Source organism: Nerophis lumbriciformis, linkage group LG04 (assembly GCF_033978685.3).
Source record: "Nerophis lumbriciformis linkage group LG04, RoL_Nlum_v2.1, whole genome shotgun sequence".
Classification (NCBI taxonomy): domain Eukaryota; kingdom Metazoa; phylum Chordata; class Actinopteri; order Syngnathiformes; family Syngnathidae; genus Nerophis; species Nerophis lumbriciformis.
The window spans coordinates 55,997,501-56,067,500 of NC_084551.2; the positions used below are offsets into that span (position 1 = coordinate 55,997,501).

The 70,000-nt window shown below is 42.5% G+C and overlaps 2 protein-coding genes across 4 annotated transcripts in view; both read right to left on the minus strand.

Annotated features, from left to right (window-relative positions):
• Positions 1–19,916: 19,916 nt before the first annotated feature.
• LOC133605469 (uncharacterized) lies at positions 19,917–52,622 on the minus strand. Its single transcript, XM_061958818.2, has 15 exons — positions 52,456–52,622; positions 46,324–46,473; positions 39,014–39,067; positions 38,615–38,670; positions 38,445–38,511; positions 38,062–38,369; positions 34,054–34,176; positions 29,811–29,970; positions 24,885–25,029; positions 22,813–22,939; positions 22,194–22,715; positions 22,033–22,131; positions 21,828–21,965; positions 21,696–21,750; positions 19,917–21,620 (listed from the first exon to the last, which is right to left on the minus strand). Exons 2-15 carry the CDS (start codon positions 46,376–46,378, stop codon positions 21,217–21,219), a joined length of 2,313 nt encoding a protein of 770 aa, XP_061814802.2. The 5' UTR covers positions 46,379–46,473; positions 52,456–52,622; the 3' UTR covers positions 19,917–21,216.
• Positions 52,623–60,813: 8,191 nt separating this feature from the next.
• LOC133604381 (uncharacterized) overlaps positions 60,814–70,000 on the minus strand; it is a 10,162-nt gene continuing 975 nt past the window's right edge. For all 3 annotated transcript variants that reach the window (XM_061957615.2, XM_061957607.2, XM_061957623.2), the window contains exons 2-3: positions 66,708–68,234; positions 60,814–61,531 (exon numbers count right to left, since the gene is read on the minus strand). In XM_061957615.2, coding sequence (XP_061813599.2) covers positions 61,217–61,531; positions 66,708–68,210 — 1,818 coding nt within the window. In that variant the 5' untranslated portion in view covers positions 68,211–68,234 and the 3' untranslated portion in view covers positions 60,814–61,216. The remainder of the gene's footprint in view (positions 61,532–66,707; positions 68,235–70,000) is intronic.

A 70,000-nucleotide genomic window follows, 5' to 3' on the forward strand; every position in this document is an offset into this window, starting at 1 on the left:
TTCTGTTCATAACCTTTATGGACATAATTTCTAGGCGCAGTCAAGGCGTTGAGGGGATCTGGTTTGGTGGCTGCAGGATTAGGTCTCTGCTATTTGCAGATGATGTGGTCCTGATGGCTTCCTCCGGCCAAGATCTTCAGCTCTCACTGGATCGGTTCGCAGCCGAGTGTGAAGCGACTGGGATGGGAATCAGCACCTCCAAGTCCGAGTCCATGGTTCTCTCCCGGAAAAGGGTGGAGTGCCATCTCCGGGTTGGGGAGGAGAACTTGCCCCAAGTGGAGGAGTTCAAGTACCTCGGAGTCTTGTTCACGAGTGGGGGAAGAGTGGATCGTGAGATCGACAGGCGGATCGGTGCGGCGTCTTCAGTAATGCGGACGCTGTATCGATCCGTTGTGGTGAAGAAGGAGCTGAGCCGGAAGGCAAAGCTCTCGATTTACCGGTCGATCTACGTTCCCATCCTCACCTATGGTCATGAGCTTTGGGTCATGACCGAAAGGACAAGATCACGGATACAAGCGGCCAAAATGAGTTTCCTCCGCCGAGTGGCGGGGCTCTCCCTTAGAGATAGGGTGAGAAGCTCTGTCATTCGGGGGGAGCTCAAAGTAAAGCCGCTGCTCCTCCACATCGAGAGGAGCCAGATGAGGTGGTTCGGGCATCTGGTCAGGATGCCACCCGAACGCCTCCCTAGGAAGGTGTTTCGGGCACGTCCGACCGGTAGGAGGCCACGGGGAAGACCCAGGACACGCTGGGAAGACTATGTCTCCCGGCTGGCCTGGGAACGCCTCGGGATCCCCCGGGAGGAGCTGGACGAAGTGGCTGGGGAGAGGGAAGTCTGGGCTTCCCTGCTTAAGCTGCTGCCCCCGCGACCCGACCTTGGATAAGCGGAAGAAGATGGATGGATGGATGGATATGTATGTATGTATGTATGTATGTATGTATGTATGTATATATGTATGTATACACACATACATACATAAATATATATATATGTATGTATGTATACCGTATTTTCCGCACCATAAGCCGCCCTGGGTTATAAGCCGCGCCTTCAATGAACGGCATATATAAACTTTGTCCACCTATAAGCCGCCCCGTGTTATAAGCCGCATCTAACTGCGCTAAAGGGAGTGTCAAAAAAACAGTCAGATAGGTCAGTCAAACTTTAATAATATATTAAAAACCAGCGTGATGTGGGCGCGCATGGAGTCGTATATCAACATGGACGGAGCTGCGTGAAAAAAGCCACCCGGCCTCTTCGCGTAAACTTCCCTTAACCACTCGCTCATCTTTTCTTCATCCATCCATCCCTTCGAGTTAGCTTTTATGATGACGCCGGCTGGAAAGGTCTCTTTTGGCAAGGTCTTCCTTTTGAATATCACCATGGGTGGAAGTTTCTGGCCATTAGCATGGCAAGCTAGAACCACAGTGAAGGATGACTTCTCATTCCCTGTGGTGCGAATATTCACCGTACGTGCTCCCGTTGTATCCACAGTGCGGTTCACAGGAATATCAAAAGTCAGTGGAACCTCGTCCATGTTGATAATGTTCTCTGGCCGGATCTTTTTTTCAGCTATCTTGTTTTTACAATATGCACGGAAAGTAGCCAGCTTTTCTTGAAAGTCTTTAGGCAGTTGCTGTGAAATAGTAGTCCGTGTGCGGATGGAGAGATTGCGTCTTTTCATGAACCAGAAACCTGTCGCTTAGTAGGAGCCATTTTGTGGTCTTTACAGATGTAAACACACAAAGGAAATGAAACGTAATATCCGCGCGCTTCTTCTTCTTCTACGGGGGCGGGTGGTTGCTTACAGTAGAAGAAGAAGCGCTTCCTCTTCTATGGGGGCGGGTGCTTACCTTGGCGGTTGCTTGCGTAGAAGAAGAAGCGCTTCCTGTTCTACGGGGAAAAAAGATGGCGGCTGTTTACCGTAGTTGCGAGACCTAAACTTTATGAAAATGAATCTTAATATTAATCCATATATAAAGCGCACCGGGTTATAAGCCGCACTGTCAGCTTTTGAGTAAATTTGTGGTTTTTAGGTGCGGCTAATAGTGCGGAAAATACGGTATATATATATATATATATATATATATATATATATATATATATATATATATATATATATATGTATACACACATACATACATAAATATATATATATACATACACATACATAAATATATATTCATATTTACATATATACTCTTACTTGAGTTATTTTGTTGTTGTTGAAGAAACACTCCTTTTAAATGATAAATGGGTTGTACTTGTATAGCGCTTTTCTACCTTCAAGGTACTCAAACCGCTTTGACACTACTTCCACATTTACCCATTCACACACACATTCACACACTGATGGAGGGAGCTGCCATGCAAGGCGCTAACCAGCACCCATCAGGAGCAAGGGTGAAGTGTCTTGCTCAGGACACAACGGACATGACGAGGTTGGTACTAGGTGGGGATTGAACCAGGGACCCTCGGGTCGCGCACGGCCATTCTTCCACTGCGCCACGCCGTCCCTTTTACTTTTTTTACATTGAGTTTAATTTTGATTGCTACATATAAACACACACACACATACATATATATATTACGTTTGTACAATAGCACGTACAAATATGCACAAAAACACTCCTACAGACATCACACATGCAATAATTGTTTTAGTTGAATTGTAAAACTTTACAAACGTTGCTTGGAGTGATGGATGAAGGATCCGTTCGAGTAGAAACGCTATGGACGGCTAGAAGACAAAACGGCATGTCTACCTCCGGTTGAAATCTCTTAAAAGAAGGACAATGCAGCACCTGCGGCGAGCGAACTCGTCCAAAAGATGGCGCCGTGGCACAAACAGTAACACACCTTTTCAGTGTCTTTGCTTGTTTGTTATTTTTGTTTTTTTAAACTCCTTGCATAGAATGGGTGAAGCAAAGAAGTCAAACAATGTACTAACTTGATGCAGTTTAAGAGGTTGTTCAAACACAAATGTGTTTACAATGTATAAGGAAGAAGAAGGATATTTACTGTAAATAAGATATGATTCACCTCTTTATGTGAATCGTAAATGACTCAACTATTTATGTAGCAATATTTTACATGATAATTGGGTTTTGTTATATATTATATACAGTATATTATTATATATACAGTATAATATGTAAATATTACATATATGTTATATTTTATATTGATACTATGGTACATTTTTAGTCTACTTTATACCTTTTGTTTTCGCCCTCTTTTTGTGCCCTTGCGTGCATTATCCTTCCCATCCTTATCCTTTCCATCCTTTGTTACGATCAATAAAGTTTGGTCTAATGTCTAAGGAAGGGACCCGTGGTCTTTAGAAAACATTGATATAATTGTGCTGCAGATGGAAAACAGGAAGTGAACATATATGTGCAGGTGTAACAGAGTTAAAAGTGCACTTTATTCATATTTCTGAATGTTTTTATTTTATTATTTAAGTATTGCGTTTGTTTATCTCAGAGTTCTTTTTTATTTTTATTTTCTTTACAAACCTTTATTTATAAATATAAACATTCACAAACAATTGAGAAACAATAATAATCAAAATAAGTACAAAAACAGTACAAAACAGCGCCAGGAGGTTGTAAACTCAATAAAAACAAACAATGAGCCGCCGGGCTTTCTGCTCTACCGCACTCGAACTCTGGAACGCTCTCCCCGACCACCACAGTCGGTCGACCTTTTTAAGAAGGGACTAAAAACCCACCTTTTTAGCACAGCTTTTATCTAATTTCTCTGCCTTCTTGTTTTTAAATGCACTCTGTTTTATCCATTGCTTTCATGTTTTTATTTCTATTTTATCTCTGTTTCTGTTTTATCTAGTGTTTATCTAGTGTTTTTCATGTTTTTATTTGTATTTTAGTTTTCTATCATATATTCTAACTTTCTATTTTGTATTTGTTTTATTAAAAAAAAAAAAATTAACACTTTGTAGCACTTTGAGATTTTAACAAAATAAAAAGTGCTTTACAAATGTAATTCATAGTTTTATATATATATATATATATATATATATATATATATATATATATATATATATATATATATACATATGTGTGTATATATATATATATATATATATATATATATATATATATATATAACAAAGTACAAAGCCATAGGCTCAAACAAGTTCAGTAAATAATTTATTTTTGGAACACAGCATCATCGTTTGAGAGTTCTTTTTTTTTTTTTTTGATTTACTGGTATTTTATTGTACTACTTCCGGTCATTGCATACCCTCAGTCTTCCGTAGTTTCCTGTAGCTTCCGAGGCTCCTCCCCCTTCCTCCTGTAAGGTGAGGTCCTGCTGTGTGTCGTTTTCTAAAAAAAATGAACGGTTTATTTTTGTAGTTCTTGCCCTACATTGTTTACTTGTGCGCTACCCTTAAGAAATTACGTGTTTTTGTGTTGTTTTAAGCGCTACTTTGAGCGCTACCGGCGGTTTTCGAGTCAGACGTTTTGGCGCGATTTGTTTTTGAAGCGGGCCTCTTTGATGTCACGTGACCAGACTCCGTAGCCTGTTGGTAAAATTGATGTTTAATATTGTTTTCTTTGTGTAGGAAGCAGTACAAGGAGTTTTTTTTTTTTAACTTAATTTTCAGGTATGTTTAATGCTGTAAATGTGCATTTTTGTCTTGCTTTTATTTAACTCCTTCCCCATGCAGTTCTTTATTGTGGCCGCTAGTTGGCAGTGTTTTCTTTTTGCGTCCTATATTGAGTCAACGCTGTGTATTGATAAAAATGTCGTGTATTTCATAAATATGTCACAACCTGTCACAAAGAAGGAGTTTATGTGATTTTTACTTCATTTTCAGAATTAAAGCTCCTGTGAAGAAGTCCAAGAAGTCTACGAACCCAATTGCAAGTATGGCCCCCGCGACATGAGAAGCTGCTATGAAGTGGAAAAGGGGTAGGATTAAATAAACTTTGCTTCTTCCTCCTCCTCTTCGAGCATTTATGATAAATATATAAATATGCGATATATTTTTGTGTCTTTTTACGCATTGAAATCAGGAAAGACGCGCATTTCGGGCAGTCTGCGCGTCCCTGGGACACAGATTTTTTAAATGTTTTTAGTTTAATTCATTTTAATTTTGACCCTGCCTTCTCTGGGTCAAAACTCAAGTTTTCTTTCTTTTTTTTTTTTTTTTATTGATTATCGCTTTCCGCCGGTGCTTTGTTTTGTTTATATTTGCTGGGTCAAAGTAATGAACTTTCCGGTACAATTTCTTACATTAATTAATTTGATTACCTTAATTTCCTTTTTTTTTTACAAACTGTACCCTCCCTGTTAAAAAAAACTAACATTTTAACCAGTCCGCAGCCAGCCCTCCGAATTACTCCTTGCTTCGTTAGTGGACATAAAACAATGGTTAAGCGATAACAGGCACTCTGGTTATTGCACCTGATGATTCAGTTCCAGGAATGAAACAGTGCTTGGGTGACTTAGGCCAGTCTACTAAGCTAAGCCTCAGAAACTTGGAAGTTATCTTTGACAAAGACATGTCATTAGTCACTGTTGGCTTTAACGCACTTTTTATGTATTTTTACGCATTGAAATCAGAAAGGATGCACATTTTCGTGAAAAAATTAAATCCGCGTTCCAGGGATGCGCGGATTTCATTTTTTTACCGACCCTGCCTTCTTTATTGGTCGTCTTCAAAGTAATGAACTTACAATTTCTTCATTTTTGATTCGCCGAAAGTTTTATCAATGACAAATACTGCCTCAGTTTGCACTGGGACAACTTTACTGCGAGGGGCTGTCAAAAGAAAGCCTTTATGGTAAACACTAAGGTGAGTGTAAAGTCAACCTTTTTAACTTCATCCTGTGCCATGTCTCCAGTAAATGACTTGTTTTAGTCTTTGTGAGTTCATGGAAACTTCACTTTTATCCCCTGCTGGATCGACATCGTTCGAGGATGGAAACAGGCTAGCTGTTAGCTTCAAGCTAACCAGCAGCCGACCAGACTCATCCACCCCAAAAACATACTTTGCAGGTCAACAATAGGGGCAAGTAGTCAAGTGTTAATGTGCTAGGAGTGTTCAAAAGGAGTCTCCTGGAGAAGTGGCTGACAAGTTAACCTACTCAGTGGCTTAGTGGTTAGAGTGTCCGCCCTGAGATCGGTAGGTTGTGAGTTCAAACCCCGGCCGAGTCATACCAAAGACTATAAAAATGGGACCCATTACCTCCCTGCTTGGCACTCAGCATCAAGGGTTGGAATTGGGGGTTAAATCACCAAAATGATTCCCGGGCGCGGCCGCCGCTGCTGCCCACTGCTCCCCTCACCTCCCAGGGGGTGATCAAGGGTGATGGGTCAAATGCAGAGAATAATCTCGCCACACCTAGTGTGTGTGTGTGACAATCATTGGTACTTTAACTTTAACTTTAACTTTACTCAGTGGCCGAGTGGTTAGAGTGTCCGCCCTAAGATCGGTATGTTGTGAGTAGAGATGTCCGATAATATTGGCATGCCGATATTATCGACCGATAAATGCGTTAAAATGTAATATCGGAAATTATCGGTATCGGTTTTTTAAATTTTATTAAATCAACATAAAAAACACAAGATACGCTTGCAATTAGTGAACTAACCCAAAAAAACCTTCCTCCCCCATTACACTCATTCACACTCATTCACACAAAAGGGTTGTTTCTTTCTGTTATTAATATTCTGGTCCCTACATTATATAATCAATATATATCAATACAGTGTTTCCCACAGGACAGGCATCTATTTGTGGTGGTGTGGTCGAGGGGCGGGGGTGGCAGCGGCGATGACCAAGAAGAACGTGGAGTTGGAATATAATTACAACACTTTATGTACATATTCATATACAGATTTGAACAATTAGTTATTCACTGAAATATATTTATTAATTGTGGTTCTTACAAAAAATATATCTTATAAAATATAAAAGCTAAAATGTCTCTTAAAGCTCTGCCCCTTTAATTAGTGAATACTAAATAATTTAACTTTAGCTTACTACTACAACCATATTATTTACCAGCAACATGAAGTGAAACAGAGGCAGAGGTGTCCTGCCACAGTCAGTCAACCTCCTCCTCCTCCTGCTGCTGCTGAACAGGTCGCACCTTTGGTCCGGACTGTAGGCCTACCTCCTCTCCAAGTCGAGCCCTTTTCGGCCGTTGAAAATGTTTTTCTATACTCATCTGTGTGAAGGAGTGAACATCCAACATTATAATTTATTACTAACGAGCAGAAGCGCTTTATGTACAGTGCCGTCTAACCTTAAGCGGCAGCAGCTCAACACATGCAGGGTTCAACGTTAAGGTTTTTTTCTACTTGCCCGATTTCTCAAATCTACTTGCCCCAATATTTTTACTTGTCCTGCCTAGGTTTTTTACTGGCTGTGTAGTGCTCATGGCTTATATCTTACTAAAATCCTTCCCGTTGACTATTTACAACACTACACAGTATTTATTATTATTATTATCTATAATTACATTTAAATGGCATTGCATACATGTAAAATTAAATGCTATTTCACATTATTTGACCAGTAGCAGTTACACCCATCTGAACAGGTCAGCCACCTGTTTAAAGCCCGATCACAGTTGAAATCTTGAAATGAAGGGCCTTTAATGGCCAAAACATTAACCTGGACAACATTTTAACAGCTGGTTGGCTCAGATTTTATTCTTTTCATTGCATTCACATGCTGCAGTGGACAATTTAGCTTCAGTCCATGTGTGTTTATTGACAACAGGGTTATAACCTGGACACGTGAGCTCGTCGGTATGAAAACAGGTGACTGTTACTACGTGCGTCTGCCCCGGCCCCCGAGTCAAACAGCGGCGGTGTTAATGAAGCAGCGTCAGGCTGCTCACCGTCAGTGAAACGCTCGGTGAAATCGCAGATTAACATTAAATATATGACGAGCCGCGAGCGATGCAGCTATAACCAATCTACCTATAACCTATATTACCCTCGTATTTTGATCCGGTCGGTCCGTTCTTTTACTTCGTCGTCGTCGTCTTCTTCTTCTTCTTCTGGCCCACCAGGTGAATTAAGTGCTATTGGCGGAGTTACAATGCATAGTAGGCTACCGCCACCTACTGCACCGGAGTTGTAACTACAAGGTACATTCACAGACAGAGTCCCTTTGCTTTTATGAGCGGTCGAGCGAGTCAAAAGCCGAAAAATCCATTTGTGTCGGACGTAATTCTTTCGTGGCGGGCCGCCACAAATAAATGAATGTGTTGGAAACACTGCAATACAGTCTGCAAGGGATACAGTCCGTAAGCACACATGATTGTGCGTGCTGCTGGTCCACTAATAGTACTAACCTTTAACACTTGATTTTACTAATTTTCATTAATTACTAGTTTATATGTAACTGTTTTTATATTGTTTTACTTTCTTTTTTATTCAAGAATATGTTTTTAATTTATTTATCTTATTTTATTTTATAAAAAAAATTTTTTAAGTACCTTATCTTCACCATACCTGGTTGTCCAAATTAGGCATAATAATGTGTTGATTCCACGACTGTATATATCGGTTGATATCGGTATCGGTTGATATCGGTTTCGGTAATTAAAGAGTTGGACAGTATCGGATATCGGCAAAAAGCCATTATCGGACATCCCTAGTTGTGAGTTCAAACCCCGGCCGAGTCATACCAAAGACTAAAAAAATGGGAGCCATTACCTCCCTGCTTGGCACTCGGCATCAAGAGTTGAAATTGGGGGTTAAAGCACCAATAATGATTCCTGGGCGTGGCCACTGCTGCTGCTCACTGCTCCTGCTCACTGCTCCCTTCACCTCCCACGGGGTGAACAAGGGGATGGGTCAAATGCAGAGGACAAATTTCACCACACCTAGTGCGTGTGTGACAATCATTGGTACTTTAACTTTAATTTAGCAAGTGTCGCTTGCATCGGTGACATCATCATTGTCATTGTTTTGCTGAAGCAGAGATGCTGACTGTGCGTTATGACAAACGCTCTGCTTTTTATCCAAAGACTTATCAGATTTAATATTTTATTATCTATAGCAGGGAAGTCAAAAGTGTGGCCCGGAGGCCATTTGAGGCCCGCGGCTAATGTTTTAAAGGCCCACGGCACATTCTAAAAATACTATTTAAAAAAACACAAAAACATAACAAAAGTGGAATAAAAAAAGCTTACAGGTGAAATGTAATTTAGGAAAAGTTGCAATGTTGACTTATTAAAAAAAAGCTTGTTTTTTTTTCTTTAAAACGGTCATTGCTGAAAACATAATATTGAATCAAAATCAATGTTTTTATGAATTATTGACCTATCCAAGGCTCTGATTACTTCACATCAAATATTCTACTTTGAAAAATATTTTTTGTGGAAGAATTTGCATATTTTGTGTGTTTGCCATAAAAAAACAACAACATAGTTTTCTTTGACAAAAGGGGCAGAAAACAAACAAAAACAACATAAAAAAAACAACTTAGAATGGAGGAATAGATGTGAAGTTGATAGACTTAGACTTCCTTTTTATTGTCATTTAAATTTGAACTTTACAGTACAGATAAGAACGAAATTTTGTTGCATTATAAAAAAGCAATAAGGTGCAGATATAAATAAATAGATTACTGTACAGATAAATATATTGCATTTTTGCATATGCATCCACGTTTATGGATGTATGTTCTATTGTCTTTATATTCCAGCCACTTAATCCATTTTTGGGGGAATTGAGGGGATTATTTGAATGTGTTCAAGAGTCTTATGGCCTGAGAGAAGAAGCTGTTACAGAACCTGGAGGTTCTGCTACAGAGGCTGTGGAACCTCTTTCTAGAGTCCAGCAGTGAAAACAGTCCTTGGTGGGGTGTGGGAGGAGTCTCTTCAAATTTTCTGATGTAGAGTCTAGAGATTTTTAGTGTTAAATAAATAATGTATGTATGCACTGGCACACCATTATCATCATTTCATGACCCAAGCAAAAAACGTGCACCTTTATACTGAAATAAATACACCTACAACTTATTAAATACAAATATAGGAAAAACTACCGGCAGCTGTAAAGTTTTGATCCATGAAGGAAAGAAGAAAGTGAGTGAATGTTTATAACTGAATACATTTACATATGCATAAAAATGTGGGTTTTTTTGTATTATTTTTTTAATGAATGAAGTAACGTTTATGTTTTTCAAAAACACAATATAGAATGTGAGATATAACAGGATAATGCATACATTTATCATTTGTTTACAAAAAAGTGGGACCCCATTTTTATGACTTGGTGGGGTCCCTGGGACCCTATTTTGAAAATTCCTAGCGCCAACACTGCATCATACTGAAACTGCATTCATGTTTGAAATAAACTTCAGTCAATTCGCTATTAAAGTAGCGGCCTATTGTCCGGAATTGACGGTAACCAATAACAGTAGCAATCATGTAATATACAGTGGTGGTCAAAAGTGTACATACACTTGTAAAGAACATCATGTCATGGCTGTCTTGAGTTTCCAATACTTTCTACAACTCTTATTTTTTTGTGATGTAGTGATTTTAGCACATACTTGTTGGTCACAAAAAACATTCATGAAGTTTGGTTCTTTTATGAATTTATTATGGGTCTACTGAAAATGTGAGGGTCAAAAGTATACATACAGCAATGTTAATATTTGCTTACATGTCCCTTGGCAAGTTTACCTGCAATAAGGCGCTTTTGGTAGCCATCCACAAGCTTCCAAATTAACATTGCTGTATGTATATGTGGAGGGGGCGTGGCCTGCGGGCCTGCCGCGGAACGGGGTGTGCAAGGACCGGCCTCGAAGACAGCGACAGGTGAGTAGATGGCCCAGATGGGCCTTGTTATCTAATCAACTGTCGCCTTTATTAGCAGCAGCCGGTAAGAGACACGTGGTTGGAGTTGGGATTGATTAACGTGGACCCCAACTTAAACAAGTTGAAAAACGTATTCGGGTGTTACCATTTAGTGGTCAATTGTACGGAATATGTACTGTACTATGCAATCTAATAAAAAAAAGTCTCAATCAATCAGAGAGCGCACGCATTAAAACACCCGAAAAAGACTGCTGAAAAGCAATCCAGACTGTTGGTTGAAAATAAAAAGACTATTCAAACTGTCTACCGTGCTCACAAAGATCTATCGGACTCAGGAGAACCCTCGCAGCAGAGAGACTTTCACAGTGGTTCCCAACGTACATGAGTGCTGAAGATGGAACCCGACCCTCTGGTGCGGGCTCTCGCAGAGGTGACAGCGGCCAGTCAACATCAGATAGAGGCGCTCCAACTCCAGCTGGCACAGCAGACCCAAATTATGCAGGCGTTGACGGACCGGGTTGGAGCGGCACCGCCAACATCGGCGGCTGGCTCCGTTCCAGGCATGGGGGAGACAGAGGACCCCCAGGCCTTTATGAACATTTTCGAGGCGGCGGCGTGCGTCCGGCCCGAGGAAGAATGGGGCGTACGACTGCTGGCGGGGGAGGCGCAGCGGGCGGTTCTTAGCCTACCGGTGGCCTCCCGCGTGTGTTTCCCGGACCTGAGGCGGGCGGTGCCGACCGAACCGACAGCACTGCATGGGGGCGGAGGATCGTTCATTCGTGTTGGGGCAGCAGCTCCGGGGATGCGGCGACGCGCTGGCTGCAGCCGGGCGAAGGCGACGTCCAGGTAGTGGAGCAGCTAGTTCTGGAGCATTTCCTGGAGGCGATCCCAGCTCGGACAGCGACCTGGGTCCGCTACCACCGGCCCCAAGACCTGGCAGCAGCAGTGACGCTAGCTGAGGACCATCTGGCGGTGCACCGCGAGGCGCAAGTGACTCTTCTTCTGTTTCTGCTACGCAGGTCCCGACGCGCCCGGCGCCGCTTCATGCGCAACGCCAGGAGGAGGCGCCGCAGTACCCGCGGCGGCGCACAACTGACTCTTTTTCTTGTGTTGCTTTGCAGGTCCCGGCTGCTGCAGATACAGTGCTTCCCGCGGAGATGGCCCCTCAAACTGCTGGAGGCGTGGGCAGCCCGGTCACGTGCATCGGGGACCTCCACGCATGGAGGTGAGACAGGTGATCCGGGTTGCCGGCCCTCCGGCGCCCTCCCCCGGCCCGGGTTAGACGTACTGTATTCCGGAAAGGATTTTTATTGTTTTTATTATTTATTCATTTTTCTCCAAGATGGCGCCGCTGTAGTGGCTGCTGTTGGCAGAAGCTCTGTGTTCTTGTGTCATCCTTTTGTGTTTCCCTCTTGTTTTCATGTGTTATTATATATATATATTTTTTTTTTTTGCCTTTTGGTTCGGGACCCTTTGGGACTGTGTGACAAGGGGTGGCACTTTCGTGACTTCTGCGGTGCTTTTTGTGGACTTCTGGATCTGCCTCCCGGGAGCCTTTTGGCCATGGAGACCAGCTGCTGGGTCTCTGCCACACCAGAGTCCATTTGGAGAGACTGGAGGAGATGCGGATGAAAAGACAGAGCTGCGGAGCTAGCGCTGAGCGCCGGGACGGACAAGCTTCACAGTGTCTTGGCTGAATGAGCAGGTGTCGGACACCTCAGTCTCCTTAGACGCATCCTCGCTCATCCATGCAGACTGGACACTGGCTGAGTTAGTTGGTAGTCTCTTGGTTGCTTTGTTGGCTCTGCTCCTGTCTCTGGCCATGCTCCCTCCACCCCAGCAGATGATGGCGTGGAACACCGCAGAGGCCACCACAGTGTATATGTTTATTTGACTTTTTATTCATAGCTGTATGTAGAAGTGGCTGGTTGCATCAGCTCTGCTCTTTTAATGTCTTTAATGTCCTTTGTATTCTTTGATGTTTGATGTTTCCCTCTTACACACATGTAAGAGGGATGTGTGCTATGGCTATGAGTTGTTTTTTCCCTTGGCCTCAGTCTGGACCCCCTCTCCAGGGGCCCAGGCTTAGACCGATTTCTTTTTTCTCTCACCCCCCATTGTTTACCTGTATCTCACTGTTTTTGTAAGGGGCGCCGGAAGTTGGCAGACCCGTCAGCGATCCTGTTCTGTCTCCCTGTAATGTTTGTCTGATCTTGAATGGGATTGTGCTGAAAATTTTAATTTCCCCTCGGGGATTAATTAAGTATGTCTGATTCTGATACAAGGGAGTATACACCGGGCGATGGTGGATTGGGGCTGCGAGCAGTCCATGATTCACCAGAACCTGGTTTGACCTGGGGCTTTGAGGCAGGCAGCACGGGTGAAAATCAGATGTGTTTATGGGAATGTGCACAAATACCCTGTGGTGCCGGTGGAAATTCAATGTGGCAAACAAAAGTATAGTGTAAAGGTTGCTGTAAGTGCGCACCTTACGCACCCCTTAATCCTTGGTACCAATTGGGCGGGGTTGAGCAATTTAGTGACACAGTGTGCAGGGGTGTGTTCACGGCCGGTAGGGAAATGGGATATCTGCGCTTTTCTCAGCGGCGACGCGAGGTCATCCGACCCTGCTGAGGAGGAACCAGCGGAGGTTTCGCGGGAAGTCCCCCCGGTCCCCCAATGGCACCCCATGGAAGACTTCCCCCTTGAGCAGTCTCGAGATGACACTCTGCGCTCGGCCTGGGACCAAGTGATATCGATTGATGGTCAGCTGGTGCGCCCGGGAATAGCGTGGGTATTCCCTCACTTTGCATTAATCAGGGACAGATTATACAGAGTGAGTCGTGACACTCAAACCGGAGAACAAATCACCCAGTTGTTGGTGCCAAAACGCCGTCGGGAAATGGTTTTCCAGGCGGCGCACTTTAACCCCATGGCTGGCCACATGGGGTATGATAAGACACTCAATCGGGTAATCCCGCGCTCCGATAATCAGCTTACGTTAGCACAGAAGGCAGATGTTGCCAGGCTGCAGCAGCGCTTTTCTGATGTGTTCTCTCCTCGGCCCGGCCGCACGAAACTCATCCAACATCACATTGAGACGGTGCGGTCTCAGCCCTACAGGCTGCCCAAACACAATGCCACGTTCCAGCGCCTCATGGACCGGGTGCTACGCCCTCACGCTGCATACGCGGCCGCCTATCTGGATGACGTCATCATTGCGGCTGGGAAGAATACATGCAGCGGGTGGGGGCGGTGCTCGAATCCCTGAGGCAGGCGGGGCTCACCGCCAACCCCGCGAATTGTGCGGTTGGCCGGAGGGAAATACAGTATTTGGGGTACTACTTGGGAGGAGAGCAGGTGCGCCCGCAAGTAGACAAGACAGCAGCAATTGCGGCCTGCCCACCCCCAAAGACGAAAACAGAGGTGAGGCAGTTTTTGGGACTGGCAGGCTACTACCGGAGGTTTATCCCCCGGTTTGCGGACCTGACCAGCCCACTAACTGACCTCACCCAAAAGGGTGCTCCAGATCTGGTACGGTGGACGGAGCAGTGCCAGCAGGCGTTTGAGAGGGTTAAGAAGGCCCTCTGTAAGGAGCCGGTTCTGCACATGCCTGATTTTTCTCTCCAGTTCTGTTTGCAGGCTGACACGTCGGGCAGAGGGCTGGGAGCTGTCTTGTCCCAGCAGGTGGGGGGGCGTCGACCGCCCCATTCTGTACATCAGCTGGAAGCTCTCCGACCGGGAGGCGAGGTACAGCACCGTAGAGGGAGTGTCTCGCCATCCGGTGGGCGGTCGGTGCCCTCCGATACTACCTCCTGGGGCGCTCATTCGGCCTCTGCTCGGACCACAAACCCCTCCAGTGACTCCACCGCATGAAGGATGCCAACGCGCGGATCACCCGTTGGTATCTAGCTTTACAACTCTACAATTTCAGAGTGATCCACAGACCGGGGGCGCAGATGGCTGTGGCTGACTTCCTCTCCCGCTCCCACACGGGGGAGAGTAGGCGCGGCCGGACGGCTTCCCGGCCTGAGTTTGGTGGTGGAGGTATGTGGAGGGGAGCGTGGCCTGCGGGCCTGCCGCGGAACGGGGTGTGCAAGGACCGGCCTTGAAGACAGCGACAGGTGAGTAGATGGCCCAAATGGGCCTTGTTGGACCTGTCGCCTTTATTAGCAGCAGCCGGGACGAGACACGTGGTTGGAGTTGGAGAGAGAGACACACGCACAGAGAACGCATGCATCAACACGCCTGAAAAAGACTGCTGAAAAGCAATCCAGACTGTTGGATGAAAATAAAAAGACTGTATTCAAACTGTCTTCCGGGCTCACAAAGATCTATCGGACTCAGGAGAACCCTCGCAGCAGAAAGACTTTCACAGTATACTTTTGACCCAGTAGATTTGCTCACATTTTTAGTAGACCCATAATAAATTCATAAAAAAAGCAAACTTCATGAAGGTTTTTTGTGACCAACAAGTATGTGCTCCAATCACTACATCACAAAAAAATAAGAGTTGTAGAAATTATTGGAGACTCAACACAGCCATGACATGATGTTCTTTACAAGTGTATGAACTTCTGACCACGACTGTATATCTTATATTTTTACTTTTTTTTTTTTTTTTTGTAAAAATGGAAGGGAAAAAAAGACAAAAATTTCAGTGAAGAGACAAAGTAAAAATCTATTAAGACTTTAATTTTCATAATGCTTTCTTAATACTTGGACAGCGGTGAACATTTCCAGCATCAATAAGTTACAGAATAAATAAAAGTCATTTTGTTTCATAGCAGCTTGTTTCCCACAAAAAGTCAGGCATTTCTTGAGGAAATCAAATCGTCATGGAGGTACGAGCACATGTTGATTGACAAAGTTAGCAAAAACAACAAAAAGGAGCAAAAGCTTTGGAAGTCACAGGAGGTAGCATCTTACTCTCCTGCCCATTTATTTTCTCTTCTTATTCTTTTTTGTTTTGTTTCTTTCACATGCAGAAAGCAACGCTTCCCGGGTGGCTATGATTATCATAAACCAGCGATACAAGCTTACTGTGACTGCATGTTATTGCCAAGCTGTGAAAGAACCAGCGTGATCGCTTCCACTCCCGCCTATTTTTATCAGCACACAACAATTCTGCAGAACGACACCACACGGACAACCAGCCAATCAGAGCCCTGCAACGTGATTGGCTGCTCGGCCAATTAAAGGCACATGGCCAGTGGTCACATTCTTAAATAGTAAGTGGGGGGGTTGTTGCGTTCAAAAAAAGGACTTTTGTGCAGCTCCTGGAGTGCATTTGTGTATTTTATTTAGTCACGTTTATTATTCAAACATGAATTGTTGCATTAGAAAGTACAATTGCACAATTAATCAGCGGGTGTGTCTCGTTGCTGCCTTCTGAATGCAGCAGAAGAATAAATCGGCTCAATCAGGCTCAGAAACGACGCCGACTAAGTTTAATCAGGCAGCAAGCACTTCTCGTCCGTCTCAAGTGGGTTGTGTTTTGTATGTCTTTTTTTTTTTTTTTTTTTTGCGCCCTAGAACCCTGAAGAGATTCATTCTACACACATTTTTATCCTCAGTCTGCCTGTGAATGATGAATACACTGCAGGTGAAACTTTCCGGAGGAATTTTTAACCCAGAATCTCGGCTCATTAAATCAGCCTAAAAATGCAAAACATTACACATTAAATCCTAACTCGGGGGGTCAGCAACCCACGGGTCTTTAGTGCTCCCTGGGGCAATTAAAAAAAAGGATTGAAAATGGAAAAAGATGGGGGGGGAATTATTTTTTTGTTTTAGTATGTTTTTAGGTTGATTGGCAACACTAAATTGGCCCTAGTGTGTGAATGTTGTGAATCTGTGTTGGCCCTGCGATGAGGTGGCGACTTGTCCAGGGTGTACCCCGCCTTCCGCCCGAATGCAGCACCCCTGTGACCCCAAAAGGGACAAGCGGTAGAAAATGGATGGATGTTTTTTGTTTGAGGACAAACATGACACAAACCTTCCTAGTTGTTAGAAAGTCCACTGTTGAATGTGTTTGTGTGTATGCTTCACTGATGACACTATTTGGTCAACATCGTTTTTCCCCACTAATTTAGGTGGTTCTTGAACTCACAATAGTGTGGATTGTGATGCAACAGTTTGTTTACATGTAAAATCTTCCACTCCTTCAGTGTCTCATTTTGTCCACCAAACGTTTTATACTGTGCGCTTTGTTGATGGTATTGACGTGTTGGAGTGCCAATCAGGCATATTTGGTCAGTGCGTGACTGCACGCTAATCCATGCTAATATGCTATTTAGGTTAGCTGTATGTACATATTGCATCATTATGCCTCATTTGTAGCTATATTTGAGCTCATTTGATATCCTTTACTTTTATTCTATTTGTATATAATTTAGTTTTGCACATCTCACGACATTATCTGTATGTAATATTGGCTGCATTTCTGATAGTTGTCTGTGTGCCATGTTGTTCCAGACCACAGCAAACGTTACCCAACTTGCAAAGATTGTAATAGATCCATTAAAAGAAGACAGCCTGCTGTTTTCTTTAACTTGGACACAAACATCTATACCATTTCCAGGAGTTTTCTCACCCTCTGACAAGTTTTACTAATGTTTTACAGTGTTGTAAAAATGTGTAGAATAAATATTACATTACAACATTTCTGTCAACAAAGATTTGCTTCAGCCTGTGACACATAGTCATTTTGATAGTAGGCTATTATAGCTAATATAGACACTTACGTCATGTGTTGTCTTCATTATAACACTTATATACGGCTTTTCATTTTTTGCAGCTCCAGACAGATTAGTTTTTTTGTATTTTTGCAACTCTTTCAACGTTTTGGTTTGCCTATCTCTGTCCTAACTTAATGTTAACCTTTTAATTTGGACTACTTGCTTTTCCCCAGTTAAAAAATGCAGCATATAAAGAGTTTAAAAAACTGTTTTTATTAGCAATAGTCGGTGGTTTCTACTCAGAGGATTCTGATTCCACAATCCATTTGGGGAGTTCCTATAGCGGCTATATCTGCATCCATGTGACGTTACTGACACCTAGTGACCAGTATGTAGTACTACACATAGTCACAATCTTTACTTGTAATTATTATCACATTTCTGAGTCTCAATTACACTTGCAAATGGCAGTAGCGCAAAGTTTATGGTGTGTTGGCTAGTCAGTTCAGTCTTTTGTTGCGCCCTAAAAAGTGTTAACACTAAGTATTGTACTTTTTACGCAGCAGCTGTTTTGATTGTAACGTGCATCTCGGTTGTAGTTTTCATTAACAAATTTGGGGGTGTTGAAATTGCCATGTAAAATTGCTAATGCTAATCAGGAGAATGTCACTGGCAATGCCAATGTATATTAGCATCAAGCTAGCAGATTTTTAGTAGAGGAAAACTGGAGCCTTACTTTACTTACGTTGGAACATTTTTTAAATCAGTTTCTTTGTTGGCATTGAAAATTGCAACATTGCCTAGAGGTAGATTGACTATGAGTCCGCTCTCAGTGCTGCTGGAGTGGCCGCCAAGTGCAGAAGTGAGTCGGCAACCGGGCGTGAAAAAAAGACCTACGAAGAAGTAATTAAATCTTTTTTGTTAACTTTTTTCCTTAATTCGATTTAAATGTTATTCCCATTCAAAGCATGCAGCAAAATTACTGAACTATTAAAGGGGAAAAAATATATATTGTGGGTGTTAGGATTAGTCGGTAATCCTAATCGGAGGAGACTGATTCGACGATCCCTTTGGGGAGTTCCTGTAGCGGCTATATCTACGTATATCCCTGTGACGTTACTGACACCTAGTGACAAGTATGCAGTACTACATAAAGCCACAATGTTTGTATTTCAATTGATCATACTGAGTAAAATTAACGGATAATTTTTGGAGAGTTACCAGTCTGAAAGAAGCCGCTAGCTGTTCCAAGATGTAATCCAAAGTGGACCACTCTTCTAGCAATGTCTCTGAGTTGCTGACTTGTCTACATGGAAGAGGATTCCCTTCTGTTGGCTTCCCGATGGACTGGACTCTTACATTATCTATCATTTATCCATCCATCCAACTTCTTCCGCTTATCCGAAGTCGGGTCGCGGGGCCAGCAGCCTAAGCAGAGAAACCCAGACTCTTCCCGGGGTTTCCCGAGGCATTCCCAGGTCAGCTGGGAGACACAGTCTCTCCACCGTGTCCTAGGTCTTCCACGTGGTCTCCGACCGGTCGGACGTGTCCTAAACACATCCCCAGGGAGGTGTCTGGGTGGCGTCTTGACCAGATGCCCGAACCACTTCATCTGGCTCCTCTTGATGTGGAGGAGCAGCGGCTTTACTCTGAGCTCCTCCCCACTGACAAAACTATCTCTAAGGGAGAGCCCCGCCACCCGACGGAGGAAACTTGGGCCGCTTGTACCCGTGATCTTGTCCTTTCGGTCATAACCTAAAGCTCATGACCATAGGTGAGGACAGGGACGTAAATCGACCGGTAAATTAAGAGCTTGGCCTCCCGGCTCAGCTCCTTCTTTGCCACGACTGATCGATACAGGGTCCGCATTACTGCAGACGCTGCACCGATCCGCCCGTCGATCTCGCGATCCACTCTTCCCTCACTCATGAACAAGACCCCGAGGTATTGTGATTGATTTATTGAATTGGATCAACTTTGAAAATCCTTGGTGGACCCTAGTTAAGGCTGAAGTAGTTTAAAAAATGAACTTATTTACAGTACAAAACAATATCGTAGAAAAGGGGGCTTCAATTGGTTTCAGGCAAAGGACCCCTGGTCTGGAGCGGACACCCTGATCTTAAACAGTATGTCCTAAATGGTTGAATTTATTAAAATACCCTGTTACTGTGCAATACTAAGTTATATAAATAATACAGTACAATACCGCTAATTGCTAGCTGTCAAATAGAGCGTTAATCGCCAACTATCATAAATGCTATCGTGACTGTAATAATGTAATTATTTATTCATGTTTTTATTTTGTACCACTACTATTTTTAAACTATAATGTAGTGTATTGGATCAATGTTAATGTGTATTTAATAACATTTGTGGGGGGAAAAAAATAATATATATATATATATATATATATATATATATATATATATATATATATATTTATTTTTTTAAACTATTTTTGGACCATACATTTAACGACCGCCCTGCAGTACCTCTCAAGGTTGCGGAACCCTGTTATATACGTTTGAGGTGTGTTTGATCACTCTCACTAACACCCCTTAGCATTTTGGCATGGAACTACACGCCAATCCAGAAGGAGAGCTGTAAAAAATAAAGACCGGGTTATGGGGAACATAATCTATTCTTTACGTGTTTTAGAAGCTTCTCTCTGATTATCTTCTGCTTCCATCTCCACCTTGTGGTTCAGGAAAAATAAACGACTATAATTGTTATTTACGGTGGTAAAGTATCTGATCGGTAGATTCTTATCCATCCATCCATATTCTCTTTCACTTATCCCAGAATCTTCCCGAAGCGTTCCCAGGACAGTTGGGAGACACAGTCTCTCCACCGTGTCCTGAGTCTTGCATGTGGTCTCTTACCGGTCGGACGTGCCTTAAACACCTCCCCAGGGCAGCACGGTGGAACAGGGGTCAATACGAAGGTCCTGGGTTGGATCCTGAGCTCCCGATCTTTCTGTGTGGGATTTGCGTGTTCTCCCCGTGACTGCGTGGGTTTCCTCCAGGTACTGCGGTTTTCTCCCACCTCCAAAGACATGTGAGTGTGAATGTTGTCTATCTGTGTTGACTTGTCCAGGGTGTACCCTGCCTTCCGCCCGAATGCAGCTGAGATAGGCTCCAGCCACCCCGTAAGGGACAAGCGGTAGAAAATGGATGGATGGAAAAATCTGATTGGAGCAGTTTTTGGGAAGCTGCCTGGTGTGGGGACAAATGTGTTGCCGAAATAGTTGACGGCTTATGTCTTCAACCAAGCAAACATACTCGGACAAGTGCTTTCCTAGACTTTTGTGTTGCACACAGTTTGACAACACACACACGCAAGTGCTTGCTTTAATCACTTTCTTGTTTGATGGCGCATGCCAGCTCTGTGAGTCTGGCATGAAGGTGAAGGTTTTGGAGCCAGAGTCAAGCTGCATATGCCCTGTCTGGCTTTTATAGCCCAGACGGACGATAGGTTTTGGAGCAAGGTCAAAGAAAAACTACCCAGTGCTTTGGATACACATTGCAGGAGCAGGTTGTCTTTTGTTTCTGCACCGCAAACATGGCGCTATGGAGCGTGTCCATCTGGCCAAAGTGCTTTTTAGCAACATTCTGCGTTGGCTGAGAGTGTGAGTGTTTATCATGGCCGCAAGGAATCACACTCCCGACATTGCGTGGAGTCGATGATTCCGACAGTCGCAGTGACGGATGCTGACTCACACTCACCACTGCTCTATCATCAGATCCAACACTCGATTGATGTTCAGATCCGAATCCAGACCGAAGTCCGTCTCCCCGAAGGGTGCCGCCGGTGGTGTGAGAGGCCTGAAGCCGGACGTAAGAGTCTCCAGGATGTCAGCGGCGTCGATCATGGCCTGGGCGCGACGTTTACGCGACTTTCCGGCCGCAGACGCCAGAGGAGGGGAGTTGCAAATCAGGGGAGGCAAGAGCGCTGGGATGACCTGACTCGGCGGGATCACAGCGGGAGACGGGGGCAGCTCCAGGAGGAGAGAGGAGCAAAGAGGGGAGGGCAGGAAGTTGGCATCCTTAAATTGATGCTGGGACTTCAGGGGGGGATCAACTTGAGGAGGTGGAGAAAGGGGTGAGGGGGTAGGGATCTTTGAGTCTAGAAAAGAGATCATGGAAAGTCTTCAAACTGAGCATATTAATAAGCTTTAAGCTATTTTAATGACATACTCACCAACAGAAACAAAGGGCTCATCCAAAATGTCTTCTATGGACTGTCGAGGGTCCATCTGTGGCAAGAAAAAGCATATAAAAGCAAAGAAGGGTTAGTTGCGTTCCTGCTCCTGTACCTGTTCCTGACTCCCACCTGTGCTTTTTGGATGGCCTCCAGGAGTTCCTCCTCCAAACTGCGAATGCCTGGCGAGTTTTGGTCAGGGCTTGATGTGATCTGCACTGGCAACTCATAGTCCCGGCCTATCATGTCACAAGGCTTGGAGCAGAACACCTTCAGGAGGAGGCCGAGTGAATGAATGTACAGATCTTCAGAAAGGAAGCGGGATTTATCAGCTTACCTCTGTGAATAACACCTTTGTTTGTGCTTCTTTTTCTGGCTTGGTATGCGAGCATCCTGGATCCTGTTGCAGGAATGGATGAAGGGATCCTTTGCAAAACTAAAAATGAAGGATTTAAAAGGTAACGCTTCAAATAAAGACCAAAATCAGTGTCCTCTTACCTCGGTATATGCATCTTTTGCCCTGCTATTTATCCTCTCTTTGTGGTCCAAGTCGGAACCTAACTCAGTCCTCCATGGGGTTCCACACTGCACGGGTGAAGAAGATGACAAGGGTAGACTGGGACTTGGTGCTCCAGAGGCGGTACAAGCAGGACCCAAGAAGACCGCATTGATAGAACTGCACTGTTCACCAGCCAGACTGACAGAGAGACCACTGCAGAGACCATTTGGGACAATGTTCAGAATGCCATTGGGGACTTCCTGATCCTGGATGCATGTCTGCTGGTTTGGGCTGCTGCCTGGTGAGTTTCCAGAGCTGCAGCTTGAGCTTGGGCTCCGGTTAACCAGCATTGGATGCGAGGGAGTCATGGAGGGCTCAATGCTGCCCCCTAGCTGGTAGAGGGGAGCGGGAGTGACACAAGTGGGGGGAAGCTGAAAAGGGCGAAGTCGCTGCAGCAGGGCGGGCTTAGTGCCAGAGACGGGGAGGCCTCGCTTACGCAGCTGTTGCCTCAACTCTGACACCTGAGGAGAGGAAGGGTCATGAGAGGTTGTCTTCAGCATAAACTGTGAGTGGGACTGATAAGCGTCCAGATAGCTTTGGATTTAGAGCTTTTCCTACTGTAAGATCCATGAGATTTGCAGGGAGGAGGTCATGTTTGGACACAAGGTTGGTGTCCTTTGACGCGTGGTTGGTGGCAGCAGGATGGGGCTTCAGGCGGAGTGTTCCAGATGAATTTTGATCTCTACTGGGGAAAATATAGAGCCATGAGTGCTCGTCCACTCACTTTTTGCCAGACATGTAAAGTGTCACTTAAACAACACAAAAGTACTTTTTCTTTAAAGGTACAATGGCCTGTTTTTGAGGCAGGCCTCAGTGTTGGGGACATTGGGAAATTACATTATAGAATAGAAATGTAGCCCAATAAAGGGAGAAGGGACATATTACAACTATTTTAATAGTGTCCTGTCACCTTTAACAGGAGAGGGAACATATTTTGTTCCCTGTCACCCAAGTAGTACATTAACCGAAGCCTATCTCTGTGGAGCTTTGGCAGAAGGACTAAAAGACCAGTTGCCAATCATAAGGCACAAATGCATTTATCCATCCATCTTCTAAAGTTGGGTCACAGTAGCAGCTCTTCCCGGGAGGTGCCGAGGCGTTCCCAGGCCAGCTGGGAGACATAGTCTCTCCATCGTGTCCTGGGTCTTCCCCGTGGTCTCCTATCGGTCGGAATGCGCCTTAGGCCCTGTCTACATTAAGCCGGATAACTCCTTAAACAAATAATTATTTAGCCTAAGCCCCGTGTCAGCCACACTAACCCATCGTTTAAGGTTCCCCTCCTTGGATATTTTTTTTACACGGGTAAGTGCGCCGTGTATTTCTTGAATCTCTGGCTCTTAGCTTTGTGTGGACTCACTGATCGTTGACAAACTGAGTTCGGAGAGAAAGTTACGTCAGAAAGACTGCGCCCCAAACGGGAAGTGACGTCAGAAAGAACGTGCCACAGCCAGCTTCATATCAACCGGTTTCGTAACTCGGAGGTAACGACTGGAAAGATGGAGGCGAGTCATCCAGACATGCCCGTGTTTCTCCTTCTTCTACATGTACAGACGCTTGTGGAAATCACACATGAATACCTTAAGAGAAGGAAACACGCAATTGCAGCTATTTCGGATGCAACACAGCAATGTTGAGCTACGGTTTTGGATAAGCCCTGGAAGAACGGCAGCCTGGTGGGATATGTTTGTCAACGAGTGTGTGTTGTGTCCAGGTCAGCTGTGATCCTACTTACCGAAAAACGTTGTCCATTTGTCGAAGGAGAGACGACGAGAAAGCGGCCTCCCGTGGATGTGATAAAAAGGGTAGCTTGTGCTTTGTATTACCTGGCCGACGAGGGAATACTACGGAAAACAGTGAATGCTTTTGGACTGGCAAAGCAGACTGTATCAGTTATTGTCCGCCATGTATGTCCAGTGATTACTCGACGTCTTGGTCCAGAGTATATAAAGTTTGCTAACAAGTTGTTTTCATGTCCATTAAATATTTGATTAATTTATGATGGCTCAGGTGTGAGTCACTACAATAGGGCCCCACAGAACGCTGGATTCCACTTAATTGAAATACCACAACACTGGATATTGTTTAGATAAGTTAAATTTAATTTAAGAACTTGCACACAAAGCGCGTTTTCCGCATTGTGTGTGTGTGGGGACTTGGATAAGGTTCGGGGGGACATACCCTGGATACTTAGCCGGCTTAGTGTAGAAGGAGCAGCAGCTTTACTCTGGGCTCCTCCCGAATGACAAAGCTTCTCACCCTATCTCTAAGGGAGAGCCTCACCACCCGACGGAGGATACTATTTTCGGCCGCTTGAACCTGCGATCTTGTCCTATCGCTCATAACCCAAAGTTCAAGACTAGGTGAGGATCGGGACGTAGATCGACCGGTGATTTGAGAACTTCGCCTTTCGGCTCAGTTCCTTTTTCACCACGACGGAGTGATGCAAGGTCCGAACTGGGGGTTGATATATTGTTACACGTTGTTGTCTACACAAACATCAGTTTGGATGAACAGTCGGTCGGTTAATATGTGAAAATGAAGCTGATTGGTCAAAATGTGCAGGGAAGTTGCAGGCATTGGACAGAAGTATTTCAGTTTTGCCACTTTTCAAGATGACTACTTAAAGTTACCTGTGCACAACAGTGACTTGTTGTTCTTGCTGCTGCTGGTTCTGAATGATTTGCAACTGCAGAAAGACCTGCTGCTGCTTGACCAGATGGGAATAGGCTGGGTCTAGAGGCTGGGAAGGAGGGCTCCTCTGTTTGCTTCCTTCCCCTTGAAAGAAGACAGATTGATTGATTGATTGAAACTTTTATTAGTAGATTGCACAGTACAGTACATATTCCGTACAATTGACCACTAAATGGTAACACCCCAATAAGTTTTTCAACTTGTTTAAGTCGGAGTCCACGTTAATCAGTTCATGGTAAGCATTGAAACCATAGAGCAGAGGTGTCCAAAGTGCCGGCCCTGGGGGGGGAAATTTGTGGCCCGCAGCTTGTTTTTCAACAGCCCATTGTAAATATACTCATACAGGGAAAAAAAGTGGAATAAAAGAGCAAAAAGGTGAAATGTTACGAGAAAAAGTTGCAATGATGACTCTAATAACACAAGGCTGTTTTGTTTTGTTTTTACTTTAAAGGGGAACATTATCACCAGACCTATGTAAGCGTCAATATATACCTTGATGTTGCAGAAAAAATACCATATATTTTTTCAACCGATTTTCAAACTCTAAATGGGTGAATTTTGGCGAATTAAACGCCTTTCTATTATTCGCTCTCGGAGCGATGACGTCACATCGGGAAGCAATCCGCCATTTTCTCAAACACATTACAAACACCGAATCAAATCAGCTCTGTTATTTTCCGTTTTTTCGACTGTTTTCCGTACCTTGGAGACATCATGCCTCGTCGGTGTGTTGTCGGAGGGTGTAACAACACGAACAGGGACGGATTCAAGTTGCACCAGTGGCCCAAAGATGCGAAAGTGGCAAGAAATTGGACGAATGTTGTTCAAAATACGAGGGTGTGGGGAAAGCCGACGAAAATGGTCAGTCGTTTGTTCCGCACACTTTACCGACGAAAACTATGCTACGACAGAGATGGCAAGAATGTGTGGATATCCTGCGACACTCAAAGCAGATGCATTTCCAACCATAAAGTCAAAGAAATCTGCCGCCAGACCCCCATTGAATCTGCCGGAGTGTGTGAGCAATTCAGGGACAAAGGACCTCGGTAGCACAGCAAGCAATGGCGGCAGTTTGTTCCCGCAGACGAGCGAGCTAAACCCCCTGGATGTCTTTGCTCACACCGTCCCTTATGCCACCGAAGATGATCAAGAGAAGAATATCGACCCTAGCTTCCCTGGCCTGCTGACATCAACTCCAAAACTGGACAGATCAGCTTTCAGGAAAAGAGAGCGGATGAGGGTATGTCTACAGAATATATTAATTGATGAAAACTTTATTCATTACTCGCAGTTTTACGTAAATTATTATACATAAACTGTGTTTACCAATAATTTAGCTTAAAAACATTACAACATTTAAAAACAAACACATACCAATCGTTGGTTAGAAGGCGATCGCCAAATTCGTCCTCGCTTTCTCCCTTGTCGCTGGCTGTCGTGTCGTTTTCGTCGGTTTCGCTTGCATACGGTTCAAACCGATATGGCTCAATAGCTTCAGTTTCTTCTTCAATTTCGCTTAAGCCGCTGAAATCCGAGTCTGAATCAGAGCTAATGTCGCTATACCTTGCTGTCCATCCGCCATGTTTGTTTGTATTGGCGTCACTATGTGACGCCACAGGAAAATGGACGGGTGTATATAACGATGGTTAAAATCAGGCACTTTGAAGCTTTTTTTAGGGATATTGCGTGATGGGTAAAATTTTGAAAAAAACTTCGAAAAATAAAATAAGCCACTGGGAACTGATTTTTAATGGTTTTAAGCCTTCTGAAATTGTGATAATGTTTCCCTTTAAAACTGTCAGTACTCAAAAAATAATAATGACTTAAAATCAGTGTTGTTATGAATTGTTGGCTTATTGAAGGCTCCAATTATTTCGCAGCAAATATTCCACTTTGAAATACTTTTTTGGGGGGAAAATATTGCATATTTTGTACGTTTGCCATTTAAAAGGTATAAAATAAAAACAAACAAACATGAAGACAATAATAAAAATGTATAATCGACGAATATATCTAACGTTGATCAAGAGATTATAGTTTTGAAAGTGGAAAAAATATGTATGACTTAATTTTTAACTTTTATGAGTGGGCCCTTTTGTATCCCTGAGAATTTTATTGGGTCTTTTTTTTAAAACCCTTTGCACAAAAAAAATAATGAGTCAAAATCAATGTTGTTATGTATTAATGACCTATTTAAGGGTCCACTTACTTCACATCACATTCAATTTTTATAATGGGTAAATATTGCATCTTTTGTGGTTTTGCCATAAAAACAGGGTTTTCTAGAACAAAAAAGGCATAAAACATAAAAAAAGACAACTATATTGACAGATGGATCTAAAGTTGATTTAGAGATTTAAGTGTTTAAAGTAAGGGTGTAACGGTACGTGTATTTGTATTGAACCGTTTCGGTACGGGGGGTTCGGTTCGGAGGTGTACCGAACGAGTTTCCACACGAACATATTAAGTAGCGCACTGCACGGACGGACATAAGTAGCGTACCGCACGTTGTGTAAACAATGCACACCGAGGCACAACACACGGCATGCTGGTGTAACGCAGGTGTCAAATACATACTTTTGCGGAGACTATTAGGCTCTTGCTATTACTCTTTGTCACGTGACCGCCGCGGTCCAATCAGCTGTGCTTATAAGCGGGTAGCAGGAAGTGGCCAGTAGACAGGACGTGAGGGGAGACAGATTGTATTTCTGCTCCTTTTCACCCGAAATATTGTGCTGACGGGATTCTAAACTAAATGCCTATTTGTTTGCTTTATAGAGCCGACTACCAGCGCCAGATTTTTTGTCATTAAGCTGTGTGTGACTGTAGAAGCGCAGTTGGTGAGTCCATGTTTATGCAAATATATTAGTCTTTCTTCCATTGTTTCATTACAACAGTCTTTGTGGCATATTTTTCAATGGTCCATATACAAGGTCTATGACTTCAACCAATGACAACTATTGTGTATTGAATGTACATTTCAATGTGTTTGATAATAAGCATGTTTAGTGCACAGACCGAATTGTATAGGTCATATTTATGCTGCTAATGGTTATTTTAGCACTTTATTGCATATTGTGATTCTGACACGTATGTTGATTTATATTGTACAATATTGAGGAAAAAACTAGAACCTGTTCTGAATACTTTATAGTGCAATTAGCGTTATTTAATGAAGATATTTGATTTGTGTACATATTGATTTATAAGGATGGTCCTGGTTCTTACACAGGCCAGGCTTCTCTTTATGATGGCGAGCTAAGGAGAAAAAAAAGCATCTAGTCCAAGGACCGTTCTTGGGAGATTCCAGCCAGGAACCCCACCACCTGTTCTGTCTGGGCTGGTAGGAGGCTCTCGAGCCAACCCTCTACACATTTTCACCCTTAACCTGCAGTACATGGACTGTACTGCTCTACTCTCCAAAACCTTTCTCCAAGAACTGTATTATCTGAGCTGAGATTTAAACAAGATCCAGAGACACTAAATAATTGAATTGAAACACACAGAGCTATTTCTATTTTTGGGCAGAATTATTATAGTGATCCCAACGTTAAAAGGATAACGCCATTGTTTACAAATTTGGTAAATAAATAACCAAAAAATTTATATTTCGTTGTTTTCTTACTGTACGGAAAACGAACCGAACCGTGACCTCTAAACCGAGGTACGTACCGAACCAAAATTTTTGTGTACCGTTACACCCTTAGTTTAAAGTGAAAAAAATTAAAAATAATGTTTGACTTAATTTTTAAACTTTGATTATTGGGGCCCTTTAGTATCACTGTGAATTTTAGTCAGATTTTTTTTTTTTTAAAGCCTTTGCACAAAAAAATAAAATTAATCAATGTTGTTATGAATAATTACCTATTTAAGGGTCCACTTACTTCACATCACGTTCAATTTTGACATTTTTGGGGGTAAATATTGCATATTTTGCGTTTTTGCCATTAAAAGACAGGGTTTTCTTGATCAAAAAAGGCATATAACATTAAAAAAAATAAAACTTTATATTGACAGATCTAAAATTGATCGAGAGATTTAAGCGTTGAAAGTGAAAACATTTTACTTAATTCTATAACTATCACTGAGAATTTTAGTCCGATTTTTTTTAAAGCCTTTGCACACAAAAAAATAATGAATCAGATTCAATGTTGTACCTATTTAAGGTCCATTAAATTTTGACATTTTTGGGGGTGAATATTGCATATTTTGTGTCATTGCTTTAAAAACGGGGTTTTCTTGAACAAAAAAGGCATACAACTTTATATTGACAGATAGATCTAGTTGATCTAGAGCAGGGGTGCCAAACTCATTTTAGCTGAGGGGCCACATGGAGGAAAATCTATTCCCAAGTGGGCTGGACTGGTGAAATCACGGCATGATAACATAAAAATGAAGACCACTTCAGATTGTTTTCTGTGTTTAAAAATAGACCGAGCACATTGAGAAAATGTACAAATCATTATGGGGTTTTTACACTTACATGCTGCGGTTAATAGTTCTCTATCTTCATTTGTTGTTATTTTTACTTTCTGAATAAATGAATTGAGTCTGGCAGAGTTTTAAAATGCTCAAATTGGTGTTAAATGTTAAACCATCAGAAGATAAAATAATAATATTAAAAATCTAATTACAGGATGTTATTAATATAATGTACAATTTTTTTCAATTGATGTACTAACATGTGATTGCACAACAAGTTAGAAGGGAACACACAATATTTCAGCATATTTATGTGCGCCAAGAAAATGGGTACCCGGGTCTTGAGCTCAACACGAAATGTACAGATTATCAAAAGCATATTTTTTGGACACCCCTGCTCGAGAGCAAGTTTTGACGAATCTTTGTTGAAAGGAATACTTTACCTGCAACCCCAGAACCTCTTCTCTGGTCCGGAGGAATGTACTGGTGATACTTGAGTTTCTTCATTTTGGGTTTGCTGTCCCGCGGCTTCCGTGAGCGACCGAGGTGCTTGAGGTTGAAGGCGGACGTCAGGGAAGGGGAAGGACTCTGAGGCCGAGCTGTCTGTGAACGTTGAAAAGCAGCGTCTTGAGGTTAGCGGGTACCAGAGAGAGTCGCTGCTGTTTTCACGTCTTACAGCGTCAAAGTTCAAGTCTTAACAAATGGCCGACAAATCTCCAGATGACGGCACATGCTGGCTCCGACGCAGTGCGTGCATGTGGTTGACCTGCGCCGTGCTCCCCAAGGGCTGCAATTTGACAGTAATGAATGCATCACATCTTGTTAAGGTGAGGACCTTCACTTCTCCCCTTAAACGTGTGCAAATTCTACTTGCATGTGCATGATTAATATAATATCTAACACTAATTGGGATGCAAGAAAGCAGTTGTTTACTGCTGAGCAATGCATAGTGACAGGAGTTGTAGACTTTGTGCTGTTTTCACCAATGTACTATCTGCTAGCCTACGAAATAACATGTTCTCCATAAGGTAGGGTTTACCTTAATTTGGAGCAAGCAGGCAGCCAGTTTGGATGAACACTGGTGCATCATTGGATAATAAAGAATGGACATTTAATCTGACAGGAGTTGAAGACTATGTGCTGTTTTACAAATGTATCTGCTAGCCCAGTGTTTTTCAACCACTGTGCCGCGGCACACTAGTGTGCCGTGGGAAATTATGCAACTTCACCTAATTGGTCCCAAAAATATTATTTGCAAATCAATAATTATAACCTGCAAATAATATGCCGTTGTCTAGTGCAGTGTTTTTCAACCACTGTGCCGCGGCACACTAGTGTGCCGTGAGATACAGTCTGGTGTGCCGTGGGAGATCTAATTTGACATATTTGGGTTAGAATTTTTTTTTTGCAGACCAGTAAATTATAGTCTGCAAATGATGTGTTGTTGTTGAGTGTCTAGAGCTCGGCAGAGTAACCGTGTAATACTCTTCCATATCAGTAGGTGGCAGCCGGTAGCTAATTGCTTTGTAAATGCAGGTAAAAAAATATCTTATGCTTAAACCAAAAATAAACAAAAGGTGAGTGCCCCTAAGAAAAGGCATTGAAGCTTAGGGAAGGCTATGCAGAACCAAACTAAAACTGAACTGGCTACAAAGTAAACAAAAACAGAATGCTGGACGACAGCAAATACTTACTGTGGAGCAAAGACGGCGTCCACAATGTACATTCGAACATGACATGACAATCAACAATGTCCCCACAAAGAAGGATAAAAACAATTAAAATATTCTTGATTGCCATAACAAAGTAGATGCGGGAAATATAAGATATGAAACTGCTACAGGAAAATACCAACAAAAGAGAAAAAGCCACCAAAATAGAAGCGCAAGACAAGAACTAAAACACTACACACAGGAAAACAGCAAAAAACTCAATAAGTCAGGGTGTGATGTGACAGGCGGTGACAGTACACCTACTTTGAGACGAGCTATAGTGATGCATGCTTGGTTATGCTTTAAAGTCATATCCAACAATTGTGACAATGACTTTTAACTGTCAACTGAGTTTATGATTTCTGCTGGTGGTGTGCCTCCGGATTTTTTCAACGCAAAAAATGTGCCTTGGCTCAAAAAAGGTTGAAAAACACTGTGATAGCCTATGGAATAACATGTGCTCCATTAGGTAAAGGTTTTCATTACTTTGGAGCAAGCAGACAGCTAGTTTGGGTGAACTGTGGTCCATCATTGTGGGTGGATAATAGAATATAAACATTTAGTGTGACACGTGACAGGAGTTGTAGAATATATGCTGTTTTACTAATGTAGTATCTGATAGCCTACGAAATAACATGTTCTCCATAAGGTGAAGGTTTACCTTAATTTGGAACGCTGCACGGTGGTCGTCATTGTGGGCGAATAATAAAGTATGGACGTGACAGGAGTTGTAGACTATGTGATGTTTTACTAACGTCTATCAACTGTGCTTCGGTTTGCCCAGGCCGAAGCACAGTTTGTGCTGCGTGGTATCACCGAGGACGACACAAAATTATATTATGTTGTTTCCTCCCTCGGGAGTGCAACGGCAACCAGAGTGGTTAGCGTCCTTACGCGTCCACCGGAGGGGAACAAGTGTCTCACGTTGAAGGCTCACCTCTTTAAGACATTCAAACTTTCCGATACGGAGCGAGCTTATATGCCTTTTTTCGTTGCAGGGGCTCTGCCACACCAGGGCTCCACTAGCACTGTTTATGCTTCCGGAACGCCGTTTTGACCATGTCAACGTGGACCTGGTCGGGCTTCTCCCATCTTCGCGCAGCCTCACATACCACCTCACGATGGTCGACCGTACCATCCACTGGCCGGAGGCAGTACCTCTGATGTCAGCCACCTCCGTAGAGGTGGCGCGCGCGTTTATTAGGACGTGGGACATCTCATTCAACCGGGACTCCCAGTTGACTTCTGAGCTCTGGGCTGTTGTGGCGGAGAGCTTGGGAGTGAAACTCCACCACACGATGGCGTATCACCCACAGGCCTATGGTATGTGTGAGCGGTTTCACCAGTCCATGAAGGTAGCGCTCAGGGCGTCCCTAAAAGACAGCAATTGGGTAGACAAACTCCCTTAGGTGAAGCTGAGGCTTCGGACTTCCCCCACAGTTGGGGTATGGCCAGCCTTTACGAGTGCCAGGTGACTTTTTTCCTAACACTACGGCACCTTGGTCCGCCGGTGAGCAGCGAGCTGCTCTCCTTGATGCCGCCAAGGTTTTTGCCCCCCAACCTCACTTCCCAACACCGCCTTACGCCGTCTCATGTTCCCGCTCCTTTACGAAGGGCGGCATTTGATTTTGTTCGCCACGACGCCGACCACGGCCCCCTTCAGCCTCCTTACGATGGGCCATTTCGTGTCCACGATAGCGGAGACAAGCATTTCCTGTTGGATGTCGGGGGTCGGTCTGAACGAATCACGGTGGACCGGCTTAGAGTGGCCCACTTGGATCTTAGGCCCCTTCTACACTAAGCCGGCTAAGGTTATACAGGGTATATCTCATCTAACCTTATCCCTGTCCACACACACTCAATGCCGTCGTTTAAGACCCCCTCCATCCAACACGACCTAGTACGCTTGCGCGGAAAATGCACACGTCATAGTCTCCTCCAGTGTTGCTTTGTGTGCAAGTTCTTAAATTAAATTTAAACTCTCAATTTACCGGTCGATCTATGTTCCCATCCTCACCTATGGTCATGAGCTTTGGGTTATGACCGAAAGGACAAGATCATGGGTACAAGCGGCCCAAATGAGTTTCCTCCGCCGGGTGGCGCGGCTCTCCCTTAGAGATAGGGTGAGAAGCTCTGCCATCCGGGAGGAACTCAAAGTAAAGCCGCTGCTCCTCCACATGGAGAGGAGCCAAATGAGGTGGTTCGGGCATCTGGTCAGGATGCCACGGGGAAGACCTTGGACACGTTGGGAAGACTGTCTCCCGGCTGGCCTGGAAACGCCTTCTGATCCCCCGGGAAGAGCTGGACGAAGTGGCTGGGGAGAGGAAAGTCTGGGGGTTTGAACTCACAACCTACCGATCTCAGGGCGGACACTCTAACGACAAGGCCACTGAGCAGGTCATTATTAAGCTTTTTAGGCTAAATCATTATTTGTTTAAGGAGTTATCCGGCTTAGTGTAGACAGGGCCATAGTCAGCCGGTTACCATGGCCATACCCCCGCGCCGGGGTCGTCCGCCCGCTCTGCCTGGGCCCCATGGTAATTTTTTACATCCTTCCGCGGACTTTCAACAAAGCACATGCCCTGCCGGTACCCCCTGCCGACTCCCCGGTGTTGGTACCAGTCCGACACACCCGGTCTGGTCGGCCCGTCCGTGCCCCTGTCCATTGACTGTTTCGTTTTTTTGGGATGGCGAATTCTGGGGGGATGTGTGTAGCGGTTGATTTATACGGACATAATTCACCACACCTGTTTACTTGACTTTGTCGTCATTATTCACTGCCATTGTTTTATTGTGCACATAACAATGTTGTTCTTGTTTACATTCATATTTGCAGTTAAGAGTGAGTAAGTGACCGTCGGGATTTACCCAAAGGTGGGGGTTTGTTGTGACCGCCATTTTGGGGATTCTTCTGCTTTTTGGTTGAATAAACGGCGCACACGTTCGTGTGTCAAAGATATTTCTCCCACCGTACCTTTGGCAGCAGCGGCGTGGTCTGAGAGATCAGGAAGATCCCGGTTGGTCTGCTGGTGGTCGCCGTGGAGTTGCTCATTGGTGAACTGATTCCCTCGGTTGCCGGTAGAAACGCCAAACCAGTCTAAAGGGATAAGAAATGTGTAAAAACTAAAGAAAGTGCGATTCAAACAAAATGTACTTCCTGAATATACGCCCCCTAGTGGCTGAGAACCGTGGAGGGTCTTGGTCCAGTCCTTACTGGACCAAGACTATCCCACTATGAGAAAATGGTGTGGTTGCAGTGCAGTCCACAAAAAAATAAGGTAAAAAAAACAAACTCTCGAGGGAAACAAAGACAAAGGACATAAAATACATGAAAGAGCACATAGCTGATGCAACCAGCTGACACTTCAGCGGCGCCGCCTCCACACACAGCAACAAAAGTAAAACACGAAAAATGAGCATTAGATAACACAAAGTAGGAACGGGATTTAAATGGCCACATTGGTCGCGGTTTACCTGACACATGAAGCATGACGGATTGCGAGCTTGCACTGTCCACTTTGGCCACCAGATGGCACTAGAGTGTTGAATATTCCAAAACATTTTTTTGTGGCGACTCCAAGTTTGACCACAACATCAGTTGCTACGTAGAGTGGCGCTTTCTACCATTTCCAGCAGACTGCATTGCGGAATGACTCACCCACCCTCTTCCTCTCACGCGAGATCCACCGCCGCCGTGTGAATCCCTTCCCTGCTGTATTACGCACCTCCGACTGCACCGTGCGTCGACAGACAGCAAAACAAAACCATTTCAACACGGTTTTCATTTTTCTCTTGAAACAGTTAGAGGAAGGAGTTAAATAAAAATGCCATCATTGCAAAATGATTATATTTTAAAATTATTTTATTCATATTTAGCATGCTTTTTTGGGGTGTTTGTTTTTTATACGTACCACTACGTTTAAAATGATCAATGATAAGAAAACACAATTACCATAAAACAAATAAAATGACAAAAAAATCTTATTTTTTATTGCAAATATTTTTAAAACAACATTAGTAACTCTTGTTTAAAGTTTTCATGAAAAATAATTCATCATTAAAAATATGTTCCATATTAACCTGAACACAAAAACGACAAACTATTTCAACCAACGTTGTTACTTTTTAGTAAGGACGTGAATGAAGTCACAAGATAATTTTTTAGACTTTTTTTTTTTTTTTTACTATTGTATTCATGTAGCTCTTAGTCGTGACCATCCACTTTCAAGTAGTGCAGTTACCAGCAAGAACCACAAGGTGGAGCGACACCTTTGAATACTGCCCTGTCCTCCTGTGTCATTGCCATGATTAGTGTTGGGTATCGTTCATTTTTGAACCGATACAGTACCGAAAAAAATACAACATTTTATTACTAAAAATAATGACACATTTGCTGATCGACTCCAGCACCCCCCGCGATCCCAAAAGGGACAAGCGGCTGTCCACCTATATCTTGTTTTATTATCATCATATTATCATTTGCAAGTATGACATTAAGTTGCAATTACAGTTGCAAGTCCAAGACGCTAGATGACAGTAGTGTATGGTTCATGGTGTTTCTTTTGTTGCCCCCTAAAAAGGGTTAATACTGTAAGTAGTAAACTAATTACGCTCTAGCTGTTTCATTGGAATGTTCATCTTAGTTGTAGTTTTCATCAACAAATTTGGAGGTGTTGAAATGACTACTTGTATCGCACATAAATATCACACACATGTAAACCCGCTGCAGGACTGCTTGTACCGCACATAATATCACACACAAGTAGACACGTTGCAGGACTACTTGTATCGCACATGATATCACACAGACATTGACTTGCTGCAGGACTACTTGTATCGCACAGGATATCACACACAAGTGAACACGCTTCAGGACTGCTTGTATCGCATATCATATCGCACAGGCGTAAACCGGCTTCAGGACTGCTCGGATCGCACGTAATATCACACACAAGTAGACACGTTGCAGGACTACTTGTATCGCACATGATATCACACAGACAATGACTTGCTGCAGGACTACTTGTATCGCACAGGATATCACACACAAGTGAACACGCTTCAGGACTGCTTGTATCGCATATTATATCGCACAGGAGTAAACCGGCTTCAGGACTGCTTGTATCGCACATAATATCACACACAAGTAGACACGTTGCAGGACTACTTGTATCGCACATGATATCACACAGACATTGACTTGCTGCAGGACTACTTGTATCGCACAGGATATCACACACAAGTGAACACGCTTCAGGACTGCTTGTATCGCATATTATATCGCACAGGAGTAAACCGGCTTCAGGACTGCTCGGATCGCACATGATATCACACACAAGTAAATATGTTGCAGGAATGATTGTATTGCGCCTTATATCACACACAAGTAAACAATCTCAAGGACCGCTTGTATCGCACATGATGTCACACACAGGTAAACACGCTGCAGGACTGCTTGTATCGCCCATGATGTCACACACAAGTAAACACACTGTAGGAGTGATTGTATCGCACGTGGTATCACACACAAGTAAACACCCTGCGGGACTGCTTGTATCGCACATGATATCACTCAAGTAAACGCCCTCCAGAACTGCTGGTATTGCACATGATATCACACACAAGTAAACACTTTCTGGGACTGCTTGTATCACACATGATATCACACAAGTAAACACGCTGCAGGACAGCTTGTATCGCACATGATATTACACACATGTAAACATGCTGCAGAACTGCTTGTATTGTACATGACATCACACATAAGTAATCACCCTCCAGAACTGCTTGTATCGCACATGATATCACACACAAGTAAACACTTTCTGGGACTGCTTGTATCACACATTATATCACACAAGTAAACAGGCTGCAGGACAGCTTGTATCGCACATGATATTACACACATGTAAACACGCTGCAGCACTGCTTGTATTGTACATGACATCACACATAAGTAATCACCCTCCAGAACTGCTTGTATCGCACATGATATTACACCTAAGTAAACACTCTCCAGAACTGCTTGTATCGCACATGATATCACACATAAGTAAACACTCTGCAGGACTGCTTGTATCGCACATGATATCACACACAAGTAAACACGCTGCAAGACTGTATCGCACATGATATCACACACAAGTAAACACGCTGCAGGACTGTATCGCACATGATATCACACACAAGTAAACACGCTGCAGGACTGTATCGCGCATGATATCACACACAAGTACAGTGCAGAACTGCTTGTATCACACACAAGTAAACACCCTGCAGGACTGCTTGTATCGCACATGATATCCCACACAAGTAAACACCTTCCTGGACTGCTTGTATCACACATAATATTACACACAAGTAAACACTCTGCAGGACTGCTTGTATCGCACATGATTTCACACACAAGTAAACACGCTGCAAGACTGTTTGTATCGCACATGATATCACACACAAGTAAACACGCTGCAGGACTGTATCGCACATGATATCACACACAAGTACAGTGCAGAACTGCTTGTATCACACACAAGTAAACACCCTGCAGGACTGCTTGTATCGCACATGATATCCCACACAAGTAAACACCTTCCGGGACTGCTTGTATCACACATAATATTACACACAAGTAAACACACTGCAGGACTGCTTATATCGCACATGATTTCACACACAAGTAAACACGCTGCAAGACTGTTTGTATTGCACGTGATATCACACACAAGTACACTGCAGGACTGCTTGTATCACACACAAATAAACACCCTGCAGGACTGCCTGTATCGCACATGATATCACACACAAGTAAACACTCTGTAAGACTGCTTGTATCGCACATGATATCACACACAAGTAAACACCCTGCAGGACTGCTTGTATCGCACATGATATCACACATTTTACCTGCAAGCTCATACAATCACACACTTTTTGATATCGGACCGATATTGGATATCAACATCGGGATGCCCCGTTTCCTTACCTGAGTGTGACCCGGGCTGTGGTTGAGGGGCGTGGCCGCAGACGACAAGTCACTCTGTGATTGGCTGTCCGCTGTCGCCACGGCCGCCGCCTGCCGAGCCCTCGGCGAGGAGGCGGAGGAGGAAGAGGCGGAGCAGCGGGAGACGTCATCTTCGAAGACGTCTGCGGCGGGCGGGAAAGCGGCGGCGCCGTTCCCTGGCGGCGGTTTGTCTCTGCGCCCCTGTGGTCCAGGTGGATCTTGGATCCCCTCTCTGAGGTCCTGGACCCGGCGAGACTTCCTCTGCCTGGGGACGCCGCAGTCGCTCTTCTCTGAGGGACGTATCGGAGGAAGGTGAAGATGGTCAATGTTTGGCGAGAAAGACGTGGAAGTGGGCGGGGCATCACCTTGTGCAGTTTCAGCCTTGACGCCACTAGGGGGCGTTTTCTGGGCGGCGCCCTCGTCTGTTAAACGCTGCATCGGGTTTTTCACAAATAGGAATCAATAATTAGATAATAATCACGTGTGAAGTTATTACTGCGTTGAAGGCGGAGCCAAAGAGCACGACGCTACTCACCAGAGCGCCACTCTTGTCCATCTCTTTTTCCTGACAGGAAGTAGATGATTTTGAGCCTGAGAAAAAGAAAAAATAAATGTATATGTAACGTTCAAAATCAGACCAGTTGCAATTGACTCTAAATTCACGCACAGGAGGATTATAATTGTATCAATTACTGGGTGGATCTCATGTGAGAGGAAGAGGGGGTTAATAATTTGCAGAAATGCAGAAAATAATGGAAAGTGCCACTCGACATATCAACTGATGCTGCTGTCAAAGTTGAAATTGCTGCAAAACACTTTTTTAAGTTATTCAACGGTCTAATAGGTCACATTTCATGTGTCGGGTAAAAAAGCCAAAAGTGGGGCCGTCCCTCCCGTAGACGTATGTAGCGTCACAAGCCGGACAAAAACTAACCGGGGTCCGCATGGATCTCACTCTGCCTTCGGTTCTGGATCCTCAACTGCAGCACTGGAAGACAAAGAGAAAGTGATGAGTCGGCAGATGTGTACAAAAACGGGCTTTAATTGGCAAGTGCTGGACAGTCAGAAGTGAAATAAATCACGGGAGTCGACTTGTGTTACCGAGTGACACGCACACAGACAGGTGATACCCATGGTGCATTGCAGTGAGACGCTCACCGGGGGGAGGGGGTCCTCCCGAGGGTGGCGTCGACAGCAGCTATTTATCCCTCACCGCGTCTATTTCGGGTATCGAACTACCATCCCCCCTTTCAGCTGTCCACAGGCGTCCCCCGCCGCTGACCGCCCTCGCCCAGCCCCCGCCCCTCTAAAGTCCGAATCTCGCTCTGAGAATTGTAGTCAAGACTGGGGAAAGATCAAGGAGTGATATCACTCTTTGGCTCAGAACCCGAGGACCACTTCCTGCACCGACAACAATCACGGAAACGTGACTCGAGGGTTTAGGGCTGCCTGACCATTCAAATGTTTGATCACGATTAATCGCAGAGCCAATTCCTAATTGTTGTGTACAATATTTTTGTTTTTATTGACTGTACCTTTAGACCGGTGTTTCCGCCCCCTAGAGGTGCTCAGCTGCAATACACTTTCCCACCACTTGTGGCAGTAATGACGACATCATACAAACAGAAGAAGTCTGGAGCTGGACTCTAGAAAGAAGTTCCACAGCCTCCGAAGCAGAACCTCCAGGTTCTGTAACAGCTTCTTCCCTCAGGCCGTAAGACTCTTGAACGCATCATAATTAAATTAAATGATCCCCTTAACTCCCCCCAAAATGGATTAACTCGCTGGAATAAAAAAGACAATATAACATACATCAATGTGGACGCATGTGAAAAAGTGCAATATATTTATCTGTACAGTAATCTATGTATTTATTTATATATATTTATTTATTTTATATATATATATTTATATATTATTTATATATATGTATTTATTTATATATGCACCTTATTGCTTTTTTATCCTGCACTACCATGAACTTTTGTAACGAAATTTTGTTCTTATCTGTGCTGTAAAATTCAAATTTGAATGACAATAAAAAGGAAGTCTAAGTCTAAGTCTAAAGTCATGGGCGTTTCTTACAGTGCAAAAATTATGACTAAAGTGGTAAAACTGTATTTTTATTTGCACTTAAATGTTATTGACAGTTTATTTAAGAAATGTGTATTGTTATTTATTGTTAATTTAGCATATTTAGTTTTTATGAGCCCCTTATGCAGTATATTTGGTTAGTACTTGTTGTTCTAATCAGCCTGACCTAAACCTAAGGTTAGGGTTAGGGTAAGGTTTTTGTGTGAAATAAAAAGTAATCTTTGTGATGAGCACATGCTTTCATATAATTTGACAAGGTTATAATATCAGATATAATTATTAAATACCATCAATAGTAAAATGACTAATTCAGTGTTAATATTGGAGTGGGGCCCCGGGCCCCTCTGTAGTGGAAGAGTTGGGCCCCGGAGGTCAAAAAAGTTAAGAATCCCCGCCGGTGTTTCTTAATCCCGCCCCCTGGAGGAGCGCTGTAATACACTTTCCCACCACTTGTGGCAGTAATGAGAGACATCAAACAAACAAAAGAAGTCTGGAGCTGAAGTCATAGAGAAGTTTCTTCAGCGCAAAAATTATGACTAAAGTATTAAAGCTGTATTTTCATTTGCACTTTCATTGTAATGACAGTTTATATATATATTAAAAAAACAACATTTTTATTTATTATCAACTTTGTTAGAAAATGTTTATTTTAGTGCCGATCAGTGACCTGAGCCTCGATAGTTGATGAAAGCAATATATTCATATCATTTGACAAGATTGTAAACTGTAAGTAGGTTACATAATTGAATATGATCAAGATCAAAAATAATATATATTATTATTTGAGTGGGCCCTGGGCCCCTCTGTAGTGGAAGAGTTGGGCCCCAAGGTCAAGGAGGTTAAGAATACAAAAGCCAAAAGCAGTGAAGTTGTCACGTTGTGTAAATGTTAAATAAAAAGAGAATACAACAAATCCTTTTCAACTTATATTCAATTGAATAGACTGCAAAGACAAAATATTTCATGTTCACACTGAGAAACTTCGTTATTTTTTGCAAATATTAGCTCATGTGGATTTGGATGCATGCAACATGTTTAAAAAAAAAGCTGGCACAAGTGGTAAAAAAGACTGAGAAAGTTGAGGAAGGCTCATCAAACACTTTTTTGGAACATCCCACAGGTGAACAGGCTAATTGGGAACAGGTGGGTGCCATGATTGGGTACAAAAGCAGCTTCCATGAAATGCTCAGTCGTTCACAAACAAGGACGGGGCGAGGGTCACCACTTTGTCAACAAATGCCTGAGCAAATTGTTTAAGAACAACATTTATCAAGCAGCTATTGCAAGGAATTTAGGGATTTCACCATGTATGCTCCGTAATATCATCAAAAGGTTCAGAGAATCTGGAGAAATCACTGCACGTAAGCCATGATATTATGCACCTTGGGTCCCTCAGGCGATACTGCATCAAAAAGTGACATCAGTGTGTAAAGGATATCACCACATGGGCTCAGGAACACTTCAGAAAACCAATGTCAGTAACTACAGTTGGTCGCTACATCTGTAAGTGCAAGTTAAAACTCTACTGTGCAAAGCCATTTATCAACAACACCCAGAAACGCTGCTGGCTTTGCTGGGCCCGAGCTCATCTAAGATGGACTGATACAAAGTGGAAAAGTGTTCTGTGATCTGACGAGTTCACATTTCAAATGTTTTTTGGAAACTGTGGACGTCGTTTCCTCCGAACCAAAGAGGAAAAGAACCATCCGGATTGTTCTAGGGTCAAAGTGTAAAAGGCAGCATGTGTGATGGTATGGGGGTGTATTAGTGCCCAAGACATGGGTAACTTACACATCTGTGAAGGCACTATTAATACTGAAAGGTACATACAGATTTTGGAGCAACATATGTTGCCATCCAAGCTATGTTATCATGTACACCCCTGCTTATTTCAGTAAGACAATGCCAAGCCACGTGTTACAACAGCGCGGCTTCATAGTAAAAGAGTGCGGGTACTAGACTGGCCTGCCTGTAGTCCGGTCTTATTTACTTGGCTCACCTTCGGCAGCGTCTTCTCCCCGTCATCTTTGTTGTAGCGGTGTAGCGTACAAGGACGGGAGTGGAAGTAGTGTCAAAAGATGGAGCTAACGGTTTTAATGACATTCAGACTTCAATCAATAACGGAGCAGCATCTCCTCATTCGGAAACAACAACACCGGAAATGTGTCCCTTGAAAAAACGTCCGACCGGAATTCTCTAGTAACTAAAGTTGGGTGAATAATGTTGTGGAGGGGGTCGTGGACTGCGGGCCTGCCACGGAACGGGGTGTGCAAGGACCAGCCTCGAAGACAGCGACAAGTGAGTAGATTGCCCTGCTGTGCCTTGTTGTCTAATCACCTGTCGCCTTTATTAGCAGCAGCCGGAACGAGACGAGTAGTTGGAGTTGGAGTGGGAGCCAGAGAGAGAGACACAGACCCAGAAAAATACATTTTGCTGGAAAGCAAAAGCCTTGAACTATTTATGAAAATAAAACAGTGTTGTACCCTGAAATCCGGGCTCTCGTGGCAGTGTGTGGTGGTCCGAGGAACCCACTAGAGGGCAACCTCTACAATTTGGCGCCAAACAAACCGGACCACCAGAGGAGATGGAAGCCGACATCCTGGCAGCATTGACGAACATTCTTGCGGAGGTGACGGCGGCCAGCCATCGACTGCTGGAGGCAGTTCGCCAACAAGTGGCCCAGCAGAGCCAAATCTTGCAGGCGCTGGCGGGCCGGGTGGGAGCGGCACCACCAACATCAGCGGCCGTCTCCATGCAGCGAGAGGACAACTATGCCTTCATAGACATTTTGTGGTCACGGGGAGGCATGCGTGTGGCCGGAAGAGGAGTGGGGAGTGTGACTCTTGCCACTACTGGCGGGTGAGGCTCAGCGAGCGGCGCTTAGCCTACCGGCAGCCTCCCGCGTGTGCTTCCCGGACCTGAGGCGAGCGGCGCTGGACCGGACCGGCTGCACCGCCAAGGACCACAGACGCCGGTTCCGGATGATGCGCCTGAAGCCGGAGGACCGCCCGTTTGTGTTGGAGCAGCAGCTCCTAGATGCGGCGACGCGCTGACTACAGCCAGGCGAGGCCGACATCCAGGTGATGGAGCAGCTGGTCCTTGAGCAGTTCCTGGAGGCCATCCCGGCGCGGACATCGGCCTGGGTGTGGTACCACCGGCCACGAGACCTGGCCACTGCAGTGACGTTGGCGGAGGACCACCTGGCGATGCAGAGCGAGGCACGGAAGGAGGAGAGGACCGCGGAGGCGGCCGAGCGCCCAGCACCGGCACCGCGCAGGAAGAGCGCGCAGCGAGAGGACGCGGCGCCGCCGCAGACAACTGACTCTTTTTCATGTGCTGCGGATACAGTGCTTCCCGCGCTGATGGCTCCTCAAGCGCCTGGGCAGGCGTGCTGGAGGCGTGAGCAGCCCGGTCACGTGCGTCAGGGACCTCCACGCGTGTAGGTTAGGCAGGCGCCCTCCCCCGGCCCGGGTGATACGTACTGTATTCCGGTAAGGATACAAGGGAGTACCCACCGGGCTGCGAGCCAAATCTTGCAGGCGCTGGCGGGCCGGGTGGAAGCGGCACCACCAACATCAGCGGCCGTCTCCATGCAGCGCATGGGGGAAAAGAGGACACCCATGCCTTCATAGACATTTTTGTGGTCACGGCGGAGGCATGCGCGTGGCCGGAAGAGGAGTGGGGAGTGCGACTCTTGCCGCTACTGGCGGGTGAGGCTCAGCGAGCGGCGCTTAGCCTACCGGCGGCCTCCCGCGTGTGCTTGCCGGACCTGAGACGGGCGGCGCTGGACCGGACCGGCTGCACCGCCGAGGACCACCGACGCTGGTTCCGGACGATGCGCCTGAAGCCGGAGGACCGCCCGTTCATGTTGGGAAAGCAGCTGAGGGATGCGGCGACGCGCTGGCTACAGCCGGGCGAGGCCGACATCCTGGTGATGGAGCAGTTCCTGGAGGCCATCCCGGCGCGGACATCGGCCTGGGTGCGGTACCACCGGCCACGAGACTTGGCCGCTGCAGTGACGTTGGCGGAGGACCACCTGGCGGTACAGTGCGAGGCACGGAGGGAGGAGAGGACCGCGGAGGCGGCCGAGCGCCCAGCACCGGCACCGCGCAGGAAGAGCGCGCAGCGAGAGGACGCGGCGCCGCCGCAGACAACTGACTCTTTTTCTTGTGCTGCCTTGCAGGTCCCGGCTGCTACGGATACAGTGCTTCCCGCGCTGATGGCTCCTCAAACGCCTGGGCAGGCGTGCTGGAGGCGTGAGCAGCCCGGTCACGTGCGTCAGGGACCTCCACGCGTGTAGGTGAGGCAGGCGCCCTCCCCCGGCCCGGGTGAGACGTACGGTAAGGATACAAGGGAGTAGCCACCGGGCGATGGTGGATTCGGGCTGCGAGCAGTTCATGATCCACCAGAACCTGGTTCGACCCAGGGCTTTGAGGCAGGCAACACGGGTGAAAATTAGATGTGTTCATGGGGATGTGCACGAATACCCTATGGTGCTGGTGCAAATTCAATATGCTGAACAAAGTAGTGTCAATGTTACTGTAAGTGCGCACCTTACGCACCCCTTATTCCTGGGTACCAATTGGGCGGGGTTTAACAATTTAGTGACGCAGTGTAGGGGTGCGTTCACGACGAGTGGGAAAGGGGAATAACTGCGCAGTTCTCAGCGGTGACGCGGGTTCATCCGACACTGCCTAGGGGGAACCAGCGGGGGCTTCGCGGGATGCCCGCCCCCCCCCCCAGTTTATACAGAGTGAGTCGTGACACTCAAACAGGAGAAGAGATCACCAAGTTGTTGGTGCCAAAACTCCGCCGGGAAATGGTTTTCCAGGCGGCGCACTTTCACCCCATGGCCGGACACATGGGGTATGATAAGACACTCCACCGGGTAATGGTCCGGTTCTATTGGCCAGGCATCCGGGCAGACGTGCGCCGCTGGTGCGCGGCCTGCCCGGACTGCCAGCTGGTCAATCCAGCGGCCACTCCCAGGGCGCCTTTGCGGCCATTACCACTCATGGAGGTCCCGTTTGAGCGGATTGGCATGGACCTCGTCGGACCATTTCACCCGAGCACACGGTGATATCATTTTGCGCTAGTCCTGGTGGATTATGCAACTCGTTATCCAGAAGCAGTGCCGCTGCGCTCCATCTCTGCAAAGCGTGTAGCGCAAGCGCTGTTTCAGTTCGTCTCCCGAGTCAGAATCCCAAGCTCACTGCTCCCCTCATCCCACAGGGGGTGATAGGTCAAATGCAGAGAATAATTTTGCCACACCTAGGGTGTGTGTGACAATCATGAGTACTTTAACTTAACTACCGGAGGTTTATTCCCCGGTTCGCGTACCTGACCAGCCCACTAACTGACCTCACCCGAAAGGGTGCTCCAGATCTGGTCCAGTGGACGTAGCAGTGCCAGGGTGAAGAAGGCCCTCTGCGAGGACCCGGTCCTGCACATGCCTGATTTCTCTCTCCCGTTCTGTCTGCAGGCTGACACGTCAGGCAGAGGGCTGGGAGCTGTTTTGTCCCAGCAGGTGGGGGGCGTCGACCGCCCCGTTCTGTACATCAGTCGGAAGCTCTCCGATTGGGAGGCGAGGTACAGCACAGTGTAGAGGTAGTGCTTCGCCATCCGGTGGGCGGTCGGTGCCCTCCGGTACTACCTCCTGGGGCGCTCATTCAGCCTCTGCTTGGACCACAAACCCCTCCAGTGGCTCCACCGCATGAAGGATGCCAACGCACGGATCACCCGTTGGTATCTAGCTTCACAACCCTACAATTTCAGAGTGATTACAGGTGAGTAGATTGCCTTGTTGTCTAATCACCTGTCGCTGTCTTCGAGGCCGGTCCTTGCACACCCCGTTCCGCGGCAGGCCCCCCTCCACATACCTCCACCGCCAGACTCAGGCCGTGAAGCCGTCCGGCCGCGCCTACTCAGTAAAACCGATAGTGGCGATTTATCCTCGCAGAAGACGGCAGCGGTCACTCCATAAATCCATCCCAGAGGAAAAATCCTTCTCGCTATCTATCACATGACGCACACCCCGTGACTGAGGAGCCAAATACACCTGGCCCAGGTGCCACCTCTGCACAGCCAATGACCCTCTGAGGAGGCGCATGAGGCCCACCTCCTCAACGTGGACTTCTAAGTCCTCCTCACCTGAGCGGAACTTGTTCCGGATGAGAAGGGACCTCTCGGAGGCCAGCAGTGTCATGGCGGGTTTTAGTGTGGGGGAGGAGTTGGAATCTCTTCTTCTTCTTTTTTTTTTCTTCTTCTTCTTCTTCTTCTTCTTTTTCTCCGTGTGTATCACTGTGAAGTCAGAGAGGATGATACTTGTTAATCCACAAGTGTGTGTGTGTGTGCGTGTGCGTGTGTGTGTGTGGGGGGGGACGCGAAGACCTGACAAGCAGAGGTCCTCCCTGTGGACGCTGTGTCATGATGGCAAATAATAACGGACTATTAACTAGACGGGCGTGAGAAAAAAGAAGAAAGGAAAACAAGATGAAGGGGAGGAAGAAAAAAAACTAAAGAGAAAGAACATAAAAGTATAACAAGAACAACAACACAAAGGAAAAGGAAGAAGACGAATAAAAAGAACAAGAACAAAAAAAACAAGAACTCGGAAGGAAAGAAGAAAGAGAAATAGAAGGAGAATAACAAGGTGAAGAAGAAAAATAAGAATGAAAAAAAATTAAAAAGAAGGAAGAAGAAGAATGACAATTAGAAGAAGAAGAACAAAAAGAATAAGAAGGAGAAAAGGAAGAAGAAGAAGGGCAAAGGAAAAGGTCAAAGTAGAAAGAGAATAAGAAGAAAAAGAGAAACAAATAGAAGAACAAGAACAAAAGGAAGACGAAGAAAAAAGTAAAGACAAAAGTAATAAGAAGAAGGAGAAAGGGAAGAAGAAGGTCGAAGGAGAATAACAACAACAAGGAGACAATGGAGAATGACAAGGGGAAGAGGAAGAAAAAGGATGAAAAAGAAGAACAACAAATAGAAGAACAAGAACAAATGGAAGAAGAAAAGGAAGAATGACAAGGAGACAAGGGGAAGAAGAAGAAGGAGAAGAAGAAGGTCTAAGGACAATAACAAGAAGAAGAAGAAAAGGAAGAATGACAAGGGAAGAAGAAGGAGACAATGGAGAATGACAAGGGGACAAGGAAGACAAAGAAAAAGGATAAAAAAAAGAAGAACAACAAATAGAAAAACAAATGGAAGAAGAAGAAAAAAGAATGACAAGGAGACACGGGGAAGATGAAGAAAAAAAGGAAAGACACAAGGAGAAAAGGAAGAAGAAGAAAGAGGAGAATAAAATGGCAACAGAGAAGGAGAATAACAAGGAGATGAAGAAAAAAAAAGAACAACAAACACAAGAACAAAAGGAAGAAGAAGAAGAAAGAAGAACAAAAATAATAAGAAGAAAAAGGCAAGGAGAAACGGAAGATTAAGAAGAAGGAGAAAAGGAAGGAGAAGGTCGAAAAAGGAGAATAACAAGGAAAAGAAGAAAAGAAGAACAACAAATAGAAGAACAGGAACAAAAGGAAGACAAAGAAAAAAGTAAGAACAAAAGGAATAAGGAGAAGAAGAAGGTCGAAGGAGAATAACAAGAAGAAGAAGAAAAGGAAGAATGACAAGGAGACAAGGGAAGAAGAACAAAAAGGAGAGACAAGGAAGAATGACAAGGAGACAAGGAAGAGGAAAAAATGATAAAAAGAAGAACAACAAATAGAAGAACAAGAACAAATGGAAAAAGAAGAAAAGGAAGAATGACAAGGGGAAGACGAAGAAAAAAAGGAAAGAGACAAGGAGAAAAGGAAGAAGAAGAAAGAGGAGAATGAAAGTGGCAACGGAGAAGGAGAATAACAAGGAGATGAAGAAAAATAAGAATGGGAAAAAAAGAAGGAAGAAGAAGAATGACAATGAGGATAAGAAGAACAAAAAGAAGAAGAAGAAGAACAAAAAGAAGAAGGACAAAAGGAAGAAAAAGAAGGGCAAAGGTAAAAGTCAAAGTAGAAAGAGAATAAGGAGAAAAAGAAAAACAAATAGAAGAACAAGAACAAAAGGAAGAAGAACAAATAAAAAGAAGGAGACAAGGAGAAAAAGAAGAAGAAGAAGGGAAAAGGAGAAGGTCGTAAAAGAAGGAGAACAAGAAAAGAAGAACAACAACAAATAGAAGAACAAGAACAAAAGGAAGACGAAGAAAAAAAGTAAGGACAAAAGGAATAAGAAGAAGGAGAAAAGGAAGAAGGAGAAAGGGAAGAAGAAGGTCGAAGGAGAATAACAACAAGGAGACAATGGAGAATGACAAGGGGAAGAGGAAGAAAAAGGATAAAAAAAGAAGAACAACAAATAGAAGAACAAGAACAAATGGAAGAAGAAGAAAAGGAAGAATGACAAGGAGACAAGGGGAAGAAGAAGAAAAAAAGAAAAGAGACAAGGAGAAAAGGAAAAAGAAGAGTAGAATAAAAATGGCAACGGAGAAGGAGAATAACAAGGAGATGAAAAAAATAAGAACAACAAATACAAGAACAAAAGGAAGAAGAATGAAAAATAAGAACAAAAATAAGAAGAAAAGGGCAAGGAGAAAAAGAAGAAGAAGAAGAAGAAGGTGAAAAGGAAGACGGGTAAAGGAGAAGGTCGAAGGAGAAAGAGAATAACAAGAAGATGAAGAAGAAAGAGAATAAAAAATAAAAACAAATAGAAGAACAAGAACAAAAGGAAGAAGGAGAAAGGGAAGAATGACATGGAGACAAGAGGAATAAGAAGAAGAAAAGGAGAAAGGAAGAAGTAGAAGGAAGAGAAGGAGATATAGAAGAAGGGTTAAGGAGAAGGTCGTAGGAGGAGAAGAAGAAAAATAATTAAAAAGAACAACAAATAGAAGAACAAGAACAAAAGAATGAAGAATAGGAATAAGAACAACTTGCTGCATTATGAGTTTCATTTAATAAATAAATGCGACCACGAGCTGTCTCCCTGAAAAGACTATTACCACTCCACTTCAACCTAAAGACAACATTGTTCTCTGTTGGAGTAAATTCACTTGTTTCAACCTTTCCTAACATCCCACGCGACTAAATAACAAAGTAGGACTGTATTGGCCATGATCGGCATGGTATCAGAAGTGGACAGATGTATCGGACACTTGCAATAACTCGCCTCTAAAACATGTTTTGACTTCATATTTGTGCCATAAAATATTCTTTTTTTTCAGATTACCAACACACTCATGTTATTACTGGTTCAACATTTGTTCAACTTCTCGACTGTGGTGTAGCACAATCACCCGGGATGGCTACTGACTCACTTCCGCACTTGGGGATCACTCCAGCAGCACTGAGAGCGGACTCTGCCAAACTACCTCGAGGTAATGTTGCACATTTCAATGCCAACAAAGTAATCAAATTTAAAAAATGTTTGAACGTGAGGTTTCACTTTTTTTTTTTTTTTAAATGCGCTAGCTTGATGCTAATATACATTGGCTTTGCTACTGACATTAGCATCAGCGATTTTACATGGCGATTTCAACACCTTACCCGTTACAATCAAACAACTGGTGCGTAATAAGTAGAATACTTACAGTATTAACACTTTTTAGGTGCCATTGTACGATACCGGGGTTGTGCATGACGTCACGCCCAGATGCCGAATCACTTCCACACTTGGGGATCACTCCAGCAGCACTGAGAGCGGACTCCGCAAAACTACCTCTAGGTAATGTTGCACATTTCAATGCCAACAAAGTAATCAAATTTTTAAAAAAAACGTTAGAATATGAGGCTTCACTTTTAAAAAAAAAAAGCGCTAGCTTGATGCTAATATACATTGGCTTTGCTATTGACATGCTACTGATTAGCATTAGCAATTTTACATGGCGTTTTCAACACCTCCGAATTCGTCGATGAAAACTACAACAAGATGCATGTTACACTCAAACAGCTGGTGCGTAATAAGTACAATGCTTACAGTGTTAACACTTTTTAGGTTGCGCGTGACGTCATGCCCAAAAGGGAACTCACTTCCGCACTTGCCAAACTACTTCTAGGTAATGTTGCAATTTTCACTGCCAACAAAGTAATCGACTCAAAAGACGTTCGAAAGTAGGGCTGTGCTTTTCAAACAATGCACTAGCTTGATGCTAACATACATTGGCTTTGCTACTGATTAGCATCAGCAATTTTACATGGCGGTTTCAACACCTCCGAACAGGTCGATGAAAACTACAACTAAGATGCACGTTACATTCAAACAGCTGGTGCGTAATAAGTAGAATACTTACAGTGTTAACACTTTTTAGGTTTCACCTGACGTCATGCCCAAAAGCCAACTCACTTCCGCACTTGCCAAGCTACCTCTAGGTAACGTTGCAATTTTCACTGCCAACAAAGTAATCGACTCAAAAGACGTTCGAATGTAGGGCTCTGCTTTTCAAAAAATGCACCAGCTTGATGCTAACATACATTGGCTTTGCTATTGACATGCTACTGATTAGCATTAGCAATTTTACATGGCGGTTTCAACACGTCAGAATTAGTCGATGAAAACTACAACTAAGATGCACGTTACACTCAAACAGCTGGTGTGTAAAAAATAGAATACTTACAGTGTTAACACTTTGTAGGTGCCATTGTACAATACCGGGGTTGCGTGTGACGTCATGCCTAAATGCCAACTCACTTCCGCACTTGCCAAACTACTTCTAGGTAACATTGCAATTTTCGATGCCAACAAAGTAATAGACTCAAAAAAGTTTGAACATAGAGATCCACTTTTCAAAAAATGCACTAGCTTGATGCTAAAATACATTGGCTTTGCTTTTGACATGCTACTGATTAGCATTAGCAACTTTACATGGCGGTTTCAACACCTCCGAATTAGTCGATCTAAACTACAACTAAGATGCACGTTACACTCAAACAGCTGGTGCGTAATAAGTAGAATACTTACAGTGTTAAGACTTTTTAGGTTGCGCGTGACGTCATGCCCAAAAGCCAACTCACTTCCGCACTTGCCAAACTACCTCTAAGTAACGTTGCAATTTTCACTGCCAACAAAGTAATCGACTCAAAAGGCGTTCGAACATAGCGCTCCGCTTTTCAAAAAATACACTAGCTTGATGCTAATATACATTGGCTTTGCTATTGACATGCTACTGCTTAGCATTAGCAATTTTACATGGCGGTTTCAACACCTCCGAATTGGTCGATGAAAACTACAACTAAGATGCACGTTACACTCAAACAGCTGGTGCGTAAAAAGTACAATACTTACAGTGTTAACACTTTTTAGGTGCCATTGTACGATACCGAGGTTGCGTGTGACGTCATGCCCAAATGCCAACTCACTTCTGCACTTGCCAAACTACTTCTAGGTAACATTGCAATTTTCAATGCCAACAAAGTAATCGACTCAAAAAAGTTTGAACATAGGGATCCACTTTTCTAAAAATAAAAAAAAATAAAAAGCACTAGCTTGATGTTAATATACATTGGCTTTGCTATTGACATGCTACTGATTAGCATTAGCGATTTTACATGGCGGTTTCAACACCTCTGAATTGGTCGATGAATACTACAGCTAAGATGCACGTTACACTCAAACAGCTGCTGCGTAACAAGTACAATACTTACAGTATTAACACTTTAGGGCGCAACAAAAACCAAAACAACACACACAGTGCTGTCATCAAACGTCTTGGACTCGCAACTGTAACAGCAACTTCATGTCATACTTGCAAATGATACAATGTTGACGATAAAACAAGGTACAACAACCGGACAGTAGTGAAAATAATCGGCTCATTTTTAACTGTTGGCACACTGACTTTGACCTTGTCGAAACCAGTCTGTGTTTTGGTAGCGCCTGCGCAGTTTATATTCAAATTATAAGAATTATAAGACTCTGTTTTACTTTAAACACTTGCAAACGATACAACGTTGACGATAAAACAAGATACGACAACCGGACAGCGGTGAAAATAATCGGCTCTTTTTGGAATGTTGCAATAAAAAATGAGGAAAACAATTAATATTTATCAACACACACTAAAGTGCCAACAATTGGTACCGGTGTTGATTACCAGGCACCTAATAACTTGACAACATGATTGATTGGAGGTGGAAAGCCTGAGAGAAGTCACAGGAATGCACACACACACATTAACACACACTTCACACACACACACACACACACAAACGTACAGTGTTTTACAAAACATGAAAATAAAAGACACGTGTGCCCTTCTTCAGTAAGTTTAAAGAAGACGGCGGACAATATTAATGGCGGAATGATACTTACATGAACGAGGGCGGGGGAGGGGCTTAAGTTAGAATGGAAGAAGATGATTGGTCGAGGGAGAGCGGCGACTAAATGTTGTTCTTCGCCGATTTCTTGCCTTTCATCTTCTTTTTCACGTCCTCACTTTCATCAGCGCTCCCGAAGGTGAGACGGCCGCTTCCTGTCTTCCTCTCTGCATCGATCGCCCCGACGACCCCTCAGTGCCAACTGTGAGGGAACGTCCCACCCCCCCCACACACAAGCCCGTCCCCCTACTCCCACCGAGGCCCCGCCCCCTGACATCTGCGGACTCTCTGATTGAGGAACACACAACACTTTATTTGATTGATTGACTTCTTCCCCCCCCCCCCCCCCCCCCCCCGTGCTTTGATGCGACTTACACGCCATGTGTCATGTGACCCACGCCATGTGTCATGTGACCCACGGGGGCTTGACCTCTCTTGGGTAAAGAGGCGTTGTCGCTAACTGGGGGGCTCGGGGGGGCAAACGTTTTGGCAGGGCAAAATGCCTCTGGGTCACCCTCTTTAAAGTGTGTGTGTGTGTGTGTGTGTGTGTGTGTGTGTGTGTGTGTGTGTGTGTGTCCTTGTATTTCTGCCCTTCTTGAGACATGAAGAAGGAAAAGTATCTTCCATATGAAGAGGTGTGAACAAGTGATGACATAAGTCATGGTCCCAATAACATTGCATCTAATAGACAATGTCTCATCTGCTGGTGACATCTATCAACATGAGGGTCGTCCCAAAAAGGAGGCATTTTTCAAATTGACTGTGTCACTTTTAAAAGTTAACATATGAAATAACAAGTGTGTGTATAAATTTGAAGTGCTCCCCCTCTGGCCAACATATGAAATAACAAGTGCATTGAAATGCGCTCCCTTTGGCCAAAATTAATTTAAAAAGAAAAGGAAATAAATATGTATATAGAGACATACTGTAATAACTTGAAGTAAATAATGAAGATTAAAAACCAATTACAAACAAAAAATAAAAACTTTTTTTTTTTTTTTTACTAAAAGTAGTCTTTTTCTCACAATGTGTCGACTTTTTTCTTATAAAATTGGGAACAATTTCTCATATTCTTTCTGTTTCTGTAATATTGCAATATTTTCTTGTAAAATTATGATTTTTTTTTAATGTAAAATTATTACTTTTTAATGCAAAATGGTGACATTTGTCCTATACAAATCTGACTTTTATCACAATGTTGCCAATTTGTTTTGTTGTTCTTGTAAAACAGTGACTTTTTTTGAGAAAAATTGTGAATTTTGCCAAATTTGACCATGAATTGATTAATGTGGACCCCGACTTAAACAAGTTGAAAAACTTATTAGGGTGTTACCATTTAGTGGTCAATTGTACGGAATATGTACTGAACTGTGCAATCTACTAATACAAGTTTCAATCAATCAATCAAAGTAAAATTTGAATTATTATTATAATATTGCCAACATTTTAAAGTGTTCTTAGAAAATAGTGACTTTTGTCGAGTAAAATTACGACTCTTTACATAAAATTGCCAAAATTGTAAGCTTTTCTTGTAAAATTGTGACTGTTATTGAGTAAAATTCCAACTTTTATCATAATATTGCACAAATGTTCAGTCTTTCTTTTGACTTGCGTTGAGTAAAATGACGACTTTTATTATAATACTGCCAAAATTCTAAGTTTTTCTTGTGAAATTGTGACCTTTTTCTTGTGAAATTCCAACTCATTTTTCACAACAAGCTTTTTTTATATTTGCATAGTTTGTATATATTATTAATGTTGTAAATACACTTCTTTATATATCTAGAAAGGCTGGTCCTAAAGAGGGAGGCATTTTTCTCAGGTCTCAAGAAGGTAAGAAATACACGAATTTGTGTGTGTGTGTGTGTGTGTGTGTGTGTGTGTGTGTGTGTGTGTTGCCTTTGGCCGGGGGGGGTCCTGCAGCGGCACCTGTTCCTTCCTTTTGACGGACAGGCCAGCGTGTGCTGGTTCAGCAGGTCGTAACAAGGGGGGCACGGGGGGGATGTAATGGTAATGGAAGATGGCGACAGAGTGTGCGATGTGTCAAAAGCAGGGGCTCCCCAAACCGCAGGCCAAGTGGGGCCCCAACGACGTCTTCAGTTAGACGTCACAAGTTCAATAAAGACTCTCCAGGCTTCATAATGCGCCACACATTTTCAATGGGAGACAGGTCTGGACTACAGGCAGGCCAGTCTAGTACCCGCACTCTTTTACTGTGAAGCCACGCTGTTGTAACACGTGGCTTGGCATTGTCTTGCCGAAATAAGCAGGGGCGTCCATGATAACGTTGCTTGGATGGCAACATGTTGCTCCAAAACCTGTATGTACCTTTCAGCATTAATGGCGCCTTCACAGATGTGTAAGTTACCCATGTCTTGGCCACTAATACACCCCCATACCATCACACATGCTGCCTTTTACACTTTGGCCTTAGAACAATCCGGATGGTTCTTTTCCTCTTTGGTCCGGAGGAAACAACGTCCACAGTTGCTAAAGACTATTTAAAATGTGGACTCGTCAGACCACAGAACACTTTTCCACTTTGCATCAGTCCATCTTAGATGAGCTCGGGCCCACAAAGCCGGCGGTGTTTCTGGGTGTTGTTGATAAATGGCTTTGGCTTTGCATAGTAGAGTTTTAACTTGCACTTACAGATGTAGCGACCAACTGTAGTTACTGACAGTGGTTTTCTGAAGTGTTCCTGAGCCCATGTGGTGATATCCTTTACACACTGATGTGGCTTTTTGATGCAGTACCGCCTGAGGGATCCAAGGTGCGCAATATCATGGCTTACGTGCAGTGTTTTCTCCAGATTCTCTGAACCTTTTGATGATATTACAGAGCGTAGATGGTGAAATCCCAAAATTCCTTGCAATAGCTGCTTGACAAATGTTGTTCTTAAACAATTTGCTCAGGCGTTTGTTGACAAAGTGGTGACCCTCGCCCCGTCCTTGTTTGTGAACGACTGGAAGCTGCTTTTATACCCAATCATGGCACCCACCTGTTCCCAATTAGCCTGTTCCCCTGTGGGATGTACCAAATAAGTCTTTGATGAGCATTCCTCAACTTTCTCACTCTTTTTTGCCACTTGTGCCAGCTTTTTTGAGACATGCTGCAGGCATCAAATTCCAAATGAGCTAATAATTGCAAAAAATTACAGAGTTTTCCAGTTTGAACGTTAAGTATCTTGTCTTTGCAGTCTATTCAATTGAATATAAGTTGAAAAGGTTTTGCAAATCATTGTATTCTCTTTTTAGTTAACATTTACACAACGGTTTTGTAGTACCCAATCCAAACAACCTCTCCCAGTTATGGCGCCAATCAATCAACACAAAAAGTCAACACACATGGTCACACGTAACACAACCTGCTCACTGAACTTTGTGGGTATTATTAAAAAAAAATGTCCAAACACTATACATAATTCAAAATTACACTCATTGTAAATTACGCTGCAATGCATGATGGGAATAATGCAAAACACTTATTCATGTTTGGCGCATTTTAGCTGCTTGATGTTTCTGATTGATTAAAAAACTTCCACTTTTACATACTCTTAATATCCAATTGTATTAATTATTCATTATAAATTAATTTGTATAATATGTACACACATATATATGTATAGGCTGTACGTGTGTGTCTGTATATATATATATATATATATATATATATATATATATATATATATATATATATATATATATATATATATACATATATATATATATATATATATATACATATATATATATACATATATATATATATATATATATATGTATATATATATATATATATATATACATATATATATATACATATATATATATATATATATGTGTATGTATGTATGTATGTATATATATATATATATATATTTATATCTTATCTGTATCTTATCTGTATGTGAGAAGATAAATATTTGCTAACACTAAAGATGCTATACGTTATTGCCTCTAACGTTCCACTATTTAAGAAGCACCGCATTAAAGGGACTGTTTGGAACTTCCTGTTCCTGTCTACAGCGCTAAGCCTTCTGGGTAATATAGTATGTAAACATGTACTCCCTAGTTAGCATGTATTAATATATTTAACGTTCGTTCATCCAGGATAAGACGGGTAAAAGCGTATTTTCATTTGCAATGCGGACCGAGCAAAGATTTACAGGTTAGAGATGTTGACGTGTGATGATAATCGCTCCTCCGTGCTTTAGATCAGTCTCAAGAGTTGACAAAAGACGTTAACGTGCGGGGGTAAACGTGATGGAACGTCAATGAATGTTTAAGATGGACAAAGACTTCTCGGGTGCTTTTTGAGGTTAAAACTACCTAAAACATTGCTAACAAATTCATGAAACCAGGAGTTGATTTGCGGTTATTGAGGGGAAAAAGAAACTTCAAAACCTTGCAAATTTATGAAAAAGCTGCCGCAAATTTAAGCATTTAAGTCGGCAATAACCTCAAAAAAGCTGAAAAATCCTGGATGGACTGAATAAAAAACAACTTTGGCTGGTGTGTGCATGATTTTTCATCTGTAAAACTGGCACAAAAGAAAAGTTAGCATGTTAATGTTAGCATGCTAACAATTAGCATGTGTCAAATACCTAGTCATGTGACTCTGTAGTGTTTGTCTGCAAAATTGAAAAAAAATGTTTGCATGTTTATTAAGTTCCATGTGGATTAAAAATACAAAGATCAAATAAAAAGTTCCATTTGGATCCAAAAATAAAGAAAACATTAAAAAACAAAGTGTCATGTGTATAAAAAAAAGTAAAAAATTAAAAGTTCCATGTGGGTGAAAAATATAAAGAAAGTTACAAAAATAAAGAAAAAAGTAGGTTAACTAAGTCTAATGTGAATAAAAAAAAGAAAGAAATAGTAAAAAAAATAAAGTTTTGTGTGGATGAAAAAAGGACAAACAAGAGAAAATGTTCTATTTGGATGAAAAAAAGACAAAAACTAAAAAAAAAAAATTCAATAAAAGTTCCATGTGGATAAATCGAAAGAAAAAAAGTTAGTAACAGAAAAGTTGCATGTAAACAACAAAATACAATTTTAAATAAAAAGTTCCATTTGGAGGGAAAACAAGTTTTATGTGGAAGAAAAAATAAATAATTTAATTACAAGTTATTACAAGTTCCATGAGGAAAAAATATATGTAAGTTGCATGTGGATTAAAAAAAAAAAAAATAAGTACCAAAAAAAGTGTCATGTGGATTGAAATAAGTAAAAAATAAATACAAGTTCCATGTGGATTAAAAAAAGTTACAGAAAAAAAAGTTCCATGTGGATTTAAAAAAAAAAAAGTTCACTGTGGATTAAAAAAAAAACGTTCCATGTGGATGAAAACAGAGAAAAAAGGGCGGACAATCCCTCCATGCGAGTATACAGCAGTAGTGTGAGCGCGCCCTCGTGTGGCCAAGCTGGACTTTACCATTTATATCACACACACACACACAGTTACAGATTAATTGGTTCCAGGATGCAGCTGGTTCTTTGTGAAAAGTGTCGCCAGTAAAAATCAGCCAAGTTTTCCCGCTTACCCTCTCCCCCAAAAACATGACATTTTAACACCTAACATGTTTTTTACAAAGGTAAACAAACATTTAGGTATAAATATTATATACATTTTACAAAGGTAAACAAACATTTAGGTATAAATATAATTTAAAAACAGTACAACAGAATGTAGGGCCAATAAGTACAGTATGTAATAATAATCTACACTATTTACATTTTTCGCCCCCGCGACCCCAAAGGGAATAAGCGGTAGTAAATGGATGTATGGATGGATTTACATTTTAATATATAAATAGTAGTAGTAGTAGTAGTAGTAGTAGTAGCATTAATATTATCATTATTATTACTAGTAGTATATTGGCAAATGTGGTAATTTTGTATTATTAATAATATTATTACTATTATTATTAATCATTATTATCATCATCATTATTTGTATTATTATTGTTGTTAATTGACGAGCTTTCAACTATGAAAAAAGTATGCATTATCAACAGAAATGAAACGAATGTCAGATATAAATATGTTTTTATGTATATAGAAATTTAAAGGACATACTGTAGTAAAACAAAATATAAACAGTTTTAAATTACTGGATTAAATTAAAAAAAACATTTCCAGAAGGACTCACTGAAATACTACAAAAAATAAATACAATAAAAAACGTAAAGGAGGACCCACTGTAGTCATATTTTTAAATATCAATAAAGTAAATTACTGTAATAAAAATTAAAAAAATTTAATATTCTAAATAAAGTATTTTAAATATTCTAAATAAATACTAAATAAATAAATACTTATTGTAGTACTAAAAATACTAAATTCAAAGACAATAAATGATTTAAGGAAAGAACCACTATAATAAAAAAATTGAATTAAAAAATAAGGTAAATTACTGTACCAAAAATGTATATGTAAATCAATAAAATATTTGAATGACTCACTGTAATACAACAAAATTTAAATAAAATAAATAATTTCATTTAGGACCGACTGTAGTAAAAAATTTAAACAAGAAATAAAGTAAATTACTGTAATAAAAATGTAAAAATAACATTTTGAAAATGAAATAAAGAAAGATTTACAGTAATAGTAAAAAAAAAAAAAAAAAAAAAAAATACAAATTCAAACAGATTAAATAATTTAAGGGAGGAACCAATGTAATAAAAAAAGTAAATTACTGTAATAAAAAAGAAAACAATTAAATTTAAACAAGAACTTACTGTAATACTCAACAAAAATGCAAAATCTAAATAAAATAAATAATTTAAGGGAGTACTTACTGTAGTAAAAATTTAAATAAGAAAAAAAACGTAATAAAAATGCAAAAAACAATTTAAAGAAGGACTTACTGTAATACTCAACAAAATATAAATAAAATAAATAATTTTAGGGAGGACTTACTGTAGTAAAAATGATAATAAGAAAAAATAAAGTAAATTACTGTAATAAACATGTAAACATTAATTTAAAAAACAATTTAAATAGATTAAATAAACTAAGGGAGGACCGAATGTAGTAAAAAAAAAAAAAATTTAAAAGTAAACTAATGTAATAAAAATGTAAAAATTACATTTTTAAGATAATTTAAAGGACTTATTGAAATACTCAACAAAAATACAAAATCTAAACACAATAAATAATTTAAGGGAGGACCCAATGTAGTAAAAATGTAATTAAAATTAAAAGTAAATGACTGTAATAAAAATTAAAAAATGTAATTTTAAAAACAATTTAAAGGACTTATTTTAATACTCAACAAAAATAAATACAATAAATGATTTGAGGACCCACTGTAGTAAAAATGTAAATAAAGTAAATTACTGTAATAAAAATGTAAAAATACAATTTTAAAAACAATTTCAAGAAGGACTTACTGTAATACTCAATACAAAATCTAAATACAATGAATAATTTAAGGGAGGACCTAATGTAGTAATAATTTAAATAAGAAGAAAAAAAGTAAATTACTGTAATAAAAATTTAATTTTAAAAACAATTTAAAGAAGGGCTTACTGTAATACTCAACAAAAATAAATACAATAAATGATTTGAGGACCCACTGTAGTAAAAATGTAAATAAAGTAAATTACTGTAATAAAAATGTAAAAATATACATTTTAAAAATAATTTAAAGAACTTTTTGTAATACTCAACACAAATACAAAATCTAAATACAATAAATAATTTAAGGAAGGACTTACTGTAGCAAAAATGTAAATAAGAAAAAATAAAGAAAATTACAGTAATAAAAATGTACTAAAATACAAATTCAAGAGGGACTCACTGTAATACTCAACTCAAATAAATAATTTAAGGGAAAACCCGCTGTAATAAAAATGTAAATAAAAAATAAAGTAAATTACTGTAATGAAAATGTAAAACTTAATTAATTAATTAATTAACTGTAATACGCAACATAAATAAATACAATAAATAATTTAAGGTAGGACCCAATGTAGTAAAAATGTAAATAAAAAATAAATTACTGTAATAAAAAAATAATAATAATTAAAACACAATTTAAAGGACTTACTGTAATACTCAACACAAATAAATACAATAAATAATTTAAGGGAGGACCCGCTGTAATAAAAATGTGAATACAAAATAAAGTAAATTACTGTAATAAAAATTTAGAAATTTAATTTGAATAACAATTTCAAGAAGGACTTACTGTAATACTCAACAAAAATACAAAAATCTAAATAAAATAAATAATTTAAGGAAGGACTTACTGTAGTAAAAATTGAAATAAGAAAAATGATGAAAATTACTATAATAAAAATGTAAAAATTACATTTTAAAAACAATTTCATGAAGGACTTATTGTCATAAACACTTTGAGTTGCAGCGGAACATTGCCAGTGTTTAAATCCCAGTCAGTTCTTTGCAGTAAAAAAGAACAACATGCAGAGAATAATCAGCGTTGACACTCGGTCATGGTGCGCGAAAAAGTGAGCCAGACTGAGACGAAACTGTCAAAGTTTAATGAAAATAATTTAAGGTGCTGCACAGAATATAGTTTAAATATTAAATAGATGAAAGCAAAGATAAAAAAGTGAATGGTGTTTTCCTTCAAGTGCAAACCTCTCACAGTGTTTGAAGGAAGGAAGTCAGAAGTGCAAACATTGAAGCGCTTGAAGGTCATTGATTAGTTGGGAATGTTTCAAAGGTCAAAGAATGACATTCAAATATTGCAGGTACTCCCGTCTTTGTACGCCACATCCTTCTTCAGGGCTCCGCCTCTGACCCGGAGTTGTCCGGGTGCGACACGGTGGAGGAGTACCACTCCGCCGGCTCCTCCTCCGCCTCGCCGCCCTTCCCCTGGAGCATTTCCACCGCCGCCTGGTGGTACGGGTGCTTGCGCTTGGTGTGGCGGCGCAGCGTGTTGCGCTCGGCAAAGCGCGTGTGGCAGAGCTGACACTGGTAGGGTTTCTCCCCCGTGTGGACCCGCTGGTGGCGCTGGAGCTCGCCCGCCTCCCTGAAGCGTTTGGTGCAGATGTGGCACACGAAGTTCCTCTGGCCCGTGTGGATGTGCTTGTGTCTCTGCGGGCACATGACACGTTAGCATGTTAGCCTTTTAGCATTTCTGGCCACCTTTTTGGGGCCTCTAACGTGAAATATACCCAAAGTAGGAATTCATCCCAAAATTGTGCTTTGTCCGTTTTCTGCTACGTTCTTTTTAGCACCAGTTATTTACAAACCCCAAAAGCAGTGAAGTTGTCACGGGGTGTAAATGGTAAATAAAAAGAGAATACAATGATTTGTAAATCCTTTTCAACTTATATTCAATTGAATAGACTGCAAAGACGTTCACACTGAGAAACTTATTTCAGCATCGTTTTGCTGAAATAAGCAGGGGCGTCCGTGATAACATCGCTTGGATGGCAACATATGTTGCTCCAAAACCTGTATGTACCGTTCAGCATTAATGGTGCCTTCACAGTTGTGTAAGTTACCCATGTCTTGGGCACTAATACACCCCCATACCATCACAGATGCTGACTTTTCAACTTTGCGCCTATAACAATCCGAATGGTTCTTTTCCTCTTTGGTCCGGAGGACACGACGTCCACAGTTTCCAAAAACAATTTGAAATGTGGACTTGTCAGACCACAGAACACTTTTCACTTTGTATCAGTCCATCTTAGATGAGCTCAGGCCCAGCGAAGCCAACGGCGTTTCTGGGTGTTGTTGATAAACAGTTTTCGCCTTGCATAAGAGAGTTTTAACTTGCACTTACAGATGTAGCGACCAACTGTAGTTACTGACAGTGGGTTTCTGAAGTGTTCCTGAGCCCATGTGGTGATATCCTTTACACACTGATGTCGCTTGTTGATGCAGTACAGCCTGAGGGATCGAAGGTCACAGGCTTAGCTGCTTACGTGCAGTGATTTCTCGAGATTTACGAAGCGTAGATGGTGAAATCCCTAAATTCCTTGCAATAGCTGGTTGAGAAAGGTTTTTCTTAAACTGTTCAACAATTGGCTCAGGCATTTGTTGACAAAGTGGTGACCCTCGCCCCATCCTTGTTTGTGAATGACTGAGCATTTCATGGAAGCTGCTTTTATACCCAATCATGGCACCCACCTGTTCCCAATTAGCCTGTTCACCTGTGGGATGTTCCAAATAAGTGTTTGATGAGCATTCCTCAACTTTATCAGTATTTATTGCCACCTTTCCCAACTTCTTTGTCACGTGTTGCTGGCATCAAATTCTAAAGTTAATGATTATTTGCAAAAAAAAATGTTCATGAGTTTGAACATCAAATATGTTGTCTTTGTAGCATATTCAACTGAATATGGCTTGAAAATGATTTGCAAATCATTGTATTCCGTTTATATTTACATCTAACACAATTTCCCAACTCATATGGAAACGGGGTTTGTACTTGTGTTCAGATAGGCTACCGTTAAAACACTCTCTGTGATCTTCCTGATAGATAGCTCAACATCCAAGAAAGTGACATACCATTAAAACCATATTTTCTCAGTTTGGAGATCATTATGTTGTGATCTACGACATGGAATGCCGCACTAAAGTCAATCAGGACAGTACCAACCATCTTCTTGACATCCATTTGTGACAATCAGTCAGCTGAGCGAGAGCAGTAGATGTTGAGTGACCTTGCCTATAAGCATGCTGGGAACACCACATCACTTTGTTGGAGGTAAAGTCATCTTGAATTTGTTTGAAAACAACTTTTTCCATCAATTTACTAAGAACAGGAAGTATGCTTATTGGTCTACTGTTTTTACCAGTAACATCTTTATTTTTGTCCTTGGGTAGAGGGATGACCTTGGCCTCCTTCCTAACCCCAACACAGACTCCATATCTTAATGATTTATTAAATATATGACAAATCGGAGTTGATACATGGCATGCCGCAATTCTTAAAGGGGAACATTATCACCAGACCTATGTAAGCATCAATATATACCTTGATGTTGCAGAAAAAAGACCATATATTTTTTTAACCGATTTCCGAACTCTAAATGGGTGAATTTTGGCGAATTAAACGCCTTTCTAATATTCGCTCTCGGAGCGATGACGTCACAACGTGACGTCACATCGGGAAGCAATCCGCCATTTTCTCAAACACCGAGTCAAATCAGCTCTGTTATTTTCCGTTTTTTCGACTGTTTTCCGTACCTTGGAGACATCATGCCTCGTCGGTGTGTTGTCGGAGGGTGTAACAACACGAACAGGGACGGATTCAAGTTGCACCAGTGGCCCAAAGTGGCAAGAAATTGGACGTTTGTTCCGCACACTTTACCGACGAAAGCTATGCTACGACAGAGATGGCAAGAATGTGTGGATATCCTGCGACACTCAAAGCAGATGCATTTCCAACCATAAAGTCAAAGAAATCTGCCGCCAGACCCCCATTGAATCTGCCGGAGTGTGTGAGCAATTCAGGGACAAAGGCCCTCGGTAGCCCGGCAAGCAATGGCGGCAGTTTGTTCCCGCAGACGAGCAAGCTAAACCCCCTAGATGTCTTGGCTCACACCGTCCCTTATGCCACCGAAGATGATCAAGAGAAGAATATCGACCCTAGCTTCCCTGGCCTGCTGACATCAACTCCAAAACTGGACAGATCAGCTTTCAGGAAAAGATAGCGGATGAGGGTATGTCTACAGAATATATTAATTGATAAAAATTGGGCTGTCTGCACTCTCAAAGTGCATGTTGTTGCCAAATGTATTTCATATGCTGTAAACCTAGTTCATAGTTGTTAGTTTCCTTTAATGCCAAACAAACACATACCAATCGTTGGTTAGAAGGCGATCGCCGAATTCGTCCTCGCTTTCTCCCGTGTCGCTGGCTGTCGTGTCGGTTTCGCTTGCATACGGTTCAAACCGATATGGCTCAATAGCTTCAGTTTCTTCTTCAATTTCGTTTTCGCTACCTGCCTCCACACTACAACCATCCGTTTCAATACATGCGTAATCTATTGAATCGCTTAAGCCGCTGAAATCCGAGTCTGAATCCGAGCTAATGTCGCTATAGCTTGCTGTTCTTTCCGCCATGTTTGTTTGTGTTGGCTTCACTATGTGACGTCACAGGAAAATGGACGGGTGTTTATAACGATGGTTAAAATCAGGCACTTTGAAGCTTTTTTTAGGGATATTGCGTGATGGGTAAAATTTTGAAAAAAACTTCGAAAAATATAATAAACCACTGGGAACTGATTTTTAATGGTTTTAACCATTCTGAAATTGTGATAATGTTCCCCTTTAAGCTACAGATATTCAAGTGAGCTATCAGTAGGCCTTTGCCGGGTAGTTTAAGGTTGAATGAAACCATGATGTAGAGAGAGAGCGATTGATGACTTATATTGCTTTTTACAATTGACCCTGAAACACAGTAGTGTAGGCCTGCTTTGAGGCATAAAAAGCCGTACAGGTAGACATATATAACAACGCCCAACTAGTACATAGGCATGACATCTGCAACTGCAGATTGTCTTGCTAATACGGCTTCAATCTATTTTTTCATGTTGTTTTTTTAGCTAGCACCACGGTGCTATCATAGCTCCCTCTGTATTTAGTACAAAAAAAACTTAAATAATGTCGATAAACTCGCTGACAGCAGGTAAACACGGTGAAAAATAACACGTTCAGTTTCAAAGTCCAACAAAGTGCTAATGCTAACAGCTAAGCTAGCGCCACAATGACTCATTAACTTACCCGGCGGCCATGTTTGCTCAACAACTTCCGATTAAAGTTGATGTCAAAAAGAGGAAAAACTGGATTTTTACTGGGCTTTAGTGAACGGTGTGTTAAAAGTAACTTAATGCTACCTTAAATATGAATAAGCAAACACATTTGTTGTGCTACTTTTGCTCTGAGCTTTGTGTTTTTTTTAGCTAGCACCACAGTGCTATCATAGCTCCCTCTGTATTTAGTACAAAAAAAACGTTAAATAAAGTTGATAAACTCGCTGACAGCAGGTAAACACGGTGAAAAATAACACGTTCAGTTTCAAAGTCCAACGAGGTGCTAATGCTAACAGCTAAGCTAACGCCAGATTTGTAGAAGAAACGCTGGAATTTTACTGGACTTTAGTGAACGGTACGTTAAAAGTAACTTAATACACTCTTAAATATGATCAAGCAAACACATTTGTCTTGCTAATACGACTTCAATCTATTTTTTCACGTTGTTTTTTTAGCTAGCACCACAGTGCTATCATAGCTCCCTCTGTATTTAGTACAAAAAAACTTTAAATAATGTCGATAAACCCGCTGACAGCAGGTAAACACGGTGAAAAATAACACGTTCAGTTTCAAAGTCAAACGAGGTGCTAATGCTAACAGCTAAGCTAACGCCAGATTAGTAGAAGAAACACTGGGTTTTTACTGGACTTTAGTGAACGCTGCGTTAAAAGTAACTTAATACACTCTTAAATATGAACAAGCAAACACATTTGTCTTGCTAATCGGCTTCAATTTATTTTTTCATGTTGTTTTTTTTAGCTAGCACCACGGTGCTATCATAGCTCCCTCTGTATTTAGTACAAAAAAAACGTTAAATAATGTCGATAAACTTGCTGACAGCAGGTAAACACGGTGAAAAATAACACGTTCAGTTTCAAAGTCCAACGATGTGCTAATGCTAATAGCTAAGCTAACGCCACAATGACTCATGGACTTACGGCCATGTTTGCTCAACAACTGCCGATTAAAGTTGATGTCAAAAAGAGGAAAAGCTGGGCTTTAGTGAACGGTACGTTAAAAGTAACTTAATACTACCTTAAATATGAATAAGCAAAGACATTTGTTACCTGACAGCAGGTAAACATGGTGAAAAATAACACGTTCAGTTTTAAATTTCCAACGAAGTGCTAATGCTAAGAGCTAAGCTAACGCCACAATGCCTCATGTTTGCTCAACAACTTCCAATTAAAGTTGATGTCAAGAAGAAGAAAAGCTGGATTTTTACTGGACTTTAGTGAACGGTACGTAAAAAGTAACGTAAATACAAATTAATTTGTTAATCTACTTCAGCTTTGAGCATTTTCTTTAGCTAGCACCACAGGACTATCAAAGCTGTCTGTATTTAGTACAACAATGACTTAGAAGACCTACTAACGAGCAGGTCAAAAACAATATGTTCCCGGTCCAAACCAAGTTCAAAGTCGGGCGTAGGAACAGCTAAGCTAACGGCCGAACTTCCTGTTTTGACCGATAACCCGGGGGCCATGTTTGTTTACGACTCACCTGCAGATGGCTGGAGCGCTTGAAGGCTTTGCCGCACTGCTGGCATACGTGTGGCTTCTTCTGCGAGTGCGTGATGCGATGGCGCTCCAGGTCGGAGAGGTAAAAGAAGACCCTCGGGCACAGCTGGCAGTACAGCACCCGGCGGGCGGACGGGTCACTGGGCGACTCTGCGGCGGAGATGGGGTCCAGTGGGTCCAGGGGATCCAGGGGCTCCAGTTTAGGCGGCGACGGGGGAGCGGCGGCGCTGGAAAAGTAAAGGTGGTCGTCAAGAGGTAAGTGCTCCGAGTCCGGTGTGGGCGCAGGGGATTGGGCGTCTGTGGGATCGGAGGTCGAACTCTTCAATGGCTTGTCGTCGTGGTTTGAGACCTGCTCAGCAGATATGGCTTCACTTCCATAAGGGTTAGTCGGACTAAATGAAGTAGCGAGGTCAGGGGCACTGCCCGTGACAGGATGGGACAACAGAGGGAGGGAGACAGGGGCGGTGATCTGGGACAACTGGCCGGTGGCGGGGTCAAGGACAGCGATAGGGGTGGAGGCAGAGTCACTGGTGGACAAGAGGAGGAACATGGGGGCAGAAGCACTAGGCGGAAGAGACAGACTGAGTGGAGCCGAGGACAGGAGAATCGGGGCGCCCTGTGCGCGGCTGCTCAGGATCTGGATGGCTTGACTGGGCTCCGGCGGCAAGGCGTCCGAGGGCGGCGAATCCGCAACCGGCAAAGGGATCAGGCGACCAGTAGGTGCATCGTCTAAATTCTGGCTGAGGTTCGCCCGTGAGGACACTTCACTCTCCATCTGAAGGACCTGGGACGACGTGGAGGCGTCCACTTGCGGCACCCTGAGTCCATCCGGGCTGAGAGTATACGGGATGCCCTGGTCGTCTATGAGGAGAAGATCCTTGGTCCGGTGGTCCGTTGAGGTGAAGGTGGTGAAAAAGTCGTCCTCCTCCACCACGTCTCTGTCGCCCTCTCCGTCGTATTCGTCCACTTCCATAATCAGAGAGCTCTCACAAGGGTCCAGAAAGCGTCCGTACCTGGTCTCTCGGTTGTCTTGCCTCTTGGGTAGACTTAGGTCAAGGGGCTCGCTCTGTTCCTCCCTCCGGGGTCCATCCTGTAGAGAACTCTGCAATTTAACTCCATTGACTTCTGACCAGTCCGAGAGGAGGGTTACAGCGTCCACCTCCTCCTCCTCAGTCTTCACTACATATATTTGGTTTGTTTCTAAACGGGAAGGCGTGGAGTCTTTGGTCAGGGTGGCGGCAGGGTGGGCAACCACCATTTTGGCTCTTATCGGCTGCCTCGGCTCATCACTTGGTTGCTGGGGGGCGGGTACACAAGTCCCGCCCACCTCTCCATTGATTGACACAGCATCCCGGTCGACCAGACACGAGGACCTGAGGGTACCCTTTGAGTCCTCGGTGACAGCCTCGGGTGGTTCTGCACATCGGCCACCATTTTGGACCTCCGGACTGCCTCTTGCCAGCATTGTAGCCAACTGGGAAGCCATTTCGGATCATAGCCATTTATAGATCTACAATTGAAGAACACAATGAATGATCTGTGTTAAATTGTGATTCTTAGTCATTACGATTCCAAATTTGTCAAAAATCCATTTTTAAAAGGATGCTAATTGTAACGCTATAGGTTAGCATAACAAATTTCACAGTGAAACCCGAAAGATCCGACCAAAACATCCGCTTTTACTCGCTAGCATTAGCTTCCAGCTTAAAATGGACATAACCTTGTTTTTCCAAGCATGAGTGCGAAGAGAAGTATTTGAGAAGTGGATGATATCCATTGAATTAAAGAAAGAAAGAAATCAAAAAGATGACAGATCGTGTAGCTAGCTAACCAGGCGAAGCAGTCGAAGCGCAGCGCCGCTAGTCTGCACGCCAAAGCAGAATGAGTCAATAGTGACGCGTAAATGTCATCTAAACATTTATCCATGAAAATATGAAGAAGCCGCTGATGGTGTGTTTGACCGAAGAGCAGTTTGAAGGAGATACCGTAGAGGTGATAACTACATTATTATTACATCTTAAACTACTGTATTTGTTTGCACTAGTTTGTATACAATATTTATTATCTCAAAGGAGGTACCAAAGCTGGTACTATTTTTGGCACCGCCAGACAAACAATGTTTTTATTTTTAAATGCTGCAAGGTAAGTAAAGTAAGGCTCCACTTTTCCAAAATAAAAAATGTGTTAGCTTGATGCTAATATACATTGGCTTTGCTATTGACATGCTACCGGTTAGCATTAGCGATTTTGCATGGCGATTTCAACCCTTTGACGACTAAGATGCATGTTACAATCAAACAGCTGCTGCCGAATAAGTACAATACTTACAGTATTAACACTTTTTAGGGCACAACAATAAAAAAAAAGTATTTTTTTTTTTAAACACACTACTGCCATCTAGCGTCTTGGATTTACAATTGTAATTGCAACTTTATAATCATACTTGAAAATGATGTTATCATAATCAACTTATTTCTAAATCAGATTGTTTTTAGTAAGAACAATTAATATTTATTAGCACACACAAAAGTACCCATTATTTCCCAGGTACTGGAAATTGGTACCGTATCGTGAACTGTACCCACGTCAAAGTTTGTTGTTGTTTTTAAAAGCCATGTAACGTGTTTAAAAATTTGCTTTTTTTTTGCGGGGGGGGGGGGTCAAGCAACAAACTGTGAAATATAATAAATGTAATAAAAAAAATTGTTTTTTGAGGTATGATCCAAGTCTACTCACGTCGAGACGGAAAAATGCTAATAAAGCGTTCAAATGACCTCGGAGCAAATAGCATTTGTGGCATTCACCGACACTACGTTATTGCTATGGAGAAGCTGCTGATGGTGTGCTTGACCAAAGAGCAGTTTAAAGGAGATACCATAGAAGTAATAACTGTACATTATTATTACATTACTTCTTAAACTACATGTTTTTTTAATACAATAATTATTACCTCAAAGGTGAGGTACCAAAGCCGGTACTTTACAAACAAATGTTGCAATTTTCAATGCTTACAAAAAATGTTTTTAATTTTTTTTAAGTGCTGCAAGGTAAGAAAAGTAAGGCTACACTTTTCCAAAAAATAAAAATAAAAGCGCTACATTGATGCTAATATACATTGGCTTTGCTATTGACATGCTACCGGTTAGCATTAGCGATTTTAGATGGCGATTTCAACCCCTTCCAAATTTGAAGACAAAGATGCACGTTACAATCAAACAGCTGCTGCCGAATAAGTACAATACGTACAGTATTAACACGTTTTAGGGCACAACAATA

Excerpts from the sequence above, each read along its gene's own strand:
- LOC133605469 (XM_061958818.2), bottom strand. The coding sequence starts at position 46,378 with ATGACACTGCTGGCCTCCGAGAGGTCCCTTCTCATCCGGAACAAGTTC. Across the intron at positions 38,370-38,444 it reads CAAGGCTGAAACTGCACAAG|AGAAGAGCGACTGCGGCGTC; the intron begins GTGATGCCCCGC and ends TACGTCCCTCAG. Across the intron at positions 34,177-38,061 it reads ACAGCCCGGGTCACACTCAG|ACTGGTTTGGCGTTTCTACC; the intron begins GTAAGGAAACGG and ends TTATCCCTTTAG.